Source organism: Ostrinia nubilalis, chromosome 15 (assembly GCF_963855985.1).
Source record: "Ostrinia nubilalis chromosome 15, ilOstNubi1.1, whole genome shotgun sequence".
Classification (NCBI taxonomy): Eukaryota; Metazoa; Arthropoda; class Insecta; order Lepidoptera; family Crambidae; genus Ostrinia; species Ostrinia nubilalis.
The window spans coordinates 8704553-8776641 of record NC_087102.1 but is presented as its reverse complement, the minus strand read 5'-3'; the positions used below and the strand labels follow the sequence as shown (position 1 = coordinate 8776641).

The window sequence follows — 72089 nt, the reverse complement described above, 5'->3', positions numbered from 1 at the left end:
TTCAAAGAAATTGTTACGCAATGTGCATTAAGATTTTTAATAAAATACCTGCTTGCATGAAAGAGCTTCCTTACACTAGTTTTAAGTCGACATTACGAAAATGGCTCATACAAAATGTCTTCTATACAATTGACGAATTCCTAAATAATCAATCTCTAATGTAATGTAATTTAATAGTGTGACATTTTATTAATTTTGTAATGAATATTTGTATGCTAAAATTTAGCTAAATGTGCAATGCTCAATTAAACTTAAAACACCTATGTATGTACCACATTTATTACAAATAAATATATTCTATTCTATTTAATCTAAAACCGGACAAAGACTTACCCCACAGATTTCCACAACGACCAAGAGTTCAATCAATTAATTAAAACTAAACGATTAAAATGAACCATTAACATATTGAAATATCGATTTAATTCTCTCCATTATTATTAGACTGCTAAATCAACTTGCCTTTAAAATTGGAATTACAGCTGGGACTTTTGAAGAGGTTTTATTAAGACCTCTTGTTCGAGGGTCAAGTGAGGTCGCGGCCAGAGTTTAATGCGGTTTATACTTCTCATTCTAATTCAATTAATTCCCAAATATAATGATTTCCGAGAAGGAAACAGCCGGCTTTGATAATATTGTGGATTGTTTCTAGGAGCTAATTCTAATGTATTCTACACACCAAACCCGCTGACTCGCCGACAGGGGTCGTCGGCTTTTGATATGTTGTCAAAAGTCATAGAAAGTACAATTCGTTGACAAGTTTCTTTTGAATCTTTTGAAATAAAGCCGACGATACCAAGCCGCCGGGCTTTAAGTGAACGAACTAACGCCTAGTTAACGTACCTAGTTATTTATTGTGTTACTTTTGTAAGTTGGTATTTTTTATTATTTTCTCTTTTAAGTAAGTGAATAAGACAAAAATTATGAATTTTTACATAAGATACCAGATTTGTTAACTGGCAGTTTAAAAACTAAACATTAAAAACAAAAAAGTAAATATAATATTTTTTCTTACCTACTTTACTTTAAATCACGTTCTGAACTACTTCATTTATAATCTGTTTTCTTTGCACATGGCAGGAGCCATAATATTTACTTGGTATTCCGATGTCGCTTTTCCTTGTCGTCTTTGGACTATGCTCCTGCGGATACTTAAAACAGTTTCTAGATAGGACTTTATAATGACGATAATTTACTAAAACACCAACGGAGCAGAGAAGTAATTAGTTTGGTTAATGTGTGAATGTTTGCATTATTATTAGCAGATCGAATTATTTATATTTAGTAAAATTATGAATGAGAATGAGGTTGAATCAATAAAACTAATATTAAACCAGCAATGTTTTGATGTGGAACTGTATTTTTTTAGGATTAAATATAAATATCCTTGGACATTTAGACATTTAACACTTGGACATTTAACACTTAACACTGCGCTTCTAGTCCCAAACTAAGCAAAGCTTGTACTATGGGTACTAGACAGCGGATAAACATACTTAAATACTTTTTTTTTTTTTTGTAAATACATACATATTATACATAGAAAACACCCAGTCCAATACAAACAAATATGTTCATGCACACAAATGTTTGTACTGTGCGGGAATCGAACCCGCAACCTCCGGAATAGTAGTCCGTTTCGAACCACTACACCAAACGGCCGACTAAATAGTTAAATAGTATTGCATTACTGTGATCAAAATAGATGATTAAAAATTCGTTGGAAATTGGTAAGATGTAGGTTAACATGCATTAACCGACGCGACGCAAGGACTGGCCAATTATAATTTAAAAAAAATAAGAAAGAAATATTTCAATTCGAAAGAAAAAAACAAAAGACGACTTCCATTCCAATAATAGTTCCATGTGCTGTCACATCGAACGAGCAGCGTTCGAGGTTCGAGTGAGGTGAATCAAAGCGAATGGCTCATGGAAATTGGCTCCCCGGGACTCCGGGACTCCGGGACTCACACTACCCACTGCTTTTATAGTCCGCCACGCTTCTGTAGCGTTTACTGGCACTATAAAAAGAAAACGGGAAACTGGACAAGATTTTCTTCAAATTGTTCCGGCTATGACACCAATCAGGAAGTCTTAAAATAGACCAGACAACTAAGATAGCAATATAATCAAAGCAAAGTAAAATATATTTAAAAAAAATAGTAGCTACGAGTACCAGTCCATTTCCTAGGAAATGGACACAGGCTGATGATTCTAATGGATGAAATGGTTGCATGATAATATGCCTTCCACTCGTATTTTAAAAATGGGCATTATTTCAGACTTTTACAGTGTAAAGTTACATTATAAAGAAAGTGTGTAATTTAAGTATACAGTACAGACCTAGCAGTTTACAACGAATAAACTACCTACTTCCGTTGGATGTAGTGTCAGCGTGTCACTGCCATCAAGTGAATCTGATAAAAGCAGACGATTGTCAGCTAGCTTACCTCCTGAATAAGAATAGAACGACCCTTTCCTTTGAAGACCTACTCAAATCAAATCACATGGATGTGGCGAAACTTTTCACAGAAAGACTACAGAACATATGTAGTAAGAAGGACTGACTTTTGTGACAAAATGATAGGTGTAAGAGCCAAAGTACACGATGCGTAGCGGCAATTCGTTACAACAATCTGGTGGAATAAGTGTTTATAAAAATAAATAGAGTGACATAAAAGTTTATAGCGTTTTCATCATTTCGATAAAGACTTTTCATATCCTTTTTTACTACCGTAACTTACGACAATTTATAGTCCAATTTGAATTAAACATACATTTGAACCTTAACTAAATGTGACCTCTCCACCGTAACGGTTATTGCCGCAGTATATTCGGCTTACTGCCGCGATACACCGCAAATATATAATTTACGATCTCGCCAACAGGTATTACTGTTCGTAAAGCTGGCGCTATTAATGCCTGAGCCAGGCTGAGACTGCACTTACAAGGATTAAGGCCGTAATAGAAATAGTTGCAAGTCGATCGCTGCGATTGCATCGCGCTCGGCTTAACTTGCTGATGCACGCGCCGCAGCCCGCCGCACTGCGCCGCCCGCGCCCGCCACAAAGCGCACGGGAACTTCCCACGTACGTTATGAAATGGGAATTAAATTGTCTGTGAAGAACTCAACAGGATTACCGCTTATCCCAATCCATCAAATGCGAGTCAATATTGACCTACCACGATTACATTACTCGCTAAAACAGACCCGAATTCGCAGACTCTACGTTTGAACCGCAATGTATACCAATCCGCTTTAAAATGTTCGCCTTTGTGGCAGACATCCACTATCTCGTAATCCTATGGTGCTCGGTGCACTGCAGCTCGTCGTATGAAGCCAGTTTGTGTGTCGTAAACATACGGAGGATTATGCAAAATCGTTTAAAATATTTTAATAATAACATCGTAACTTTTCGATCATAATATTTAATACATACTTTGTACACTACATAAATACCTATAACTAGACCACGTTATTCGAAATAGTCAAAATGATGTAATTCATGGTGGAAATACGAAGGTTTGCTGTTTCTGCCAATATACTTCGCAGTTGGCTTAGAGAAAAACGGCATGTTAAATGGCATGAATGATTGTTGCACCTGATATTGTTTATTATGATTATTGCCAATGTATTTCAAGCTCTTGTAGTTTATCATCATTGGGTTTAATTGGTATTTCACAATTTGTTGTGCTGGTATCATTTTAGGGTTCGTAATGTTCTTATGCACGATCCTTGAGACTTGGTGATGAAGAGGCGTCTTATGAGGAGCTTTCAATTTTAATATATTGCTAAGAAAATTTAGTTTGTTTTTGCTCTCGGCAAGAATGGTGAGATTCTGCTGCGTTTCATTTTTGTTAATATTGTTATTGTACATAACCGCGTTTTGTGAAATATGTGTCGGATAAATGTTGCGATGAAGGGTCGTAACCATGTTACTGCTCGTTTTTTCCTCGGCAATCATCTTCTTACTTTCCACATCTTTGACAGAGTTAGCTCTTCTATTGAATCGAGGTAGTAAATTGATGTTATAACCACGACTACTTGACACTGGAGTTACATTCTTTGAACTTTTCTGTGAGATTTTCGATTGAGTTGTTTGCATTATATTGGCTATATTTTCAAGCTCTTGTAAACTTAAAGTTCTTTCGATTTCAGCTGCTATACGCACCTGATCTTCCAGATCAAACAAACTCTCACTACTGTGCCTATTGATTTCTTTTCGATCCATAAAGCTTTGTTTTAAAGGCGAGCGTATAAACCTTTCCCAATAAGACCGCGGCGAATATCTATTTTCATTGAGAATTGTTTGCATTGGATCTTGGTTTTGTTGTTCTATTTCTATATTTATACGGCGTTCGCCATCTGTGTCCACTTTTCTGATCAATGAAGCTATTTGTTTGCCCAAATTACTATAATAAGAATCATTGACTTCGTCGGCCTTTGATGCCGGTCTCAATTTCTGTGTCAAATCGTAATGTGCTGGAGGATTCACTGAATAAGTTCTTCGGAAAGGACGATTTGGTGCATCCATCATTCGTTGCCTGAGTTGTAATGGTAAATCTGGTTTGGTTTTGTTAAGGTCAATTTTATGTATAAGCTGAGAAAGGTATTTAAAATCAACATCTTCGATTGGAGGTATTTGGTCGTACATATCTTTAGACCTAAAATCAAACGGTATTGGAGGTGCTTCGGGATCATTAGCGTAAGGTGTTTCTGGATCTGGATAGTTATCAAGAAAATTCATGGAAGGTGGTTTATTTCGCCTTTTCATTTTTTCACGGAATTGTTGCAACTGAAAAAAAAAATAGTACAATGGCTGTAAAAATTAAGTTATTATTATTATGTTAAGTTATTATTAAAACATGCATGTTTTTACTTTTTTTTGTGTTTACCTATGGCGCAGTGTATAATATCCAAGAATATTTATTTATTACCTATATACTAAATTATGGGTTTTCATGACTTACTTTATTTCGATGCCCATGTTTACTGCTCCTCAGTCTGTAAAAGGAAAAGTCCTTTATTAATTCGTTCTAAACTATTTGAAATATTTTCAGTTTTGGGTAGAGCTAAAGTTGCCAAAGTTGGCTTCAAGATTCTTTTTATTCGTGCCAACATACATGAGGCATAAAATATTTTAAGATCTTTTGCAGCCGAACTATCGATTTTTGTAGTGATCGAGAGTAAAAAACTTACGCTGGCGATTCTCTGGCTCTCAGGACTGTATCAGTTGTAGTGTCTTGAGTGGCGGCGGCAGTGGTAGTGTCTGTCGTGGTGTCTGCTGAACTACTTGCCGTGGTCGTTGTCGTTGTCGTTGTGGTGGTCTTGCTATCATCATTGCAGTCTGCATGTCCTGTGACATCAGTTGACAGTATCATAAAGTGGTCTATGCATTTCGAATAGAAAATTATAACTTTAAGAAATGTTCGTTTATACCTTGATAGTCAACAGGTGGTACCGGTACCATTGGATACATAGGAACGATAGCTGGTGGTGGGGGTAACCCTATAGGAGGATAAAATGGAGTGTTGACGGCGGTGTTTGGCAAAAAAATAAACGAAGGCAATGGAGGCTTTGGCTTTTTGTTGAGAAGTAGAATTTTCCTGTGCCCATGTTCGTCATCTGAACTATCACTGTCACTTTCTGTGGAACTACTGCTTTCATCCGAACTCGAGTCAGAGCTTGAATCAAATAGACTGTCGTCTTCAGTAATCCTCATTATTTTCTTTTTTAGCCCTTTTTTCTTAGATTTTTTTCTCTTTGACGTCTTTCTGCTTCTTTTGCGTGAACGCCTCAAACTTTTAGGTTTAGGAAATTGACTACCACTTCTTCTCGTCATTTTTTCGTCATCGGTGCTGTTAATGACTTGATTTTCTATAGTTTTAAAGAACTGGTTGTAAAGCCAGTCACCAAGGTCGTCGGTATCTTTAGTTATGGTGTCAACTTTTTCATCAATGGGGTTGGTTGTCGTAAGAGTTGGGATGGTTAATTGACCGAAAGTTACCATTGGTGCCCGGGTTGGTTCTAGCCTATAGTGTCGTCTATAATCATTGGTCAGCTTTGTGCTGTAAACAGATAAATAAGGATCAGTCACAAGTTTAGTATTCTTAATAAATAAAATTCTTCAATAAACTTACTTTGGTTCACATATTTTGGAATCAGTATCAAAGTAATATCCTGGATGACAATGACACCCAACTACACAGCCAGGAATTCCATCGATACAGTATTCGAATCTGCCATGCCGGCCACATTCTGTAAACAATTTCTTGTAAAGTTAAAGGTTCAGTTCAATGTGCAGTATTTTCTTTTAAACTTACCGTAAGATGGTTCGGCTTCATCAGAAGCTTTAGATTTGCCCCCCAATAGAAATATTAAAAAGAAAGCCCTCCGGTACATTGGAACTAGAAAAACACCAAAGAAAATAAGGCAGCACATAATATCACATATCACAATCAACAAACTCAAATGAGATGACGTGTTGAGTTCGCGTCATAGTAATCAGCACTTTCAGAAACTATATTTTACCAGTAATCATATGAACATTTTACAAAACACTGACTAGGTATTTTGAAAATGTAATGGTGCGACTTAGAAAGGGAATGAGCGAACAATGGTTTTGTTCATTTTTTTTGTTGCCACATGCAACACAATCGCACAATGGATGCATTGAAATTCTAGTCAGCTTTAACTTTGTGTACATTACGTTTGCCATCTGCTAGTTTTCCAATAGATTAGTTTATAGAGTCATAGATGAAAGTATCCATCTACGAATCATTGCTGATTGACTATTGCTATGATATTGAAGCATTAATATTGTATCACCAATTTTGCAAGCAAATCAAACTTTGGCCCGAAATCTTAAAAATATTGTTTTTTTGAATTAAACTGGAAATTGAGCCTTTGTGTTCAAAATGATTCATAGCGCCACTGGGAAATTATCTTTGTGTTATTCTTAAATAACTTAGTTACCTGTATTAATCTATGTTAACTTTACTATTTACATTCCATTTCAAGTTCCGTTCTAACTACAATATCTTAATGTCGTCCATTTGACACCCTTTCATTGCTGTCAAGTAACCGGAGTTGACATCAGGCCTGGCCCGGAAGAAGGAAGAGTCCTTGGGGACGTGAAATCTTGTCTTGTCAAGACGCTCCCTGTCTAATTTTCATTTTCGTTTGTAATCTAAGTTTGTAACAGTTTATGTATTTCCTGTCTTCTGTGTACTTCTTAAGAGTTCATTTGACTAGTCGGTGATTTACAGAAAGGTAATTTAAGGAGAAAGATTAAAACACGTCTTATGAAAAAATACATCTATAATATTTATTCAACAACATTCTTCTTACAGATATAAATAAAATAAGCTTATTATTTCGTCAGACTACATCATATCATCGCCTAAGTCCGGAATTCCTTTGAGGCCTCTGTAAACAAATATTTCATAATGTGCTTGAGTATGGAAAAAGTAATAACGTTTATGGTGATAATAAAGTGAACAGGAATTTTCCTGCTGGCTCTAACATTGCATGAAATTGTATTCACACAATATTTTAGTGCTGGCTTATGTATGCGTTTGCAGAAGCAAAATAATTCGCGTAACAAAAACTGACAAAGCTTGAAAATAGGAATAGAAACATTAGTAGTGGTGCTGGAATCCCCATAAGTTACACAGCCGCTGTGTATTCAGTACCTACTCGTATGTGTATTTATTTTATGTGGAATCACAGAAATATATACGGCTAAATGGTTGTAGCCAGTAACGCTTTAAATAAATAGTAGGAGACTATGTATAAACCTTGTATAAACCCTGTCTGATCCGAAATAGGGTCATGAGCTGTACAATTTGTAAGTAGGTACGAGATAGTGTTTTTTCAATGCTTGGTGTCCCCATTTTCCGACAGGACAGGGTTTTCACATACTGTGTCAACTGTACTAACTTCGTGCACTCGTCAGCTAGGACGCACTTATGCGTACGGTCATCCCGGACATAGGGTGGGACGCACACGCATCCTGGCTCGCAGAAGGGGTAGCACGGCCGCAGCCGGTCCCGTGGGTTGTCGCAGCTGATAGCCGCGCAGCCGGCAAAGCACGACTCGTATCTGGAACATTCCAATAAAGAATTTAATTTTTATCATAACTGTCATAGAGCAGGCTAACTGGCGCTTTCGTCATGAGGGACTTTGACACACATCTAGCGCTGGAGTGCACTCACAACACACACACTCTGAATGGTTCTTCTTAGTGGTGTGTGTGTTAAGTGGTCAACAAAAGGGAAATTATTGTCTTCCAAGTCCCAACATTGTTTTTATTGAATGTTACATAAAATAAAATTTCAAACATCATACTAAGGCGTCTTAGCAGCCATAGTATGATGCTTGAATTTTTAAAGGAACTTAATTTAATAGAATAATTTAAACATTTACCGTTCGTGCTGTCTGTCGCAATTCATTGTTATGGGAGTTTTCTTTTCATCACTAAAACAAAAAGAAACAGTCTTTTACATGATTAACAGTACTTTATGATTATCTTGAAAATAAGAAGAACAATTTACATATTATATGGTGATGCGTGTTCTCCACTCTTCATGGCACCCATTTTATCAATATCGTCGAAGCGCTTTCTGTACCCTGCTAAGTCTGTCTCCCTCTGTCTTTCGATTCCGCCGAACAGCTTTGTTTCTGGCTCATCAAAATATCTGGGGTTATCGTAGTCGTGTCTCTTTCTTGTATCATAGTCCTTGTGATCCATGTCCCCTGGACCAATTAGCACTTTTTTCCTCCAATTTCTCCTGTCGTCTATAAGAGAGTGTCTCTTGTTGCTGTCAACATCGCGATCGTCGTAATCGTAATTGCCGGACCTTGTCGCGAAAGCTACGATGTTATCTGCAATATAATACTTTATTATTAGTTTAACAGATGTTCAGTGCCGGTGACTAGCCTGGCGAGTTCCCTGTAAAATGTATCTTCTGAAACATCATGAAAATCGTAATGGCAATGAATGCGTCAAGAAACGCTGCAAATACGGAGAGTGGAAAAGGTGTAAGATGGCCATAATGGGACACCAGAGTACAGAGCCTGAATCCAAATAATAATAGTATCGATCTATTTTATAAATAGCATTCAAATGGAAATACTTACAAAGTAAAAGAGCGAGTAACAGCAATTTACGCATTGTTATCCTTGTGATCTCAAAATGGCCGATTTTCCCATTCCGTTTCACGTCAGCTATCAGTGCCTTCTAATCAGAGAGTCGGCGTTGTTTGGGAAAAAAAAACACGACCGCTAGGATGTTTGATGCTTGCTTCCAAATAGAGTAATGCACTCAACCTTTACTTTATTATTTCTTTCACAAAATATAGTTAGAGTGTAAGCAAACATGACTATCAAGATTTAGAATAACGTGGACTTGCAAACGTAATTATAACCAAACAATTAACATGACCTACTTATTCGTATAAGTTTAGTGTACCTACCATACACTAGTTTCTGTAATGAAACAATAACATAAAACAATTTAATTAAAGTGCAATTAGCCTCGGATATACAACAGCTTTGTTAATTTGAAACTGGTAATTAAAAAAAATTAGAATCAGTAATTCGACATTCTATACTGAAGACACTTTGATACCTTATTTAGGGTACCTAAACCACATTTTGGCTAATCCAACACATTTTGGCCAAGCTTCTATCATTTGAGTACCTAGGTTGATTTTACCCTGACATCTTTGTGAGCCACTTGTAGGTACTATACTAACTCTAATTTTCAAATCAAATTAATCAGGGTGAAAATAAGGTATTTTAGTAATTATTTTTATTACAGTTTAGTAAAGAATGCAGTATCGTCCTTTTTTATAAAACTTTATTCATAATATCAAAAATAAAACTTAGTATGTACAGGATTAGAATTCAAATTCTTTTCGCGGCTGGTCGGAACGAGTCGCTCTGAAGCAGCTTTCTTGGCTGCAGCGCTTTAATAGGGGGCGGTGCGATCACGATGTTGAAGTAGTTCCCCATCCTTGACACTTCTGAAGGTCTCTTCATGTCATCCATGTGGTTGGTAGGCAGATCCTCCTTCTCGAACTCAGCTGGCAAGTCATCACGCTTCAAATGGGGCCTCTGGATACGGGAACCGTATTTTGGAAGAGACTTGTCTGATCGTTTACTTGGAACTGGTATGCCCATTTGTGTTCTGGAATAAAAGTGGTTTGGAGTCAAATAATGTAGGTGTACCTACTGGACATGTAGGCAGCCACAACTTCTTAAAAACTCTTTTATGTGTAAACTTAATTTGTATGTTTACATTATGTACGGTACTACGGTAGAATGTTAGGCTGGGTTGTACCATCTTACTTTAACTTTGACAAACGTCAAAAATCTGTCGAACTCCATACAAAAAGCACCGGTTATCGTCATAGTTAAAGTTAGGTGGTGCAACTCAGCCTTAGTTTTGGTGCGGTCGAAACTTGGGACAGTTGATCCGACTCTACATTGTTGTAACTATACTTATGATATCCACCAAAAAGAAGACACCCGAGTGTCTTAATACATATTTGAGTCCGCCAACTCATCTAAATATTAATTTACAATGCTATCGTATTTTGGAATCCAGCAAATACTAACGGGGAGCAATCCTGAGGCAGCACGCATTGGTGCGTGCGGTCATCTCGCACGTAGGGCTCCTCGCACACGCAGCCCGCCTCGCAGTACGGGTAGCAGGGCCGCAGGTGGTTGCGGGGATTGTCGCACGACACTTCAGCACACCCCCCGAAGCACGGCTCGAATACTTCGTTGGGCCAGTAGCACGCTGAAAAGTTAATGGGTAGAAAGTTAAGGACATGAATGTCGTGCGATTCCAGAATATGTGCTTGCAGTTTGTTGCAAGTCGAAACAAAATAGCGTCACTTATTTTGACCATCTATTTATTTATCAAAGAAGTCTTTGATGCCTGAAAAACAATTGAAGCTAATAAAGAGACAAATATCATCTATTTATTAAATATATTGCCACATATTTTGTACATTTTCGGTTTACAGATTATTTTGCACTATGGGTTCATTCTGTGCAGCACTTGGTCCATAGCTTGGCATGGTTCTTTATTTCAATAACAGGTAGGTACAAATCATTCTGCTTCTCAAGTTTGCTGTTATCAAACTAAAAGTACGAAGAAATCCTCTAAAGATGTAACAATATTTCACAAAACCCTCACATCGATAACGCTTCTTGAACGTTTTCGAATCTTTCTTTTATGGACGTTAAGTGGCGAATGGGCTCTTAATCTAGTTGCGGACACTACTATTCCATAGTTCTTTTCTAGACGTCCACAGGTCCATTATAGCTCCCAGGGGAGCGGTAGCTAGCTCACAATACTATCACGAAACTTATACTCGGTGCTAAGCTTACACTGATAGGATCCCCCGGAGAAACTTGTGTTAGCACTCTTTAAAAGTGTTGTTTTCCACTACTTACACTTCATTATTTTATCCTCGTCCCTGCAGAGAGCGATACAACACATTGTGAGCAAAACTAACGAAGATTTCATGACTGCACAACCAAATCTCACCATTACTTGCACTGAAATGGCAGTGACCGTTCAATTTTGCGCTTTGTTTTGCGGCAGTTTGAGGTTATTTCTCGATTTGTTGAGTTCATCACAATTAATATATCGTTAGTATGGGCAGGATAAGGTCGTCAGGCACGTGATAAGGGTACGTGTTTAGTAAACACGGAGAGAGCCTAGTTAAGCCGCGTTTGATTGAATTATTGCTTGCGTTGTAATTTCGTAGGTGCTCGAGGTCACGTTTCCATGATATTATGAATATTATGATACATTTCGCCAGACAAATCCTTTTGAGATAATTTTACGGTGGAGCGCGACAACGGAGAGTCCTTTGCGTAATTTACAACCGTGTTGTGGTTTGCTTAAATTTAATTAAAGGAACATTTTATAGAGTTCGACTGAACAAGAAAATTTGGTATTTCTATTTCGTACCTAACTACTAAGAGTAAGTATTTTGTATTTGTGCTTTCCACAATGTTGAATATTCTTTTGTGCTATTAGATATGTTTATCTTTAATTGCCAATTCTAGCTTATTCTAAAATTCTTCTTCTTCGAACTTCAGTAAACAAACAAATAGTATTCCCTCATCCGATATGTAGGTAAATCATTAGAGTATCATAGTATACGTGGCGAGTGCCGTTTAATTCCCCCTAGGAGGGTGTAGGTGTCCCCTGCTGTCCAGCGAGCCGGCCGTAGGGTCACATTGTAAACAGACGGACACCTGAACGTAGTCTGCGCCGATATACTTCGGCAATTTCATATAAAATACATTTAGTAACCGCTTTCGGCCTGATATTTCTGACTTAAACAAAAAACGATTGTCATAGAAGTACAGGTAGATATACCTGTTTGTAGTACCTGTTGGAGGATATTGGAGGAGTAAACCGAAGCGCGTCATTTTTAATTTATGCTTAGTATTTTTAGTTCAAATGTTCGTGTTCTACCTTTTTTCTTAGTTGTAGCTTACAAAAAAAAATATTCCTTTCATCATTCTAGATTTGCTGTTATAGGAAATTGTACAGCTTTAACAAACAATCCTAAAAAAAATAGTTCAAGATTGAACTAGAGAACATCAAATCTTACCTAGCTGACATTGATTTTATAGGACTACTACTATGTAGGTGAATGATATCGAACCTGTCTCAATGATCACAACACATTTTCATTTTATTTCAAATGTCTTAAAATATCCGTATCAATGTTATTTAGCCTTGATTGTAAAATTGCCGAAGTCTATTAGTGCGGACTATACCTTGCCTCTACAAGGACGATACGGTGCTGTCCATTGATCCGTTAGTATTATAGTTCATAGTATGTCATGTTCTGAATAAACTATGACCAGAATTCTGGGTATCCAATATTATGGTTTACTAGCTTTTGCCCGCGGCTTCACCCGTCTGAAATTTCGTTTGTCACAGATCGTCATAAATTATAGCCTATATGTTATTCTGGGTTATCTATACTTATAATAAATCTGTAGAGAGGTCAATTCTGTACATGAAATATATTTTCAAAATAACTATCAGGGGGTGATTAGTGATCGATACTGATGCCAAAAATGCAATCAGTAAAATTTTTGTCTGTCTGTCTGTCTGTCTGTCTGTCTGTCTGTCTGTCTGTCTGTATGTTCCTTATAGAAACAAAAACTACTCGACGGATTTTAACGAAACTTGGTACAATTATTCTTCATACTCCTGGGCAGGTTATAGGATACTTAGGAATTCCCACGGGAACGGGCATTAGCGGAAAAATCCTTTTGTATGAAAAATCTAAACCGCTTAAGTTAGACGCTTGAAATTTGGCAAGCAGGTACCTTAGTAAACTTAAAGCTTAGTTGTAACAGGATATTGCAAAATTCCTACGGGAACGGGAATTAGCGAGAAAAAACATTTGTATGAAAAAATCTAAGCCACGTAACATAGACGCTTGAAATTTGGCATGCAGGTACCTTAGTAAATTTAAAGCTTAATTACAACAGGATATTGCAAAATTCTCACGGGAACGGGAGTTAGCGGGAAAAAACATTTGTATGAAAATATCTAAACCGCGTAAGTTAGACGCTTGAATTTTGGCATGCAGGTACCTTAGTAAACTTAAAGCTTAGTTACAACAGGATATTGCAAAATTCCCACGGGAACTGGAATTAGCGGGAAATTCCTTTTGTATGACTGACTCACTGACATACCCACGCACAGCCTAAACGGCTAAACGTAGGCACTTGAAATTTATAAGGGACGTAGCTTAGGTACCGTAGAGGTGCACTAAGAAAAGAATTCCCGAAATTCCCACAGGAACAGGAATTACCGGGAAAATCCTTTTGTATGAAAAATCTAAACCGCTTAAGTTAGACGCTTGAAATTTGGCATGACGGTCTCTTAGTAAACTTAAAGCTTAGTTACAACAGGATATTGCGAAATTCCAACGGGAACGGGAGTTAGCGGGAAAAAACATTTGTATGAAAAAATCTAAACCGCGTAAGATAGATGAAGGGGGTAAAATGGGATCCACGCGTACGAAGTCGCGGGCGGCCGCTAGTAAACAATAATACTGTAAAGTTTCTACAAAATCCGTTCAGTAGTTTATGCGTGAAAGAGTAACAAACATCCAGACAGCCAGATATCCAGACATCCAAACTTTCGCATTTATAATATTAGTAGGAAACAGAAATAAGATCAAACAGCACACCAGTAAAATATCTCTTCGTGTCCTGTGCTCCTACTAAATTTTTTTTAAAGAGAAGGATTATGTGACTAGCTTATGGATTCTAAAAAACTCACTATGACGAATGAGGGATGGGATGGGAATTGGGATTATCACAATCAAATCATAATAGTGTAAGTAGAGGGCATTTATAGTAAAATTGTAAATGATGCGATCGAATACCAAATCATATTTCACGTATGGCAGTAGGCGTATCCCTTATAGGGAAGGTAGTGCTGTTATTGTTAACAAGCAATTTTATGTAGCTGGAGGGAAATTGAGGCATTTCACATAAATGCCGGATCCGGCGAAAAATGGCTTTTCCGATAAAATATGATTGCAGCGATCTTTTTTATTACCCGCCCCAAGCCCGGCTAGGCGTCTGGATTTGTAAATAAGATGAACAACAAACTGTTACTGAAGATTCAATCGCTTGTTTCGGAATTGTTTTCGGGATTTTGGATGATAATTTTACCAGTACTCGGACTATGGATTATCAATTGGCATCGGTGATGGCTAGTTGTAATTATGATGGTAATCTTAATTTCTCCTTTCCAGGTCTTTCCAGTTAAGAACGTTTCGTTTCTATCAATTATCGAAGATACCAGATGGTAGACTCGTATGTTTAAATTTAAATCAATTACACAGATTTATCATTTGAGAATTGAATCCAGAGAAAAGAAAATTCAACAAAATATCCAAAAATTTCAATTATTATCCTCTACGTCAAAGAGGATTTACGTACTTATTTTCCGTTAAATCATTATTTAATTAATTATAAGTAGCCTAGATCGTACACGAGCAATTTTTGTGGCCTGGGCGGTTACCAAATAGTGAATTAATATCTAATAATTCCTCCGAAGAGCGTCCTTTATAAATATTTATTCCATACACGTGCGGCACAAATTACAAATAAAGTGATCGGTTGGACCCTTAAATAGCCGCCTTCGATTGTCCCAGTCCTTTTCTATCAAAATAAATAATACGAACTAGCTCTACGAATGTCTACCTTATCAACATTTGTTATTGGGTGCAAAATGGCACGTGGGATTTGTAATTTGAGAAATGATCAAGAGCCACGAAGTGTTCGCCGGGGCCTAAGAGGCGCAATATATTGGATGCACGCGGCGGCCGTCGAATATAAGAAAACACTAGTAAAAATACCGGTATTTTTGTAAGTAAACATTTTTTGGTAAATACTTTTACAACGGTGAACATGGCACGCCCTTTCCCCTTTTAGAAAGGTAACATTTTAGTATTAGCTGTTATTTTTTGTGCCATTTTCCGGGTTTTCTATAACAGAAAGTTTGTCCCGGTTGTTGTTATTATATTTTATTTTTCATGTGTGAAATATCCAGCTGGGTAGCCTTTGTATCCAAACTTAATAGTCAATAATTTAGAAAGAAAGAGACATTTATTAATTACGTACTCAGGTAATGATAATTTACGTAATGACTGTGTAATTTTAACATAAGTTTGTCTGTGATGAAGTAATTTTTGAAGTAATACGAGTACTTTTTTATTCATTGCTAACCTTTTTTTTTACAATACAGGGTGTTCGAGTTATGATGTTTTTTACATCTCTACAACTGCAATCCATTGTCTAACTTAAGTTTTGTGTAATATTTTTTTGAAAAAAAGAAATTCAAGGAAATGGACCTGGATCTCACCTTGTGGAAGATACACGAATGAAATAGACTATATAATGACAAATAAAAAAGATAGGATCAAGGATGTTACTGTAATAAATAACCTGAACTTCAATACAGACCATAGAATGGTTCGTGCAATATTGGAAGGAAACCCAGTAAAGAAAACAAGAAAAACCTATAGTAAGAGACCTGAATCATACATCACCAATAAAAATCTGGAAACCTTCACGATAAATTTCAAAAACGCACTGGAAAACGAGATGGATAAATCCAACAGTAAGAATATAGAAGAAATCTACAATAAATTCATAACTACCTTAAAAAACGAAATCGATAGAACCAAATCAATGCCAAAAGAAAAAAGGATATCTACACACACCCAAGATTTACTCCAACAAAGGAAAGAACTACTGAAGGATAAAAAATCTAATACAAAACAAATCACGGAAATAAGCAAGAAAATCAATGAAAATATAAAGAAGGAAAACAAAGTAAGAAGAAACGATGTCATCAAATATCATATTGAAAAAACAGGAGGAATAAAGAAGGCTTATAAGAAGCTGTCAGACAAAACAGAATGGATGCCAAATCTAAAGAACAAACAGGGAATATGCACAGGGAACAGGAAGGCAATTCTCGACATTGCAACAGAGTTCTACAAAACACTTTACACAGGCATGGACTGCAACAACGAATACCAACCAAAAAACTTAAATTGTAACAACTTTAACGATGAATCGATACCACCTATCCTCTTATCGGAAACAGAAAAAGCAATTCTAACCCAAAAAGATGGAAAATCTCCTGGACCTGATAATATCACAAACGAGATTCTGAAAGCTACTATCACCGAAACAGCTCCAGTCCTGACAAAGTTGTTTAATGAAATAATAGTTAGCGAGACCATACCTACAAACTGGACAAAGTCAACGATTATACTTCTATATAAAAAAGGGAATAGGGGGGATGTAGGGAATTATAGACCCATAAGCTTAGTGTCCAATATATACAAAGTCTTCTCAAAAATAATATTAGCCAGAATATCGAACACTCTTGATGAAAACCAACCTAAAGAGCAGGCAGGATTCCGAAGAGATTTCTCAACAGTAGATCACATACATGTAGTAAAACAAGTCTTACAGAAACTTCAAGAATATAATAAATCATACTATATCGGATTCATTGACTACAGCAAGGCATTCGATTCTATAGAACACAAAGCAATATGGTCAGCACTGGAGACACAAGGTGTTCACAAAAAATACATAAAATTAATACAAGAAGTATACTCAAAAAGTACAGCAGAAATACAGCTCGAAAACACTGGACCAGAGTTCCCTATAACTCGAGGTGTCAGACAAGGAGATCCGATCTCGCCTAAACTCTTTTCTGCTGTACTTGAAATGATCATCAGAGAACTTGACTGGGAGAAAAGCGGAATTAACATAAACGGAGAATTACTATCACACCTACGTTTCGCAGACGATATTGTGGTGTTCTCAGATTGCCCACAACAATTGGAAAAGATGCTACAAGAATTATGTGATGTAAGTGCCAAAGTGGGTCTTCTTATGAACACCTCAAAGACAAGAGTGATGACTAACTCAACTAAAGTGAAAATACACGTAAACAAAGTAGAAATTGAGTATGAAGATGAATACATCTATTTGGGACATCTAATTTCCAACAAAGAATGCATGGGCAAAGAAATAGATAGACGAATAACAAACACATGGAAGAGATACTGGTCACTAGCAGAGGTAATGAAAAACGGGAACCTAAAGATGTTCCGCAAAAGGAAAATATTTGATGCCTGTATACTACCCTGCCTCACATATGCTTGCCAAACCTGGTCACTAACTAAGCAACAACTTAAAAAGTTAAAAGTATGCCAAAATAGTATGGAGAGAAGTGTATTAGGAGTGAAACTTAAACACAAGATAAACCTAAACACAATAAAATCAAAAACCAAATTCAGAAGTGTTGTTGCAACAATTAGAAAGTTGAAATGGAAGTGGACGGGACACCTAATGAGGGAAAAGAAAGAGAAATGGACAAGAGCCGTAACGGAATGGTATCCCCGTGAAGGAAAAAGAAGCAGAGGCAGACAAGCGAAAAGATGGGAGGACGATATCCGCGAATTAGCAGGGCCATTATGGCCACAAATGGCTAGAAACAGAGAAGCATGGAGATCATTGGAGGAGGCCTATGTCCAAGGACAAACTGGAGATGAGTGCAACTCAATTGTAAAATGAAATGTTAATGTTGTAAAAATACCTTGTAATCCAGTAATAAAGGCTTATATTATTATTATTATTGTTGTTCTGTTTTATTAAACCTCGAAGAAAGATAATTTCTCCGGTGTTGACGGCTGACTCACGGGCCTAGGCCAAGTGAGCTGCGTTTGCTGGATTGGAGTTTTGGGTGTTGTCGTCCTGCAAGAACTTCCGAACTATGCGGCACGTGTTAAGGATAGCGGCTTTCTGCATTGTCATGTAAATATTTTCCTGAATGTCTAGGTTGCGGAGGGCACTGAGTAGGTGTCTGGGTATGATCCCAGTGCTGGAGAGCACCAGTGGCACAATGTATACCTTGTCGATATTCCAAATTTTTAGTATTTCATCTTTCAGTTCTGTATACGAGTATTTATGGATTTTTTCGGTTATAGTTTTATGCAAGTTATGAGTATTTGGCACTGCTATATCTATAATGTGTACTGTTTTATTTAGTTTATCTATAAGAGTTATATCGGGTCTATTGTTATGTACGGTCCTGTCAGTGAGTATTGCTCGATCAAAGTACATCTTGTGGTATTATTAATATTTTTTTGGTAGAGACGTTAGTGACTACAAAAATCGAGCAGTAAAAATTTCCAACCATCTAATGAATTGGTTTGTACTACTTACACCTTGTATAATATAGGTACTAGTCTGCGATAAGTTACGTTAGTTATTGAATATAGTGTGTAGTCTGCACCAACCGTATAGGTCAAATGTGTTTAGCTGGCAAGTCTTCGAGATAACCACGAGGCGAGGGACGTGTCCTGCAAGTGAGATGTCTAATAACGCGTCCCGCTGCAGTTTATTGTTGCTGTCCCGGAGGCTGCCGAGTAGGGACGGATATTTAATTTCAAGACTTCAGCAGTGAAAATATGTGAGAAGTTCCTTGTTTCAGAAGATGTCACACTCTCATGTTTACTGTTACTGTAGCGTTAACATAAATTTAGATATTGCTACTGCCCGAAGCAATGCCCCATGTATATTTTTCGAACTACGTTTTTTCGGGAAATATTTCCAATCATTTTTCACTAAAGCCTAACAGACACCTCAACAAAAATTTGAAAAATATAGGCCTGCTGTCGTTCTCTGATTTTGTCGTCAGCAACACACTAAGTTATTAATTTATATTTATACAGATAACATAAATAAGTATTGCGAATAAAAGTATTAGTAGAGCAGTATTGTGTATCTTAGCTTCGAAAAAACAATATACTTAATAATATTTTGTCATGCCTTATCCAGTTTTGTAGGCGAGTCTGTACCTACCTGTGTGTAAAGCACATGGTCGAATGAGTACTTATCGAATAAATAATCGTTTTCTTGGTTTACTGTTATTGGTACATAAACATTGTCTAATTCGTACATTAATAGAGCACGTTAGCGAATTGAGAGGGAGAACTCTGAGCGGTTTAATGGAGTTTAATAACATCGTAAACTTAAGGCCTCGGTTACATTGGAGGAGCGAGCGGAAGTCACGTGATGAACACTATAAAGCACACTTGTAGAGCTGTGCTTAGAGTCAGACGACACCAACTAATAAAATTAATGCCTGTAGGCAATTTTGATATTTAACTAATTAACTAAAACATCTCATGTTTAAGTTAAGTTCCGTCTCTATGGCATATTACTCACCATTAAAAAATGCGAGTGTCAAAATAATTGGTCATGGTTTTGTTTAGGCATTCATTAAATTTTTGAGAATATCTATGTACTCGTATTAGCTGGAGAAGCACGATGCTCTCTTATTTACAAGAAGTGAATGGAGATTTGGGTCTAGTTTAGCATAGAACTTTCTTAATTGATATTATAATGATTCTAATAATATCGGTATCGTTTGTTACCCGACTGTGCTAGAAGGAGGGTTATGTTTATTTTATTTTCATTATCTTTTTAGGCGATTTTCCGCCACGCTAACCACCCTCGCTTTAGTAGCTTCTGTTGGGTTCCAACACTAAAACTCATTCATTCCTTCATTCGTTCGATCTTGTGACGTATGTATTTGAGCGCCTTTCGCGCCCAGTAGCGTTTCGTACTCCGGCCATTACACTTGTGATTGTGTGTATTAAACTGTGCAGACCTGGCAATAAACTTAATTAGTGAAACCACGGCCTTTCAATCATCAACACCTACAACATCTTCGCTGCCCTACAGCTTCTGAAAAGGCATAGGCAATGGCAGAAATACTACGATACCTGCACGTGCTAGTGCATGCGAGCGCGTCTACCTAACTTAGGCTATTAGTTCTAATTTATAAGTATGAATGTTACGGTTAATGTGATAAATTGAAAATTATTAATAATAACCGGTTATTATGAATAATTACCGACAGTCGCGGTAAAAGTGATAAATTAATCACATGTAACAGTGATTATTTAATAATTCAACCTTAGTACTAACAAATTTCATAAAAGAGAACAACATCTTGTGTACGTGCTCGTGTACAGCCAAACTTTTGAACGTTTTAATATCATATATTAATATAATTTGGCATTATGAGTTTGGAATGTTTCTTGCATAATATTACTTTTCCATGATGCCTATAACATAATGTTTTGATTTAAAGTGAAAAATAGGTTAAGGTGCGGCGGGGGTGGCCCTTGGGCCACCCCTAAGCCGCCTATTTAGTTTTATACACACATAAATGACCTCATATTAATCACATTTACCAAATCATGCGGTAATTATTCATAATAACCGGCGATTATTCATAATTTTCACATTTATCACTTTGACCGTAACATGAACACTGCCACGATCGCGCAAAGACAACGGAATTGTCTCAATTATCGCAAGACTTAGTACGTCCTGCCTTCATACTAAGGCGGATGCATATCGTTAATTGCTATGAATTTTGTTAAACGTTTTAGAAATTTGCGTTTGCTTAGCCATATGATCTAAAAATATCGGCCTCGTTTAATTTTCATACCTTTTTAGGCGATTTTCCGCCCCGCTTCCGCCTACTCTTCATCTAGCCTGAACGGCATAGGCAATGGCAGAAATACTACGATACCTGCACGTGCTAGTGCATGCGAGCTCGTCTGCAACTTAGGCTATTAGTCCTACTTTATAAGTATGAGCACTGCCACGATCGCGCAAAGACAGCGGTATTGTCTCAGATTTAGATACTTACGTACTCCTGCCTTCATACTAATGTGGATGCGTTTCGTTAATTGCTCTGAATTTGGCTAAATGTTACGGACGGAAAAACTGGCACAGGCATAAGAACAATTTGGCAATTTGTGCTTATTGCTAGCGATTAAAATGTAAAAATATCGGTTTTTTAGGTGATATTCCGCCCCGCTTCCGCCTACTCTTCATCTCAGCCTGAATAGGCAATGGCAGAAGTACTACGATACCTGCACGTGCTAGTGCATGCGAGCGCGTCTGCCTAACTTAGGCTATTAGTTCTACTTTATACGAGCGCCGTGCACGATCGCGCAAAGACAGCGGGATTGTCTCAATTATCTCAAGACTTAGTACTGCCTTCACACTAATGCGGATGCATTTCGTTAATTGCTATGAATTTTGTTAAACGTTTTAGAAATTTGCGTTTGCTTAGCCATATGATCTAAAAATATGGGCCTCGTTTAATTTTCATACCTTTTTAGGCGATTTTCCGCCCCGCTTCCGCCTACTCTTCATCTAGCCTGAACGGCATAGGCAATGGCAGAAATACTACGATACCTGCACGTGCTAGTGCATGCGAGCGCGTCTGCCTAACTTAGGCTATTAGTTCTACTTTATACGAGCGCCGCCACGATCGCGCAAAGACAACGGAATTGTCTCAATTATCGCAAGACTTAGTACCTCCTGCCTTCATACTAATGCGGATGCGTTTCGTTAATTGCTATGAATTTAGTACGTGTAGGAAATTTACAGGAAAACAGTTACATTTATGAGAAAAATTAAATAGTAAAATCCGCCTGTTTGAGAGACTCAAAAGTAGTTTTTTAGTTTCAAGCATTGCACCCTATCGCCGATCTCTAATACTTAGTGACGTGAATAACTTAAATAAATGTATGGAAACCCATTTTCTACTACTACTCAGTGATTACAAATTTATGTATAGCCAAGGACTGTAAATAATATAAGTGCTTGAAAATAGATCTTGGAATTCTATAAAAAAAAAGTATTGAGTACACTACAAATACGCCTAGAATTATATTCCTCAAAAACAAAGTTATTTTAGGACCATAGAAGTTCAGCTACTAATTTATTTCTGTGTGGCGTACCTACCTATGTACCTATGTGTGTATGTCATAAGGGTGTTATTCTATTTCACTAACGTTTATGTCCCAGCGACTGGTATAGCGTCCTTAAGTACCCTAATGCAAGATAATCCATAATAAACTTTACCGAAAACATTATCCTGTCGTTACACGTATTATTTTATTATTATTAGCTAGTGAACACGCGGCGAAATTAAGTACGAGAAATAAACTCTTACAGCTCTCACGAAAATAAACGAGTGCGCTCATATAGCGATAATTACGAACATCTCGCTAAGTAAAGAGAATTAGGGAAGAAAAAGCAATAAACGTGGGAGTGCTGTCGTGTAATTGAAAGCTGTGGTTAGAGCCGATAGCTGGGTACGACACCCTGTATAAATTAAGGAATCGTATTAATCACAGGTAACATGCAACTAATTGTAAGTCACTCTCGAATGGGTGCTTCTATCGAGCATTCCATTCAGTTTATTAAGTACAAAGATTAATAAGTAAAATACACCGTACTTAACTTCTGCAATTCAAAAGATGAATCACCATTCTACTCAAAAATAAAACAGAAAAGCAAAGGTGTTTATTCAAAACAACCGAATTTTAAACGAAATCTGCCGCGACTCGGTGGGGAGTACAATCAATTTACAAGATTATCCGAGGGAAATTAACGCAAGATAACAGGGAATTAGCGACGCACCTGGGGAAGGATTAGGAGCTCCAGATAACTGAATATATTACCACAATTAAGGGCCTGAAAAGAAGTGGAATTTAGTGGGGAGAAGGAGTTTGTCGGAGATCTAAACGAGCGCCGTTGAAATTGTAAGGAGTTGCGTTTATCTGGCAATATCCGCGCCCTTTGTCTGCGTGAGGCGCTCACTCCGAGGCTGCGGTTTAACATACTTTAATATCACGCCGCTTTTGTTCAGCCCTTGTCAGAAACATAATTATCGCGTCCAACAAAGATATCACTGTGCACCGTAACAAATACACACCCCTGGGTACTTGGAAACAAAAACAAGCTAGATACGAACGGTTTATTTTATTTCGTGCTCAGAACATTTCTTGATGTGCTCGAGTAAATTCACCAAAATTATTTTTATTTCTTAGAATTGCTGGCACTTTGCTTTTGTTGTTGTGTTAATTGGTCCATGCCTTCTATTGTACTCCAAATACTTGTGAATTCTTATACCATATAATTAGGTCTGTTTGATGCTTAGTCCACAATCGATTTGATAACAGCTTCCAGTAACACAAGACGCTTTATCACTAGCTAGGAACAGCACGACCTCCGCTACATCTTCACCGTATGCAACCTTTTGTAAAGGGGCAGACTGCTCCATATTCGAGAAAAACATTTCAACAGTTTCCTCGTTGAGACCAGCAAATTTGAACATCTGGGTCTTCACTGGTCCTGGATTCACAGAATTCACTCGAACACCATGTGGTCCGAATTCTATTGCAGCACACTTCGTGAACATATCCAATGCAGCTTTCGACATGCAGTAAGCAGTCATGGTTGCTAATGGTCTATATGCGAGGATGCTAGATATATTCACCACGTTTCCTTTAGTTTTGATCAAGTAAGGCAACGCTAGGGACGTCAGCAGGTATGGAGCCCTGAGATTTGTTCGCATAACGCTGTCGAAAGCGTCTACACCGTCTTTTATTTCTTTAAGTATTGTGAACCCAGCATTGTTCACAAGTACATCAATTCTTCCAAAATGCTGCACAGTTTCATCAACAATCTTCTTTAAATCATCTTCAATATTTACGTCAGCAACGAGCACAAAGGGGTGGAGTCCGAATTTTTTGCACATGTTTGCCGTTTTCGTGAGGTTGTCGAAATTTCTTCCAACAAGGACGAGTTTCGCTGACGCTTTCGCGAAAAGTACAGCACACGCGGCGCCGATGCCTGAACTGGCTCCGGTTATAATTACTACTTTGTTATTGAAGACCATTGTGGGAGGCGGTCAGCTTAGTACTGAATAATACTTGTAATAATATAGTTGTGTAATTTGTGGCGGCAGGTAATGTGAGCCGATTCTGCCGCACAATAAGGAACTCAGCGCACTCGGCCGCTTTATAGACTGCGCGGTGCGGACTCTTCATTGTTAGGGTTCTGCTCGGAATATTTTGTGTGGGACACAGCATATGGTTTTGTAATAAGTACCAAATATGGGTTTAAATTAGTAATTAGTAGTGTGGCGGTCTGTAATTAAATTTTCCAAGAATTTCTAATTTTCAGGTTATTTTACTTTTGTCCATTTATGAAAAGACTAGCTTTCCGCCCGCGAAGAATTTTGTCTGTCACAGAAAAACTTTATCTATCGCGCGCTTCCCTGTTTCAAAAACCGGGATAAAAACTATCCAATGTCCTTTCCCGGGACTCAAACTATCTCTATGCCAAATTTCATCAAAATCGGTTCAGTGGTTTAGGCGCGAAAGAGAGACAGACAGACAGACAGACAGAGTTACCTACTTTCGCATTTATAATATTAGTATAGAAGTATAGACTAGTTTAGATGAAGGATTTCCACCTTGCTTATTAAAGTAATATCAATATCCAATACCTATGTGTGATTGTAGGTATGTATTCTAAATTATGTACGAGTAGATACTTCCTCTGTAGGTAATTTAGCTACTTTTGGCACAGAATAAGTAATAGTACAGGTACAGAAGGATTACTCCGCAAGACGATTTAAATAAATGCAAGTCTTGCTACGACGCGATACAGTGGAATTCAGCTCGCACAGCACTACGTACCTACAATTTTATTCACCTACAAGTTTTGTCTCTTTCTATCGCGTGCCTCTGAACTCTTCTTACGCTGTTAGGGTTGCTGTCTAGTGAAAAAATAATTAATCTACTTATTTGTAATGAGGTACATATGTAGGTAAGTAAGTATTACTGTTATTTTACCTTTGTAAAAATAACATTTCTAATATACCTAATTAGGATTAAAAAAACTGGTTTTATTACAATGTTTTCATTCATACCTATTTTAACATACGACAGATAAATTAAACATACTATTACAGAAAAAAGAAGAATCCTATACTATCCTAAGAATTTTATTATTGATTACCTACATGGCCAACATACCTTTCAGCATCTTTGGGAAGCGAAAAAAAAGATAAATCCGGTAGATTTCTTTTCGAATTTAAACACCCGAACGCCGCACAATATTTCTTTCTCTTTATGTCCATTTTTAAATAATACTTTGATCATAGAATTAGGTACTACAATTCACGCCAGCGCACAGTGTGTTATGGGACTGTATAAACGGACATTCTCATTGATTTGATGATGATTGATGAAATATATCACGGAATTTAAAGCTGATTTTTTTTATACAATTAGATTAAATATCATACTATATCTTGCAATTAAAAATGTTTGCATATATTAAGGTATAATTGAGAAAAAAAATAAAAACAAAAATCACTAAAATCATTTTTCCTAATTAACTGAATGCGTTTACGAAGCACTTAATACGCTTATTACGTGTAGTTTTAAGATCTCTATGAAGTATTATAACAATTCTGAATTAAATGTTATTAGTTAACGAGTGAGAATATTTTTGCATAATTTTGAAGTAAAAAAATAGGTAACTTTGAATTTTTATACCGCGAAAACTACTTGGAATTTTCAAACGGGAGTTTTACTATCATGTTTGTATAACTGAGCTCTATACGGTTCATCAAATAAATGAGAATGTCCGATTATACAGTCTCATAACATACTGTGCAGCGTCCTGACGGGCGCGCGCGTGACACTCGACTGATATAATACCCGCCGGCGGGGCGCACGGTGGTCCCGATTTAATAAAACATGGACATTGATGCTAGAAGCACGAAATTTTTTTTGATGGTTACTGCTATGATAACTAATAAGGCAAAAAAATATTACAATCCTACGACGTCTATTTCGTAGTAAAAAAAAATATACAGGGTGTTTCAAAATACCCCCTAAAGCCTGAAAGGGCACAGAAACTGAAACAATCTGAAATAGAAGCCGTTGTTCCTATTGTCATATCTTGAACGGTTTTGGAAATAACGTACATCGAAAGTTTCCAAAAATATCGATATGAATTCCCTCACTATCGATCAGCTGCAGCGGGGTTCATCGAACGCAAATCATAGACTTTGTATTTTTCAGAATGTCAATTAGCCGCATTTTTTGCCTACTTCCTTTATCGATGTGTTCAAAGCATGTTTGTTCGTTAAATAAACATTTTAAATAGGTACTCACTAACACTTTACATGTGTACGTACATTTGAAAAATTTTGTGAAAACTTCATCTATCGAAACCAGGCCACTTGATGGAAAAAAAATCGTAAGTAAATAACTTTTTCCGATAGCAACATCACTACTAATGATAGTTTTCAAACATTCTTAGACAACAGAAAAAAAATAAAAAAATCCGTGAAATTCCAGGTAGGTTACGTTACCGTACCTTTAGTCGAATTCTGTTATTATTTAATCTTTGAAATTGCATTTCCGCCCATCTTTCCGCCCCTCTTTAGCTTACTCCTAGTACCTTTCCTGGTACCACCAGGAGTAAGATTGAATTGTGTTCCGTATAAAAATAAGCATTTAGTAACCCGTTTGTAAGTTCACCATAAGCACCAATAAGGCCTCATAATTACGGAGCCGCAGCGCATGATAAACACAAAAAATATTGATGCGAGTCGGGTGAAGTGGTGTGCCAACCTCTCTTCCCGCGGTGAATCCTTCAGCGAGTATTGCCACGCATGCCGCAACAATAAACGCCGTGTGAGACGCATCGAAGCCATCCGCAGGATTCGGCTGCAAATAACGTTCCATTTCAAGAATACGCGTCTTAAATCGCTTTTCCGTAAAAGCACTCATGCACACACAATGCCAATGTTTGAACTCAGTTGGTCGCACAGCGTAAGATGCCCGGCGTCTCCGTAAATGAGGCCTTAGTTTTATTTCATTTTTTTATTTTAACAATTTGTTGAGTAGTCATTGGATACAGAGGCGTTCACATCATATTTTACAAAATCCTTGCAAAATGGGTCTTATTTAAGCAGCAAAAGGTTGATGTGAACGCATCAGAATCTGTACCATTATTATTATTTTGTAATAATTTGCCAATAATAATAACATTAATAGCGGCATTTAAAAAAATGCTGAGAATTTAAAACAATTCTAAAATAATAATAATAACAACAACAAAAAACGTAGGTACATTTTGACAAACATTTTATTTAGTAAGGCAAGTGCTCAAAGAAAGGCCAACGTGGAAGCAAAAGTACTAGGGAAACATCAGTGCTTGAGCTTAAGCATTTTGGGTTTTCAGTTTCTTTTACGAAACCCTAATAGACAGTGATTGTAAACATTTTTACTTAGAATTTTTTTTGGTGGCATGTTTTGAGTTTGCACATTTGCATAGTAACGGTTGGCACCTTTTAAACCCGCGCGTTCGCGGGGGCGAGTGGGGCGCCTTATTACATTTTTCAAATATCCCAAAAATGAAATTTTAAGTTGGTATGAAGAACATGACGTCATACTGCAGCATCGTATCGTACAACTCCGTGTAAGTTTTTCCCTCCATTCGATAAAATTTGTCGTAACAGAAAATCAAAAAACATTAACTACTCACATCCATAATCATTATTTCAAAACACATAAATGCCTAGTCTACTAGTCAGGCATGATTCATGCATGATACAATATCGTAATACTAACTTACCATCAGGTGAGATCGCGGCCAATTGTTAAACTATTCATTTAAAAAATATGCTTTTATTTACTCATAAACCTTTCTTTAATAAATTTCAAAATCGTCTCGTACTTTTAAACTTAAAATCTTAAAAATCAATGAAAAATTAAAATAATACCCAAAGAAAATGTTGGCAACCTCATTAGTGAGTGGGCTAGGGAACACCACCCCCCGCCCTGGAGCCCACCACCCCCCTCCCTGGCGCCCACTCTAACGGCTAACTCGTGCGCAGCGCTGCGCGCCTGGTACACAATGGGCCGAAAATGCATTGCGTACTAATTCCGGACCAACAATATTTTTTTATACACAAATAATTTTAAACATTATGCCTTTTGTATGTTAAACTTTTGGTGGTACAAATACTCTTAAGATTGTGTATGTAATTCTAATTCAGCAAACTCTTACTGTAAACGTAAACTTATTACAAAGGTAATGCTAGAACATAATCACGGGATGCCATTACTTTAATATGCTTAATCTAAACAAGGCGGCTGAATAAAGGTATGGGAGAAATACTAAGTAGGTGCGCGTTATTGACACTGCACTGATATCAGAACGTGTAAACATTGAGGCTCAGTCAAAGAGAAGGTGACCTTTGTTCCTTAACTCGCCGAGCCTATTATTTACTTTGCGTGTTTGAACACATTCACTCAATGTTTTGTTAAATTTAAGTTTAGCCACTACCTACAATGGCATGTATTTAATCGTTTTGTAATTATCTCTTTGTCAAACAAAATAAATCAAAAATAGCAAAAAAAACTGACCTTTACACGAAAAACGCAATCTATGTAATTCAAACTTGGCATCAGCTTTCGTCTAAGCACAACTATTTGAATTGCATACTCATCTGTTTTCGGAATGCATATTTGGCTAGCTGATTCTGGTTTTACATTAATTGTAGAACAGTCATGTTTCTGATGTTGCAGTAAGTTTAAGAGGAAAGTTTATTATTAACAGAGATGCAATTAATGTTCCCGTGTAAACACGTTTAGGATTATTATCTAGTACAATACTGTCTAACAAGTCTGCAATGCAATGTCTTTTCATGATTGTAATTTGTAGTGTTTTTCTTAAATGAATAAATTAAGGTACTATTTGGAACCGAGCTGCCGACTGTAACTGCTGACAGCACGTGCAGCGTCCCGTTGTTGTCTACGTCACTCACCATCAAGTGACAATGGGACGCTGCATGTTTTATCATATTATTATTAAGGAGGTTAAAGATTAGTTCGGTCCATTGGGGCTTCGGTAGCTCAAAGGTTAGCCACCGGGATTGCGGAAAACGCGGGTTCGATTCCCACACGAGATCATCAAGGTTCGGAATTCGAATAGTGTTCTATCTTTAGATATTAGTAGGTACAGAGGCGTTCACATCAAGTTTTACAAATGATTAAGGCTGATTTACACGTAATAAGTAGGTAACTAAATTTGAATTTGCATGTCGTTTAAATGCAATTTAATCACTTAAAATTAAGTCTTAAAGGATGATTTTCACGTATTATGTAGTTAAGTAGATAACTAAATTTTACCTTCATTTTTCGGGTAAGTTGGTGGATGGGGCTTATCACTTGACACCTTTTGATAAGCAGTTTCATACTAATTATGAGACATTTGGACATAGACTTAAAATTAAGTTAAAATTTAGTTACCTACTTAACTACTTAATACGTGTAAATCAGTCTTAGGCTGCTTTTGTAAAAGTGAAAATTATTAAGGGACGCTTTAGAATGTTGATATGAAAATAAATCTGAGAATTCATTAACATTTCTTCTATTTTAAAATGAGACGTAACTTGGTAGACAAAGTAGGTACATAAACGACATTGCGACATTCCTTTACCTGCGAAATAAAAATTAGCGTACTAAAATCATTGTTAAAATGTTGTTGAAATGTTGCATTGTCATAATAAGAAGTTGCAAAAATTTGGCATGTGGCACGATCCCGTTCGCACCACTTTGCAGTGTGCAGAAGCGCCGAAAGATCGCGACACCGGCCGTCGGCTCTTCTTTGATTTAGTCGTTCATATGCTTCGTGCGTGATCGGTGTGTTTTCCTATCGTTTAACTACTTTCGAAAGCTTTGTGTTTTGTGTTGTTTTGCTACAATGGCAATGTTTTCTAATTCCGAATATTATGAGATGATGTTGTGTGTGGCTCGAGCTGATGGAAATTTAACTCAAGCCCGTGAACTTTATCGGGAACAGTTTATCGAAGGTAGACCGGCGGCTGACCAGCGACGGCTTCCGTCGTATCAGTGTTTCCATGATATGGTGACACGTCTCCATTCTACGGGCTCTTTTCATCGATCGGGTTCTAGTGGACGCCCAAATACAAACGAAATGCGTGCAGAAGAGGTTCTGCAACTCTTTGAAGACGAACCGACGACCAGTACAAGGCGCGCCGGGGCGCGACTTGGAATGAACCATGTTTCAGTTTGGCGAACACTGAAAGAAGATGGTCAACATCCGTACCACTACCGCCGCACACAGGAATTGATTCCTACTGACTTTGCGCCGCGAATAACAAGACGGGCAAGAATATGCGTGCAGCAAGGAGGACGTCATTTTGAGCCACTTTTGTAGGTATGTACCTAACCATAATTTTGAATGCTTGTTGTTTTGTTAACGACGTGCGTGTATTTTTTTCTCCGTAGGTATTAAATAATAATAATACCTAGTAAATACTAGGCGCACAGAATGTTTTAATGAGGCGTGGCCGGGGGCGTGAACATAGAAAGTTGCTCCTGGTCACTCCTGGTAGGACAATGAACCCAAATTAGTGATGGGAATTTTTATAATCGATATTTTTATTTTACATAAATTTACCCGAAATTTGAATATGTCGCTATGACTGTAAGAAATTAACAAGGGACTCTTTATAGACGTCTATTAAATACCCTTCAGTTATTAGGGGTTTTTTTGAAACACCCTGTATAGATATTTTTTGTATGGAAGAAATTACGTTTCTGTAATTTTTTCGAAATTCTTAAACGATGTCAAGATGCCGATCACACATGTTATAAAACAAGTGATTCTGAGTATTTCATGCGAAGATACTTGTCACTTATCTTTGCGTACTTTTGAGTTATCGAGGGTTGAAAAATCGATTTTTTTATATTAAATATTTCCACGAATAATTGCCAAAATTACAATATGGTGTATAAGGGACACCTTTGATGACACATAACAACGACTCGCACTCGTGCGCGCTCGTATGCATCAGCTTTTAATAAAATAAAATAAAAAATTAAGGGAAATACTTAATACAACGTTGTATGTATAGGTCCGCTGGCCGTCAAAAAGTAGCTTATACGAGAGGTTGCCCAATTTACAATATGTCCATCATTGATAACTCACACAAATATCGTCTCTCTCTGAAGGATAACAAGTTTTTTTTGTTTCCAGAAGCTCTTGATAGGATGGAAGCCCATAAATACTCTCTGAAGCGAGAATGAATCTCAAATTGCGATATTGCCATTTTGACAAATTACATGATGTAACTAGCGCTAACGTTTATCTTCAGGTAGACACAGTTTTAAGTTAAAAGATTGTCTACTATTTCACACTGTTTTTCGTTTTGGAACAGTTCTTTGATTATAGGTAGTCGCTAATTTCGTTTTGTTAGACTCTTTCAGTTTAGCACATAAAGCGTAAACTAATTCCTCCTCAGAATGATCTAAAAGTGTTAGAGAGCGCCTCTTCTTCTGCAGAAGAAGAATTTTGCATAAATTTTCAAAAGGTTTTTTATTTATACCAGAAGTCGATGGTTGCACATCTACTTCCGCAGTCTCATCAACTGGAGCGTCTTCCTCGGTGTTAACGTTGTCTATGCGTTGTGTTAACTCGGTAAAAAACATTTTTTAAATCTATATTTTTACATTTCGGCCAGACCATTTCAGACTAAAATGACGAACGTATTGGCATTGAATTTTCTTCCGAAGATTTGAGTAATTATCAAATCATTAAGTCGTAATTTTACAAGAAATATATCAAAGAAGATATGGTCTGCTTCCAGCAGAGCCCAAAAGACATTTTTGCACCAGAATTCGCATTGGCTAGACTCTCAAATTGTCTGGCCGAATTGTAAAAATATAGATTTAAACAATGTTTTTTACCGAGTTAACACAACGCATAGACAACGTTAATACTGAGGAAGACGCTCCAGTTGATGAGACTGCGGAAGTAGATGTGCAACCATCGACTTTTAGTATAAATAAAAAACCTTTTGAAGATTTATGCAAAATTCTTCTTCTGCAGAAGAAGAGGCGCTCTCTAACACTTTTAGATCATTCTGAGGAGGAATTAGTTTACGCTTTATGTGCTAAACTGAAAGAGTCTAACAAAACGAAATTAGCGACTACCTATAATCAAAGAACTGTTCCAAAACGAAGAACAGTGTGAAATAGTAGACAATCTTTTAACTTAAAACTGTGTCTACCTGAAGATAAACGTTAGCGCTAGTTACATCATGTAATTTGTCAAAATGGCAATATCGCAATTTGAGATTCATTCTCGCTTCAGAGAGTATTTATGGGCTTCCATCCTATCAAGAGCTTCTGGAAACAAAAAAAACTTGTTATCCTTCAGAGAGAGACGATATTTGTGTGAGTTATCAATGATGGACATATTGTAAATTGGGCAACCTCTCGTATAAGCTACTTTTTGACGGCCAGCGGACCTATACATACAACGTTGTATTAAGTACTTCACTTAATTTTTTTTTATTTTAGTAAAAGTTGATGCATACGAGCGCGCGCGAGTGCGAGTCGTTGTTATGTGTCATCAAAGGTGTCCCTTATACACCATATTGTAATTCTGGCAATTTTTCGTGCAAATATTTAATATAAAAAAATCGATTTTTCAACCCTCGATAACTCAAAAGTACGCAGAGATAAGTGACAAGTATCTTCGCATGAAATACTCAGAATCACTTGTTTTATAACATGTGTGATCGGCATCTTGACATCGTTAAAGAATTTCGAAAAATTGACAGAAACGTAATTTCTTCCATACAAAAAATATGTATTTATTTTTTTTTACTACGAAATAGACGTCGTAGGATTGTAATATTTTTTTGCCTTATTAGTTATCATAGCAGTAACCATCAAAAAAAATTTCGTGCCTCTAGCATCAATGTCCATGTTTTATTAAATCGGGACCACTGTGGGGCGCTTCGCTGTAGGTAATTATCGGATGTACCGCGCGGAGTGAGCCAGGCCTGCTTTTGGGTAGAATTATAGAAAAGATAGTATGTAACAGTATATTATCTCAGACTTACATCAGTTCAACCTGCGGATCCCTACAGGACCATACAGTAACGGACTTAACAGTCTTGTTCAATTATAAGTCCATTGGGAATGTCAATTGGTTCTTAAGCTATTCGTCATCCAGTGGCTTTCAATTTTGCAATGATGTTTAAATCGCCAGGAATTGCTAGCTACAAGATAAATGATGGTGTAGTACCTACATATTATAAACTTTCGTTTATAGTTTGAAATGGTATAGATTCTTTGATGTAAAAAATAATCTTTTCTCTTAAATACTTTTTTAAAAATAATCTTTTCTGTTAAATAATAATTTAGTGTAAGCTCCACTACTTGCGATTAAAAACTTTATTTGTAAGTAACGTCATTGATACCATTCCTTATGTCATGTTTTCAAATCATTTTAAATCATGGGAAAATGAAACAAAGATATATTTTATACAATTTATTTGAGTTATCTCGATATACGAACGACAACATCAATATTGAAGCGTTTTCTATTTACACTTATCATAATTGAAACTTACAATAAAAGCTCCCTAAATTGTCTTTGGCACTTGCATTACGATAATACTTTGATGAAAGTACTTCTAATGTTTAATAAATAAGTTTTTAGAGCTAGATGATGTTAACTTACAGACAAACCCAAAAATATTAGAGCTTTTCTGGAAACTTTATTTTCTTTACACAAATAAGTTATTTATACAAAAACACGGAAAATAAAAGCAAAACCTATTGTTGCATCTAATAAGTATCACGAAATTTTATAGATACAACTAGACGATCAGTTAGCCGAGAAAGAAAATTGTCTACATGAAATATTATATTACTAAATATTATAAACTATTGTTTAAAAGATTTATAAAATATTAAATATATGTCCCAGATACAGGAAAAACAAAAATAACCCATCTATTCTTATGCAACCATTTATATAAACTTATTTAATTCAAGCGTTATCCATTCACTAATGCACTGTGAATATTAAATAATTTAGTGGCGTAATGTGCCGTATGAATTATAAAAAGAAAGTTCTTTATTATACAGGCTTATTGTATTCAATTTAAAAATGTCTATTATTATACTACTCATTGTAGTTTGTCATCCAAGAAGAAATTGTATGAATGAAGTTATACGGCATGGCATTACATAACTCCGTAACTTTGAGCACTTTTGGTATAATGTTTAGAATTAGGTACAGTCGCGGTATGAAAAGGTTCGTCACCTTAGTGTCGGTTTTCGCTTGCACTAGGTACTGTAAGAGTCAAACCTGCCAACATAACAGTGCAAGAAACAGTGCTGCTAACATTTAAATAAGTATGACGTTTGCTAACGAATAAGGTTTTGCTCGTTTATTTTTCTATCCCATCAGTGCAATGCAATGATGACATTGACCAATTGACAATAGGTTTTTTTATTTAAGAGAAATAATAATGGCAGGTTGAACCAACAAGAAGGTTTTAGTTTATCAATCATAATAATCTTCTTGACAAGATAAATCGTCAAACAACTTTGATCTGAATGATTTTGAACTTTACTGACGAACAGTTAAAGATTATTTTCTCTAACTCGAGATTATTCTGTAACATAGTTTCAAAAGGTAATATGTGCTCGCGATTCGTTGAAGGAATCAATTTGAAAACTGACGAACCTTTTCATTCCGTGACTGTACATATTGATCTGAAAGATTCTTCTGTACAAAGAGAGTCATATAATAAAACACGTTGTCACAATTTCACACTTTTCTTTGCAAATTGTACAAGTGCCCCAAAGAAAATTACAAGAGCAATGAATGGGTTCATATGATTTCATGAATAGGCATTATCAAAGTTCTAAAACTGGGCTCGCAAGAGTACACGTATGCAAAGGCTAAAAAGATTTCTAGTTACTTAGCACTAAGTAGCCGAGTAGGAGACGTTATAATACTCGTAATTTTGTACAAAATGATGTGTGTAAACACTGGAGGGAGTGCGATACTGGACGTCTGTGTTCTGACCCTTTAACTTACTTACATTACGTCCTAACTATAATCAATACAAAAAATAATGTAGTCAAAAATACAATTACTTAAATTATTAATTAATTACATACACAATTGCACCAATACCTTTACATTTACAGAAATCAAGGACATCTTATTTGAGGAGAAAATGACTAGGTTACAAGCCAATGAAAGGTATATTGACAAGAAGATAATGCTATGACTTTTTGCTCGTCTATAAAAGCAAGCATATAAGAGTATTATTCTCTATACAGAGACACTAATATCCTATTAGGGGTCGTTCAAGTATTACGTAAGCACCAAGGGGGGGTGGGGGGGTCTCTGTTTTGCTTATTTTGGATGACATGGGGGGTAGGGGGGGTCTAGATGATGATTACGTCATCGTTAGTTATTTACGTTTTTTCGGGGATTCCCGCAAATAATACATATGCGTAGGCACTCGCTTTGAGAACTGATTAGGGGAATTACCGCACATTAGGGAAATTACCGTGCGCTATTCACTTGTCTAATATAATTAACTCTCGTGCCGACATTGCCCATTGAAAAGACAATGCCGGAAATTGGCGTCTTTTTTTTTCGCGCGGCCATCGACCAAACTTTGTTTTTTGATTACAAAATAGTGTAATAAATCAAACTTACTATGACATGTATATCTCTAAACTCAGTCTGAACTGAGTTACGAGCATTAAAAGTTTGATGATTTTCATACTAGATTTGCTTTTTGCGCGCAAAGTTTTGTAAGAAATTGCAACAAACTAGTGAGATTGTATGTGTAAACAAACAATACCATCCATTAAAGGCTCCAGACATCAGTATGGAGCAGAATCAGCGCAATAAAAAAATAGCGCAATATTTTGTTGCAATTTCTTACAAAACTTGCGCACAAAAAGCAAATCTAGTATGAAAATCATCAAACTTCTAATGCTCGTAACTCAGTTCAGACTGAGTTTAGAGGTATACATGCCATAGTAAGTTTGGTTTATTACACTATTTTGTAATCAAAAAACAAAGTTTGAACGATGGCCGCGCGAAAAAAAAAAGACGCCACTTTCCATACAAAATCTGGCATTGCCATTTGAGAGTCGTAGTCCGCATAATATCATCAAAACACGCGGCCTCCCGCGCGCGTGTTTTGTTTGGATACTAAACGTATTGTAAGCATTGAAAGTTATCATTTGTTTATGTTTATGTTGATGCATAATTGATGCAATTATGTTTGTTATGTTCTTTATTTCTGATTATATTTTTTGTCCCTTACTCTGTGTGTATCAGTTAAAACTAATATTTTCATGAATTTTCCTATTTTAAAAATGACAATATAAAAAAACATTTATAACTAAAAATGTTTACGTAAGCATAGGGGGAGGGGGTAAGTGCTTTGCTTACTTTTGATGACAAGGGGGGCGGGGGGGTAAAAAATGGTAAGAAATCTGCTTACGTAATACTTGAACGGCCCCTTATTCAGCGTTATTCGCCTATCATCTAGCTTTGTCTAAATCGCTCACAATGGGCATTCTTGCCGCGGTTGATCTCCCGCGCCCTACAAGTTTATTGTGCCATCAAAATATGTGAGCCGGCGATATGTTGGATGTGCAGGGCAGTAAGTCCGCCGATCGATATAAACGCCGACCAATATATTATTATTTCGCCCGCTCAAGCGTGAAGGAGCTCCACCAAAATATTTTCGCTCACAGCCGTTTTAAAACGAACGTCAATTCATTTATAAATTTTCGATGAGCAGGAAAATCCGAAATTACGCTACAATTACTACACCGCAAAATGTGAGCTTACGAATAATTGAAACGGCTACGAAAGGCAGGTACGTTTGACTCCTGGGTTCAACATTTATGTTACAATTCGATACTTACATAAGCTTACTAACTGATAATACTGATGTAGGTAAGATTATTTACGTAGTTCTACGACATCTATTCTCTACGACTTAGAACTAATGCAATGTTTTGTTTCACTACAATTTAGTTGTAGACTAGAATGATGATAAAGTAAGTCTACTCTTGCACCCAAATATGAATCGGATCAAATAGTAAGATCGAATCCAAACTGGTTTTTGTTATAATTTCAAATGGCCTTAATAAAGACACAAAAACGGCAATATACCACCTTGATATTGTAGGGTGCTTAAATAAATCTTAAATGACAATAGAAAAATAAACCAATGTATCTACAAACTACACTACAACTATAGTTTAAGCGTCTGTACATTGAGACAAGTTCAAAATATGTACATAGTGTAATCTTACTGCTACATACTACGTTTTTCGAAACATTGAGAATGTTTTTGCAAAAGTCTGATCACAATATCGCTTGGCAATATATCCTTAATCTAACCTTAATTAAGACTAGCAATATCTAAACGAGATCATTATTTTCGAAGCATATAGATAACTTGCACTAATACTTAATTACTAGTAAATAAAAATCAAATATTTAATTAAAAAGTAAAAGTCTTTTCGTCATAGTAATTCATAGCCAAATGATGAGACCAAAATATTATACTCCTTTGTTTAATGTATTTTTAGATATTTGTGCCGCGAAGTGCTTCATCTGGTATAAATCAAGGATAATAATATAGAGGTAAAGTAGAGTAAGTTAAGTACCTATAAAGTCACCAAAAAGATTTGACTTTTTAGTTCTTGCGAATTATAACAAAGTTAACTTAATAATCTTTCGACTTTTTAGGAGTTCTTGAGGTGGTGGCTCTCATATTCCCGATGGAGGGTGCCCGTCATGGTGTAGATACCCCATGTTGAAGTCATGATGTATACCAGGGTCAAGAGGCCCTATTATGGCACATAACGCAAAAGAGAGGTTTACCTACTACCAAGGAATGCCAGAAAAAAAGTAAGATTGAAGAATGTTCATTTGTTTGAGAGCTAAGTACTCTCGTGGTCGCAGCGGCGGAGGACTGAATGGCCTTATTTGGCACAAAGAACAGACATAACAGAGAGGTGATTTTTTATAAAAATAGGATAAAATAAGCAACAGCCCCAATATACTACTTTAATCGTTTTAGGAGTTCTTGAGGTGGTGGCTCTCATGGTCGCAGCGTCGCAGAACCGCGAAGTGCGTCATCTGGAAGGTGTTGGTGGAGCGGCTGCCGCGCTCGAGGGTGCCCGTCATGGTGTACCCCATATTGAAGTCCGCCTGCGTCACGTTCGTGGTCAGGTATAACTGTTGGCAAACACCAAAATAGGTTACATCGTCGTCATTTCAGCCATAGGACGTCCATTGCTGAACATAGGCCTCCCCAAATGACGCAGCGTGCTACGTCCGCCCACAAGGTGGACCGACGACCTAATAAAGGTAGCGGAAGGCGCTGGATGCAGGCCGCTACCAACCGTGTGATGTGGAATAGGTTACATGACAAATGAAATATCTAGGGTAAATTATTGTAAGTTACTTATTCGTTGCATATAAATTTCACTTAATGTTTCTTTTCTAAATAGATTTTTTCCAAGTGACCCAAATCTACGCGGTAGCGTGTCCAGCCAAGTTTAAATAACAGGACTGGCGAGCAGCACCGTGTGTAATTATTATTTCATGATATTTACTTTTAGAGACAATCTACAGACTAATCACACATATCAGGAGTATTAATCGCATAGCTAGGATCACATAGTAAAGATAGCATCTGTTTTATGTTAGAAATAGGATTATTGGCTGAACCTAAAAGCAACCCGGTTGTTGTCACATACAAATAGACAATTTGATTTAATTATTTTCAGTTATAGCAATAAACAATACCCATCGCAGGTAAATATTTCAGTTTACTACAGAGAGGGATTCAATAACAAACACTCTAATTGTATAATCAGAAACCACCAATTGGGGCAATAGGTATAAACCGCATTGGAAATGCACGTTCGCGGTAGGATAACAGCTCACGTTGCTGCAAATATTTACTCTGTGACCTCACAATAAATGTTACATCATTTCACTTAAACATACTTATTAAATTTCAAAGCAAGTAAGTAGGTACTAATATTTTGTGGTAATAGACATGTGAAGGGAAATGTGGTTCACTATTCTACCGTACAAGTTGCTCTTACTGATCATATTAATTTTACTCCTGGATAGTACTTGCTTTGAAACCAATGATTGTTATCATTAAAACACAGGTTCTAAGTTACGCATTGTCTAAGAGCTAATAAGCTCCACACCACACCCCATGTTACAGTGGCCCATATTATTGTTAACAAAATCGACGTTCACAATACTAATAATATTAGGTACAAGCGTTTTTTTAAACATGCCCGTGGTTTTTTTTAACCACGACATTTCAATCAATTTGCAATTCACAATATTATGTAGAGCTGCAATTTTTTACAAAACTTGCGCACAAAAAGCAAATCTAGTATGAAAATCATCAAACTTCTAATGCTCGTAACTCAGTTCAGACTGAGTTTAGAGGTTATACATGCCATAGTAAGTTTGGTTTATTACACTATTTTGTAATCAAAAAACAAAGTTTGGTCGATGGCCGCGCGAAAAAAAAAGACGCCACTTTCCATACAAAATCTGGCATTGCCATTTACTATATTGCCTTTAATGCGTTATTTTATTGTATGTTACCTTAAAATCGGCATCAGTCCCAAGGTGCTTAAAAGTGCCAACAATGTACACCGCGTTGCCGCCGCTCACCACCATCCTTGCCTGAGTGCTATGTCTGAAACAAAATCATTATGTAAAAAACCTACACTAAAAAGTAGAAAAATAATTACTAATCCCAACTATATAATATTATAAATGCGAAAGTAACTCTGTCTGTCTGTCTGTCTGTTACGCTTTCCCGCTTAAACCTCGCAACCGATTTTGATGAAATTTGGCATAGAGATAGTTTGAGTCCCGGGAAAGAACATAGGATAGTTTTTATCCCGGTTTTTGAAACAGGGACGCGCGCGATAAAGTTTTTCTGTGACAGACAAAATTCCACGCGGCGAAGCCGCGGGCGGAAAGCTAGTTACTTATATTAGGACGAATTAATATTTATGTATACCATGATTGATACTTCTGGAGTCGGTGCCAAGATTATGAAACGTGTAAAGTTTGCCTGCACCGACTCCAAAAGTATCAATCATGGTATACATAAATATTAATTCGTCCTAATATAAGTAATTAGTAATTATTTTTCTACTTTTTAGTGTAGGTTTTTTGGAGTCGGTTTTATTTTTTTTAATAAAAATAACTTATTTCTTGCTTTTTAGTTTACTAATTATTACCTTGATGTTACCACTGAAGGTAGGCAGTACATTGAGACTATATTCTTCATGTCAAGTGTAAAATAATATTCGCTACAAATACAGGTTATCATATCGACAACCTAAAAAGACCTTAAACCTAACAACTGTGGGTCTAATTGTACCTACAATATTTAAAAAATTTCCCTCCAACTCTTAAGCGTTAAGGAGTTGTACCTACCATGACCAGTTCATCATGATGAGATGATGACTATTTGATGCAAACACTTGAATAAATTTAGAAACTATAAAATTAATATATATCTATAGAATTATCCTCCAACTCCTAAGCATTAAGGAGTTGTACCTTCTATCATCAGCTCATCAATATGATATGATGATTTCCAGGAGCAAATACTTGAATAACTTAAGAAAAAGTTTGAAAAACGATATACGTGCCTATAAAATTTGAGGGTTGCCCTCGATTTCCCTAGGATTCCATCATAAGATCCTGACTTGGTGACAATGGGACCACCTCAGAAGTGTACCCTATCGAACAAAAAAAGAATTTTGAAAATCGGTCCACAATTGACGGAGTAATCGGTGAACATACATAGAAAAAAAAAACATACATACAGTCGAACATATAACCTCCTCCTTTTTTGAAGTCGGTTAAAAATACAATTTTATATGTATGAGAAAAATCTGCATTAAAGTTTGTATATTTTTTTTCATTCATACAAATAATATTATTGTAAAATTTATAATTCATTATATTGAAGTTTTAGGTTGATAGAAACTACAGTATTTTGAGACTTATTAATCGTGTAAGAAACGAAAACGAACGCTACTTTGTCTACACTTAGGACTTAGATCAAAAGTTCTCTCAGTTACCTTTTTTTTATAACAAAAATAAATCAAAAGCCTCATAAGCTATTATCTGAACACCCAAAACCATACGATATTTTCCAAATATAACAAATAATTCGCTTTGTAGTTATTTTGCAAGTGCTCAAGCTATTAATGGAACAATAATCCTTAACAGGTCGGGATTAAAAGAATTTTCGCGCCGTACCCTTGTTTGGATTGTAAAAACAATCTCATCGGATTACGTTTTTACGGCTTAAGCATAGTCCACGATGGAAATAAGCATATTAAACGTGGTTATAAACAATAAGGAAAATGGGGTTTTGAAAAAATATAACATAAAAGCCACTTAAAGCTTACTGGGAGATGTATTATTCAGGAAAGAAAAAGTGTTGGCCTGAAATAAAGACTAAATTAATTCAAGCTTTTCATTCCTAATAATGTAAAATATTAAATAAAAATGCGTAGTTTTCCTGTATGTTTTGTTTCATAAAGCTAAACTTTGGAAGATATAGATTTTCTAACCGACACCTTTTCTTTGCGGTCCAATGTAGCTAAATCAAAATAAAGTGAAACGGACTTTGTAGTTTTAGAAATTTAAAAGCCTGAACTAACTCGGAGAATGGAGATATCTAGACAAATCACAAAACTTGGCCGCTACTGGCTTATGTGAAAAATATCCTTGATAAAACTAAAAAACCCTCCGAAACTTGTAAATCTTATAAACTTTGGAACTTTATTTACAGGGAATGGCCTATAAAATGCAGTTATTCAGAACTCTTAATACTGCTATAGGAAGTGTAAAAGTTTCGATATTGGGTTTAAGGGATTTATTGCCCATGAATTATATTATAGCTTCTGTAAAGTCGTTCATTAGTGTGAGTTCTATACGAATATCTAGATTTCATAGTATTGACGCTCTTATAAATTTGTTATAATATCTTATTAGTAGGTACTCGAACCTAACTGAATTAGAAAGTGCCCGATTTTATCTTGAAATTCTTTAAAGATTTTTCATAAATGGAACTGTCCCAAATAGAGTCAGTAAGCCTTGTGTCCTTATTAAGGGTCTTTGGCGGAAAGCAGAAGACAGATAGTGGCGCCCTCTGCGGGAAATTAGCGGCAAACGCCACCTCCGTGGCGTAGTAATACGCAGGTGACAACCGTGATTTATGCCAGCCTTGGCACCTTGGGACTGCTGTCCGTATAGGCCGTGTTATGTAACGATGCTCAAAAATATGCCTGAAGGCTGGTTGGTAGTATTAAAATTTAGGGAATTTCAGACTATTAATTAATTATATTGGTTGTTTTTCAATATAGATATGGCGTATGGAAACGATATTGGTGTTTGTTTTACTATAACAAATTGATTGTACAGTCTACACGCAGCAAGTAAATAATAATTTTCAAGACTTCCATTTTCTTACAACAACACAGTAACAGCACGTTAATGTTAAGAAGCGGTGACTTATGTCACGCTTAGCAAGGAATTAGTACCTACCTAACGGTGATTTATGCTAGCTTTAACGCGGTACTGCTATACGTATACGAGTACTAACATACCTCAAGGATTAGACGTCACCTGCTGACTTATTTGAGTACTTAGGTAATATCGTAGAAGATCCCGTAGGTGAAGGTTGAGTTAGCCCATTTAAGTTAGGTACCACTTTTTAGACTAATGAACTACGAGTAGGTATGTCATCATATACATGCTTAACTTGTTATTTAGCAAAACACGAGTAAAATAGGCAAGATTCTTTCATGCTAGACGTAGATATTATCTAAAAAATTTAATAAATGCAGCAATTAAAAAAAAATACAACCAATTTGAATGCGTGACGAATTATTGTGCAATAATTTCAAGGGCAAAAGCGAAGATTTAGCAAAACAGTGATGTGGTCCCACGTCCCACCGATGGGCGCCCGCGTGCGCGAAGATAGGCCAATCACCAGGCCGATCACGTCTGCCAGTTAGTAGGACGCGAATCCGACACGTACATCGCGGCCCTAACGGTCGAAGTAATGGCAGCCCGCCCTGTAATAGCCCAAACATCCTCCGGGAATTTCGCACGAACAAATTAAAAACCTTTATGCGCACTTCCGCACTACTTTCCACCGCGTTATCGCTCCTCACAACGTTTCGCGAATCTACAAGCACCGAACTTAAAACGTGCGAACCGGCGAATAGTTTTAAACGGAGGCCCAGTCATGGGACAATGAACAGTTAACGGGAACAGCAGATCTAGTCAGCTAGTGTTATCATGAAATAAGAGTCGTTTAGGGAAAAATAGTGAGGCGGGCAGCTATAATCGTTAAAGTTAACGATTGCCGCTTAGCCCCTGGCCTAGGTGCGGGGATTCCCAGCGCGGAAAAATCTTTTTGGAATTGTACTGGATAGTTTTAATTGTAGGTTAAATGCTTTAGAAAGAATTCAGGTAACTATATTGCTGAGCATTGTATTGTAATGGCTCTCAAGGTAGTGCCTTACATTTCAGAAATTCTTCCATAGCTATTTTGCTGATAGAATTCATTATACAAAACAAAAGCTTTGGAAAACTATTCGACTAGAATTTAATTTCTTGTTAATCCTCGTCAAAGACCTAACGCAACTTAAGTTACAATTTCAGTACCTACCTATAAATTCATAGAGATTGATCGAACCGTAAAACAAAGAGAGTCCCTTTATGCCATTTAATTTCAATGAGAATTCAACTGCCATAAACAGTTAAGCTGTGCATATCAACATGTCATTCGTCCGAGCGGGAGTTAAGCCTTTGCCGCCATATTTATTTGCGTCACGTCCCCGCCACTTTTCACTGTTTCGTGCGGCGGCGCAGCGACGATAGTGGCGCCCCGGGCAACTTCCGGCCGTTTGTCAAACAGACTGAACAACCGCTCAGCTCACCTGAGCGAGCCAGTTAATTGCGAAAAACACGTTTATGTGCAACAGACAAGATAAACAGCTTCCTCTCAGACGTTCAGCGGGAATATGGCTGGTGCTCCTTAAATAAATGGATGTCATAAAAGTACGTTGTAATCTTGGAACTAATTAATATAAATGGGTGCTAAGTAGATACTTAATCAATTTACGAACAAACAACATTTTCTCTTCGCTACATTTTGTGAGGATAATGCTTCTGAAGAATGTTTTTTATTCGGGCTGTTTTCTTTCTGTAATGTTCAAGCTTAGGGATTACATCGAAGGGACGTGGCTCCAGCGCAGTGTATCAGTTTCGTTGATTGAGTCTACAAAATAACATCATCCTATAATTAGGGATGGGTGTTTTCCCTAAAACTAAAAATATCGATTGGATTTTATTTTTAAATACCTATTAATCCAGTGCCTGAAAATATTTATTCTCACGCAATCCATTAGTTATTAATGTATCTTCGTGAAAAAATCATCAAATTAGTTCATCAGTAATTTATTTACATCATTTTGGTGATGCGTTACAGTGTTAAAATTTCATTTCATCGGAAATTTTGCCTAATTATCGATTAATTCAACTCAATTTTAAAAAGTCTCGTTATCCCCTCAGTGGTATGCTAAATACGAGTATGTATATGCTTGCGGTGAACCCCATAGTAGTGACGCATGGGATTGGAACCTCGGATCACAAGTCTAGCTGACAATGACACCGTTGAGCTATCTTTACCTGACATTAATGTCTGTGGTTGATCTCACCTCCTAGTGCCAGCTACCTCCACGACCTTGCACCTGGTGCGCCGCCACCAGCACGGCTGCAGGGTCCAGTACGAGGAGGAGGCACTCCGCGCCCAGCCCTCCTCAGGGAACATGAGGACCTGCAGACAAGGAAAACTCCACTCAATATTACTAAAATCGATGTAACAGATAAACCGTAAGCTTAGGCTGTTCTGCACCACCTAGCTTTAACCGTAACTATAACGATAAGTAACCTGTGTGTTTTGTATCGAGTTGGACAGAATTTTGACGTTTGTTAAAGTTAGATGGTGCCCAGCCTTAGTTTTTTAGAAAGGAGAATCGGATCGATTAAATATAGGTTTTTTACCTAAACATTTTTTGTGTCATGTCGATTTTATCAGTTTAATGGTGCGCGCAACGCTTTGAAAGCTTTAGCGATAGAAATCTATAGTAGGTATACAAATATACATTTGTTATGTAATGTGTGCAATTTAGTGTTAGAAGTACGAAACTGAGATGAGTGATATGAAAAAAAAAACATATCTTAATTGTTATGAAAACCATTTAATTTTACGGCAAACTCCATCAATTTAATAATAACAATAAGCTTCTGAGTAATTTTATTCCTAAAATGTATTTCCAGCTACACCAGACCCAAGAAATTACATCAATAACAAAGCAGAACCGACGCCTACAGGAGCGCCGCACCATTTGCATCGATGTTATCTTTACAATCGCCAAGAAATTCACGTAGCAATATTTCACCGCTATCTTCGAATCCAGAGCGAGGGCTTCACGAAACGCTGAGTACGAATTAACTAAATTAGAAAACTTTACAAGCCTTTCGACGGCGGGTTGAAAAATAGCTTTTTGACTAAAACTAATATTGCGGGCCAGAAACAAAACAGAGCGGAGTTGTAACGAAGTTGTTCTGCTGAGTTTACGGCCGCGGGCGGTGGCGGTCGTTGCTGCTCAAGTGTATTCAGTAGCTATGTCATCGATAACGTAAACTCGGGAGTATATTGCCGCCGAGCTCGTTCGCTCGATTGGCTCCTGGCGTTTCGTTCTCATTTTGCCCGTTGCGACTTGGGCAATATTTTTTTTCCCGTAAAGAGTTTTCCTGCTTTCGACAATATTGCGCCAGTTTCAAAGAGGCGGAATCTTCAGGATGAAATCGCTTTCGGATTGAGTGAGCACACTAATGATCGAGTTCCGTGCGGAGTCGCAGACGTCGCGTCCTGTCGAACGGACCCTTGACGGGAGTAACTACTGCTTAATGGATTTAAAAGCGTTTCATTGTAGCTGAATTTCAAATGCGAGGGAGGGACGAGTCCGATACGTAAACTTTTCCGCGGGAAATTAATTTCGGCCTGTTTGATGGTGACGTTTTATTCACTTTTGCATCAACATATTATTCAAATGAGTTCATTTGGGTTGGTATCGTTAATGTCAGCTGTTAACATTTAAATACGACGCTGTTGAAATATCAATGAGGTGGAAAATAAACATTAATTAGTGTAATAATACCATTTTACATTGTTACGAAATTGAAATAAATGAATTCCCTTTTTTGCTAGTTATGCATTTTTTAATTTGTAAATGTAAGTTATTCGTTGAGTCCGCTCTTACGTTAGTTATCCTCATAAAATGTAGGAGAAATATAAATAATTCAATTACCTAGGTACTCAAGTTTATTATCAAAGTCTCGGAGCTCACATAGACTAATTAATTCTCTAGTTTATATCAAGGTGCACAGCTGCTATTGGCTTTGAGCAGTTGCGAGTTCTGTGGTTCCCTGAGGACCCGACTGGACGCTGTTACGGCTTAGACAGATAATTTCGGACGTAATAATCTTGTATCTCTGGTTTTACTATCTTAGTTTTGGCAACTGAAGTTTTCAGCTAAAGCGAAGTTTAAGTGCTAACGCGAATCACATGGGACAAAACACCAGTAAAGTAACTTAATCCTTAAAAAAGAAAGGCTAATTTTTTTTTTATGCATAACAAGGCAGGTATTTGACCACAATCGCACCTGATGTTAAGTGGGATGCAGTCTAGGAAGTAGGATGGTACATATGTGCCCTGTAAATGCTTATTCACTCTCGCCTTGAAGAGGCCCGGATTATAGTTTTCGGGAAAGACAGCAGCAGGCAACGAATTCCAGTCCCTAGCTGTTCGCATTATAAAAGAGTCATCGAAACGCTTAGTGCGAGCTGGTGGAATGTCAACAATATAGGGATGGTACGCTAACCTGCGTCTGGTTCCCCGATGATGGAAGGGGGCTGGTGGAATTAATTCGTGTAATTCTTTCGCACATTCTCCGAAGTGTAGCCTGTAGAAAACCGATAGGGATGCTACCTTACGGCGATGGTCAAGTTCCTGGAGCGCCGCTTCAACAAGGGTAGGGCTGTCGATAAGTCTTCTGGCACGCCTTTCCACCGAATCCAAAGCAGCCAAATGTTTCTTGGCAGAGCCGTCCCAGAGGTGGCAGCAGTATTCCATGCAAGGTCAGATCTGTGCTTAATAAAGCTGCAGCCTTTGCTTCTTGGAGAAGTACTGCCTTGCCCTCGAGAGGATACCAAGTTTTTTCTAATAGTGACTGGCTTTCTAGCACTGCTTCTTCTCAACACTGGCCCCCATTAATTTTCTGGAGCTCTGTAGGTGTAGGTACAGGACAATCCAAACCTATTTTTATTCAAATCAGACACGTTTTAAGTTTTTAACCAACTAACATTTGTAACTAGAGTTTTATTACACAGCGTGCCACACTCTTCCTACCCTACAATCGAGTCTAGGAGCTAGGGTCGAGAGGGTTCAAGTCTCTATCCAAGACTAGACTAAAAAGGCGTAACTCCTTGTAAAACTCTTAGTACACGAGTATTAACTTTGAAAAATCCTGGAAGCGCAGCTGCCGCAAGAAGTAAAATTGAAAAACTACTCAACTCTTTTAGTTGTCCAGGACATGCATGTTCCAAGGGACGTCCTTCTATACTATTAAAGTCTAAGCTGAATACTACATACAAAGTGTATGTCTCAAATTATACTTTAGAAACTTAGTAATTCTACCCAAAATCTTAATAAATAACGAAGAAAAACGTAAAAATGGCGAGCAGAATTACGGATAGAAAAATCGGGTGTTATTCAAATAACTAAATAATAAAAATAAAGTAAGATTTCGTTTGCATTCACAAACGAATTCAATAGAAAGCGAGCCCAGAATCAATCATTGAAAAATCTTGTTCAGCGAACAGCGATTCATACGCTATGGAATTCTAAAACGGCGTGAAACCACGGCTGAGCGACAACCGTCTAACAAAACCCCCATCAATATTCAATAGCCATGGTGCCTATCAACACTTCTTAGGCTTGTTTCACACGTACCATCCACAAACACACCATAACACGTGGGCGGCGCTAATTCGTATTAAAATACACTGGACCGCAAAGAAAAAGGGTTGGTTAGACCTAGCGTTATGAAGCAAAACATACTGGGAAAACGATACATTTTTATTTACTTTACATTTACTAAAAATAAAAAGCTTGAATTAATTTAGTCTTTAATAGTTATTTCATAAAGCTAGGTAAAAGCAGGCACTGAAGATATTCAAGATTTTCTAACCGACATTTTTTCTTTGACGCCCAGCTTAGTGTAGTTAAATTCACCTGAACCACATTAGCCGTCACTATCGACCGCGTAAGTGATATCGCTCACACCGCAACCACGTGGCAACCATAACACAACCACCAGTGACACTATGAATATGACACCATACCACATCCACATTTTGTGGTTACTGCAACAGCAAGAAACCGCTGCGACACTTCACTCGTACGTAACCACAGCTTGTCCACTTTTTTCATGACGGTGTGGTGTGGTAGTGGTACGTGTGAAACAAGCCTTAGGTGACGTTCACTGCCTATCAACACCTTTTTCGTGACGCAATCAATCCGCGACGAGTGTCATCCAATTAACGAGAGTGTGAACTCTCTTAATTACTTCGTAAACTGCACTCGGCTAGATGGGTGTTCGAGTGTTGTTAAAGCAACAAGAACTACACATTGTTGCTGTGATTTGGAGTGGGAGTAATTTATGTGACATTATAAAGTTAGGCAGTGAAGTGACTTCATTAGAAGTTTTTGTGTTGATAAGTTTAAGTAGGACCACAAAATTATAACTATAGAGATTCGTATTAGGTACGAAGTAAAGAGTAGCGGATTCTATTTCAGGATTTGAATGTTTGTTCAGGAGGATGTTATGTTCCTGTAATGGGACGCCTCTAAAAGTTTTGATTACTTTGACCATCAACGTATGTATAAAGAGTTTTATTGGTAAATCAAGTTTTAATATAACAAATTACCTACCTATGTTATATTTTCATGCCAAAGCTACATACTTACGTTTATTTGAATTTATGGATTTTTGCGAAATTATTTACATTTTAAGGGTTTTATAAATGTTAAAAGTGTAAGTGTACTAATGTATCCTAATGGATAGCTTTATAATTTGTGTAATCACACAGTTTTTATCAAACCAAACCGTTTTAGCACAAGTACGAAAAGTTCGAGAAACACCGCAAAAATTACGGACGGAGAAATACACAAAAATGTTTAATTTTCCGATTCGGCACTAATTTGGTTGTGATGCAGATTGTTGCAGCCGCGCCGATAGTCACGTCCTGGCTCTCGACGCGAGGGTCGGCGCTGCATTTAGTGGAGCCTGTCCACAGCTGTAGGGACACTGGAAGTGGTATTGTATTTTGTATGCAGAACAAGACAGGTATTTGACCGCAATCACATCAAGACAGCAGCTCTCTTCCCGAACACTAGGATAATCCTTCATGGTGAGAGTGAATAAGCACTTACAGAGCAGGTATGTGTACTTAAACTGCATCTCACTTAACATCAGGTATGATTGCGGTCGAATACCGCAGCAGACAGCGAACTCCAGTCCCTGCTGTTCGCTTTATTAAAGAGTTAGCAGCTGATGGAAGGGCGCTGATGGAATTAGTAATTCCACCAGTATTTTACTTTCATATCTTATAAAATGTAATTGGTGTGATAACACTAAAGGAATAAATCCATTTGTTTGTTCGTCATACTAGACTCATTGATCCTTCAAACGACAGTTTTAAAACTAAACAAATAAAAACAGTTCCAGTTTAATTACGGCAATTCCAGTTCTTCAAATCTAGCTCCTTGATCGTGGAGCCTCAGAGCTGGGACTCGTAATTGGATTTAGTCTGGACTATGAACACGACGTGAGGATTATTGCTTTAAGGGATTTGACTAATTTCATCATTTAGAATAAAGGTGAGAGAGCAATGGTCAGGGCTGATAAGAGACCCATATTTAGTCGCTACATACATTTGTGAAAATTTGAAAAGCAATATTATACTGAATTTATGCTTAGTTGATGTGTTTTGAAGTGCTACCGGAGCGCTAGTATTGGAAACAGTTTTGTGGTCGTTAGATGCTGTCGGTTTTCAGCAAAGGTGACTGCATTAGTTTCAAATTCCAAAGCTACTTTCAAAATAGCCAAATGCTTATTATTGGGAGGGCTAAAATTTAGCTTATTTAATAAGCCTTGAATATTGTCAAGATCTATAATGTTCTTGCACTTTAAATGAGTCTTTCAGTCGCCAGAAGAAAAAAATCCTTTTAGTTTTTTCTTAAACTGTATTTTGTAACCACCACGAACCTTATCGCATATTAAACTCAAGCTATGGCCCTAGATTTTGTCTACTTTATCTACTGACAGCTTATCAAGCTATATTTAGCTTTTGGTATCTTATGCAGTTGCAATAAGGCCTATTTTGCAATAGAAAATGTAGTTTTATGTGCTTGCCACTGGACGATCGTACAGACGAGGGGGTTCGTTCGGACAATCATTCTTTTTATACGCGATCGTATTTGCTCGATTATACGCGTTTGTTTAGGGCGGATGAGCTGATCGATTTATGGCAATCTTGACCATCAAATTGATGTATGGTGAGCATCTTGACAAGTTCTGAAAAATGTACTATATCTACAATGTTCGTAGATGATAAACGACTTTAGACCTGATGCAGTATGCAAGCCGAGATACATTTATAGGCCAGTAGAATTAAACACAAAAATGAATTAAATCGGAAATAATTCCCACTATAGATTTTAGTCCCTTAATGGCTTCATTAGTTGCCCATAAAGACTCTCCTAGGTTTTCGACTTCGACGGAGTTGTGCTTAAGTGGTGGGGGCCCCCGAAAGGGGCGCTTTTTCGGTTTTCCGGTTATACCGCGTAAAGGACTTACCCTATCGAAAAGTGGTCTTCCTGACGGTTGAAGGGCATTTAATCCTGCATTAAATAAGATCAAATTCATATGTTTTGAACAAACCGTTCTCGTGAAAATGTTCGGCAAAGTAGAAAATGTGTGTATATTTAATGACCCTCTCCACGTCCAATGGCTCGTTACCCGCATGCTTTCAAGTCTTGAAAAGGAGCGCCTCAACCAGTGTAACCCTATCAAGGCTTACGAGCTGGATGCGCCTACCCTTGTTCGTCCCAGCCGTTCCTTAACTGCGGTTGCTGCACCTCTTCCTGGCACTCACCTGAACGACTCTGTGTTACCTACTGTGGCTGCCCCTCTTCCTTGTATTCTCCTGCACGACTACGTTTCCTAGCCGTATGCCTGGTCTAAGGTTCGACGCCAAAAATCAACAACAACAAGTTCATATTAAAACGCTGAAGAGTTTTTTGTTTGTTTGTTTGAACGCGCTAATCTCAAGAATTACTAGTTTGATTGAAATAATTATTTTTGTGTTGAATAGTTCATAAATTAAGGAAGGCTATAGATATATACAATCACTCTACGACTAATAGAGGCGAAGCAGTAAAGAAAAATGTTGCATGCACGGAAAATAGTATTTAAACTATTTTCACGCGTTCGAAGTTGATTTTGTGGCGTCGAACCTTAGACCAGGCATATGGCTAAGCAATGAAATCGTACAGGAGAGTACAAGGAAGAGGGGCAGCCACATTAGGTAACACAGAGTCGTTCAGGAGAGTGCCAGGAAGAGGTGCAGGAACCGCAGTTAAGGAACGGCTGGGACGAACAAGGATAAGCGAATCCAACTCGTGAGCCTTGACAGGGATACGCTGGTTAAGGCGACCCTTTACAAGGCTTGGGAGCCTACGGGTGACGAGTTATGGGATGTGGAGAGGGTCATTAATTATACACATATTTTCTACTTTGCCGAACATTTGCATGAGAACGGTTTGTCCAAAACATATGAATTTGGTCTTATTTAATGCAGGATTAAATGCTCTTCAACCGTCAGGAAGTCCACTTTTCGATAGAGTAAGTCCTTTACGCGGTATAACCGGAAAACCTAAAAAGCGCCCCTTTCGGGGGCCCCCACCACTTAAGCACAACTCCGTCGAAGTCGAAAACCTAGGAGAGTCTTAATGGGCAATCAATGAAGCCATTAAAGCAATAAAATCTTTTGTAGGAATTATTTCCGATTTAAAATCTAATTCTACTGGCCTATTAGGAATTATTAAGATTGCAATCACTTTAAAGTGTGTAACATCTATGACACTACATGATTGCCTCAGATGGGATCTGAACTCAAGATCGGCGACTACATACTTTTAAACCTGACCATTAAACTGCCATGGTAACTGTTTGGTCAAATATTTCCAAGTGTAAAATAATTTTTAAAATATTATTTAGCGGTTCACAGATAAAAATTCAATGTTTACCTACTTGTGATGGCACGAATACATTATTTTAAGTAGAATATTTTCGCAAATAAAATCGAATCATCACAGAAAATAACATAATAAAAATAATATTACCTACACACTGCACGCGTATAAACTATTCAGGCATTTCGTCCAATTTTCGATTCCATTGAACGCCAGTTTCATAAAACCAATATTTGAACAAACAAATAATTTAACTATGCATTTCGGTCTGTGCTTGCACGAGGTCAACGGCTACAAAATTTAATAAAATAAAATAGTGGTCTCTTTACCTGAATGAGCAATGTGCTTTCAATAAAGTTTAAATTGATACCACAAATGCTCAATCGGATAAACAAGAGAATTAAATACCTTCTGATATAATAATTTTTTAAAATTAGGTAGTAATTTCAAGGATTCTATGGACAAAACTTGATTAACGAAGCAGTCAAAAATGCAATCAGATGTCAAAGTAATATGAATATTGAATTTTCAAAATACAAACTGTCCCAATGTGGGCAAAAAATATTTCGCCCTCACTCATAGTAGGTAATAAATACAGTATCCTCCAGGCCTCCTAGATGGACCGACGATCCGGTAAAGGTCGCGGGATGAGCCTGGATGCGGGCGGCGCAGGACCGTTCAATTTGAAAAATCTTGGGGGAGGCCTTTGTCCAGCAGTGGACGTCATTTGGCTGATACGACAACAGTATAACGAATACGTAATGAAAACGTAGATTTTTCTTAGACTGTCAAAGCTTAAAATGCATGTGCATAGACACACGTCGGGTCGGATCTGTCGGAAGGCTCAGAACAGAAGCTCTGTGTGATCAAATCGCAAGTACTGAATTGAGTTAGAGCCGTATCGCGCGCCCTCTACCAGAGTCTCTGTGTGCCGTGAACTCGGTGAATGCCGTCATTCATCACGATATTGCCATTTTAGTTTAGTCAAAGAAGCGTTTTTGCTAATGAAAGAACACACGTAATCAGTTGTTTATAGGATGCAAACATCACAGTAAAATTATATTCGAAGTGGTTTTCCTTAACTATGAACCGAATCTACTTTCATAAATAAATTAACGCATGCTGGGCTTAACTACAATAAAATAGAAGGCCATATTATGGAGTAACAGACTCATGCATATGCGTGAAGTAATCAGTCAAAAGGTATCAAATAAATCGGCAGTTGAATGAGTATATTGAGTATGCTCTTCGCCCCTCCATTGAAATAGACCAAACGGATCGGTCAGTAGACGGTCAGCCTCCGCTTTGTGACCAAATTGCAAGCGGCGAATTGAGTTAGTCCCGCATCGCGCTGCCGCCGCACGCGCCCTTTGTCCCTTCATCACGCTCCAAATTGCCAGTTTAGTTCCAGGGGGCGCTGCGGGCGCACAAGAAAAACCATACCCACATACTAGTTTTGTTGGAGTTCGTTACGGACCTCGTTTGCGTACACGATAGAGTTCGGAGAAAATAAATTTTTAGAACTCTCCACACTCATTTAAATATGTAGAGTCTCGCATGTCTGCCCGCGTTAGTCCTTTTACAGACATTCCGACGAACAACTGCGAAAATATTCTGAACGTATAATGATATTTATTCAAATTACTTTCATCGGATGGGGAAGAATGATGAGGTCCATAATGCATTAGGCATTACAGTAGACAGCACTCCAGACTTGAAATCATTGTAAAATAGCTTCTATTACATTAATATAAGATGCTACAGTATTTAGTTTGATGAACCGTCGTCTGTCTATTACTATGTATATGGCTCTTGCTGTTGTTGCCAAGTATCACTCGTATTAATTTGGTACAAAATGTAATATCGCACCGGATTAATATCTGATAACATAACCACAGCAAATGAAAAGCAATTAATACGAAATAACGCTTGTTGGGGTGTATTTCAGTATCACAATCGGGCAGACAGGCTGTTAATTGAATCATTTCACAAATTCAAAGCATCCAAAGCACGCTATTGAAACGGTCGGACTAGTACAAACGTTTAGATTTATTCGGCAAACACGTTGTTTTGGTACTAGCCGTGTTAATGACAGCGATTTGTGCCGACACAACTCTATTATTTAAATAAATCAATGTAAAGTAATATAGTGCAAAGTTTAACAATGTAAAATAATATCAGTCGAATTGCGTTCAATCGTTACATTAATTTATTTGTTTAGATCGTGAATGTTTTCTGATCTGCGACCATTTATACACAGTTGTTACAATGTTTCTGGTGCCTCACAAATACGTGATAGATGCTACTACCGCACGTACTGACACAGCCCCCTTCGAAAATGAAAAACCAATGTGAGAGTTCATAAGAATTCATTTATAGCTTCAGCCAGTCGTTTCAGTTTTTCACAGATATTCTTTAGTAAAACGTAAAATGATCAGCGGAATCAGTGTAGCCGTTCTTGATGACAATAAAATGTGTGGCAATTGTATTTTTTATATAAATTGTAATTGATACTAATCTAACGCATTTAACGAGATAGGCTCTGATTTGAATAGCAAAACGTGTTTTTTCGTTCCACTTACCAACCTCTTCCATTATTTGGTATTGCATTTTTCCGACCATTTTCAATATTTGCGTACCGCCAAAGGTCGCGTGATCCGGGTCGGGCGATCAGGGTGTAACACGGGTAAACTCGATTCTGACCCGACCACAATTTGGCGGGAAACATTTTATTTTCTACATTTCCACTTCGCTTCCGACCGGTACACTTTATTTTTAAGGTGATTTTAGTAGAGAAACTAAATTATTTTTTAAACAGTAAATTAAATGTTTGAACTTTTATTAAATACAAAAAAGAAGAGAAAAGAGTATTTAAATTGTTTAATGCACCGTGTTTTGTTTAAGAGAAAAGGAATATAAGAAAAATCCTCTCTTGCTTGCTTTGCTTTTCTTCTTACGTTCCTTTCAATAACAGTCTCTAACTAAAGTCAACCATGATTTTATTTTACGATAACTCATCCGGTAAAGGTTCTCAGAAACTCGATAAACCATGTTACCGTAATAAAGTTTATAAAAATAGCGTAAAGCACGCTATACTAGTCTTGGTCGAGCTATTTCCAGGTTGGTTCGCTGCCTCGGGCACGGAGTGTATGGCGTAAGTAACACAATTGCAACGAAATAAAATGGCAATTTCCCACTCAGTCTGAGACAACCGCCGTAACTCGCAACTTTGGTGACCACAAGCTTTGAGTTTAGAGAGAATGTCTTGGTTCTTGAGATGGCAAAATACCCTAGTAGTTCTGCAATTTTGGAGTTTCAAGTACCAGTAATATTATTTCCTCTACGGATGTATGTAATAATAATTACATGACAGTTTCTGATTTTCAACCATCGTGTTTATCCTAATTAATAAAAAAAAAAGTTTTCCTAATTCTTTCCAGCATATCATTATTATTAGCTTGCATTAAAGCATATCTGTATTTATCAAGTACATGTAATGTAGTAAAATATAATATATTCACACGTACTTAGTAGGTATACTTAACCTTTTTCAAACAAAAAAGTGTATTTTTTATCACGTACCGTTCCCACAATCGCATCTGGCAACACTATTCCAGAATCGCGGAGGAAATTAAAACCCGTGGACGTTCGGTCGGATAATTGCGTTACTAAGGGGCGGTTTCAGCAACATATACACTGGACAGATCGTGCTGGGATTCCAGCCAGTAATACGTTTAAAACGCTTTTTCAATCGGATTCGTTTAATGTGAGCGTAGTGGGCGTACATTAATGCTACAGTGCTACGCCGTAGCCCGTAGATCTAAACAAGTATGTATGTAATGTATTGTAGAAACCTAAATACTTAGAATATGTAAAATATCTATCTTATAAACTACAGTAATGTTATTGGGTTAAAAACAGGGAAAATAAAAGTGCATACTTAATATTTCTTCAGTGCTACGCCGTAGCTCGTAGCTCTTAACAACCGTAAAAACGTACACGAAAATAAGAATACTAAAATAGCAATAAAATATTATGTCACCTATTGCGTCATATTATTTTTACGAATACATTAAACTTGGCAGGTATTTAACAACAATCACACTTGATATTAAGGCTGGGTTGCACCATCTTACTTCAACTTTGACAAACGTCAAAAATCTGTCAAACTCCATACAAAAAGCACCGGTTATCGTTATAGTCACCGTTAAAGTTAGGTGGTGCAACTCAGCCTAAGTGTAACAGTCTAGGGTGCTACATACCTGTTCCGTAAGTGCCTAAAAATTAAAATCACGGCCCCTTCACCGTATTGTTATGCACTTTAAAATGCAATATAAGTTTAATTGCTAATACCAACTTAATAGCCTACACAGCTTGAACCTGTCTCGAACAGCAGTTAACGTGAACTTCGGCTGGCCGTTAGGGTAATTGTCACACGTCCCAGGAAGGGCGGGGTGCTTATCAGATTATCGACTGCGCTGGTAGTTGTTGCTGAGAGCATGGTGCATTGTGACTTGCATACCTAAACAACTAACAATGGTTGCCAAACTTTTCACGGACACGTAAAACAATTTTTAATAAGGTAGGTATTTAACAAACTGCACCTGTTATGTGAACAGGAGCAAAATTTATAGTAATAGATGAAACCAACGTTATATCTAATTTCGCAATAAACCTATAAATATGCAGTTGCTTCCTGTAATGAATACTTGGAACTGTCGACAAAAATTGTGATATTTCGTAGACAAAATGTTGCTACGGCGTAGCTCGTAACTACATACCATCGAAACTATGTTGATTGGATATTTTTGCATAAAAATGCTGAATACTAGCATATTAAACGTTAAATCTATGTATCTCCAATAGTGAAAAATAACACTTTAAATACTCATTGAATCAACTAGCAAAGTCTCCAAAAACCTCATTTAAAATTGGGAGAGAATGCTTGCTCTTATTGAGTCCGAACTTTGTACTGGATCTTTCTAAGCAATATAGATTTAAATAAATAAATATATCAAAAGACGTTTACCCAAATCGAATGCAACTATCGGAGCGCTCCTCGCGGAGTGTGACGCGCATACCAAAGGAGCCTGATGCAATTCCACTGATGTATTCTAATCCTGGATAAACTAATTTTGGACATCAAAAGAAGAATGCTAATAGAATAGATCCTTATCCTTATATGCAGCGAATTGAGGAAAATTGCCTCTAGGCTAAGTTGCATCAACTTACTTTAACCGTAACTATGACAATAACCTATGCTTTTTGTATGGAGATTCACAGGTTTTTACGTTTGTTAAAGGTAGAGTAAGATGGTGCAACCCAGCCTTAGATTTTCTTGTGAAAATACCTCGTGCTATTTTGAAAACTAGTATCATTATTGCCTGGAATTGCAAGCATAAATACATTAACAGTAAACCCGTATGTTTATGGAGTTATGTTAATTTTGCCCAATAAACTTTGAATTGAAAATGGTAGAGGCAATAAAGAATGGGAAATACTGAAACAACTACCGCAGCTAGACATGATAGTAATCACAATAAAAGTTAGCTCAGTGAAACCTTTCATTCTCAGTAAGTATTATTGAAACTGACTTTTTCACATACGGTTGGCAAAGAAGATAATCCTATCATACTCGTAATCATATTTTGATATTCTTTATCATTTTTAGTGTTCCGCACAAGAAAAAGGGAACCGCTTTTTTCAGGTTAATATTCATATCAAATGTTTACCTTTTAGAGCAGTAAACATGATCCCACCAAAAACATTCTGTAAAAAACTAGCCAAGTCTCGATGGAGCTGCTTGTTTATCTCTAAAAAGTAATGAAATCTAGACAAAGTCGTGCCAAGTCTATGGTTCCTTACTGCGATTTCTTTATTATTATAGTTAATGTTGTGTGACTTGGCCATTGAAGGGTGACAAAACCAGGTGCTCCATGACACCATTGCACCAATCTGTCGCCAGAACCGCTACCCATTGACGATGGAAAATTGCCACTTGTAAAACGTTGATTCAGCAATAACCAGTCAATTGTAGGTTTAATAAAGCTGCGTATTTCAATAATACTTATGTATGATTATCTTAATAAAGATTGTTCAACGGCCAAGTCACAGAACATTAACTATAATAATAAAGAAATCGCAGTAAGGAACCATAGACTTGGCACGACTTTGTCTAGATTTCATTACTTTTTAGAGATAAACAAGCAGCTCCATCGAGACTTGGCTAGTTTTTTACAGAATGTTTTTGGTGGGATTTCACTTCTTTTTGTAGAAAGTTGCAAAATTATTTAACGTCGTCGTTTTATTTAGAAAGAAAGAAAGAAAGAAAGAAAAATTTTTATTTGGTCCAAAACAATTTATACAATTTTACAGTTCAAAGTATTTGTACATGTTTGAACCAAAATGGCATCCATCATCATTTTTTTTACGATTATTAAACACAAATAAGCTCAATGACCTTTAAAATGGACAACGAATCAGAATTGTTTTAATAACATAACCTTAGCGAACCTTACAATATAATAAACGAAATCAACGAAATGCAAATTACACAACATTCAACTTAATCGACGGGGGGCTCTAGAAAGGAAAGAAATCTGGACACCGCACCGCTTGCTAGTGCTAGCGCCATCTAGCGGTGAGCGATACAGGCGAACACCACGGTGCCGGAGTAGTATTGACTATGAATGTGGTGTTACTCCAGATCTTCGATTTTCCTAGTTTTTATAGTTTTCCCTTTATGTGGCCATTAAACCCTAACTCTGTACCAAATTTCAGCTCTCTGAGTTTATGGGAAGTACTAGTTCTATTTTGATGATCATCAGTGAGTGAGTGAGTGTCGTAAATGCGAAACTTTGCTTTCGCTTAACTTCGGAACTAAATGACTTACAGACTTGAAATTTTGGATTTTAAGTATGTGATTATAGCTTACTAGATGACGAAAATTTCTGCGTTCTGGTCTTATCCAGAGGTTCTCAAATAGGGGCCTGAAAATGCGGCGAAATGGTTCCAGTAAAGGATGGTACGGCAGTGTTTGCTTCGCGCTCGACTTGGCGGGGGCACTGCCGTGCCCCCAGATTAAAATACGATCATTTGTGTCATTTATTTCTTCTTGAATATCGTGTCGGCTTCTTGAATATTGATTCGTACCAATATTCTTACTTTTGTGGCAAGATTTTATTTCGTATTAAAATCTTACCGCAAAAGTAAGAGGGGTAAAATCCAAAATGTATGCGTTAGTCTGACTCGCACTTGACCGGGTTTGATCATTAATAACAAAATCGCAAAAGGCTTTATTGCGAAAGCGGCTGACAAGTGCCTAGTTTTGTAACTACAGCCGGGCATTGTGAGAAAGGAACTAGCGTCCAACTTTATTGTGCTTTTATTGTTCGTCTTTATGACCTTGTTGCTATTCACCGCCTAGCCACACACATAGTTCACGAAAACATCCTTGGCATTCGCAAGATGCGAAAAAACTTGGCTCTTGGCTATTTCAAGTGATTTTGTTCAAGTTTACGCGATCGGCTACTTGGCACGGCTTCAGCGTTTTTGTGAAAAGGAAAATGTAAATGCATGTCGCCGTGATTTTACAGCCATAACCTTCTGCATTTCAATGGACATATTTTATGTATCTGATATCACAAAGAGAGTATCACAAAGGAAATATCTTTCGTAGTTCAGAATTCTATTGTAGGGGAGACCGAGGAGAGTTGTGACATTGTGTCGATTTTTGGAAATCAATTTACTATCAGCTCGCGAATAGCGCGTATTTGTTAGCTCGAGACTTGGATTAAAAACGCGCACTGTTACGGAACTCGCAAGTAAGTACAAGAACACTCCTCTGTCACAATTTCTCCTTGGTCTCCCCTAGTAGGTTACTGAATTCTAAGTATCAATTCTATTTCGCATAACCCTGAGGCAAATCCATTTCTGCGAAATTGTCTATCATATGAACTTGGAACTGGCAAACTTCAGTACTACAATACTACCGAGTATTGATCAGCAACAATTAATTCTGGAACTATGCGATTGGAATACGGATTCCAAATTAGCATGCGAGATAGTGTATCATCAAACTTGTTCAAGCCATCAGCATATCACAGATATTATAATGACAGTACAAAGCTATGTAAACAAGCCAGCTAACTAATATTAGCTCATTTCGTATGCATAAACTTGCAATCGAGGGGGAAACTGAAGAGCTTTATCTATTCCATTATTATGAGTACGAAAGTAATTCAGATGTACGTTTGTAACTTTGTATTTCTCAAGTAAGGCCTATTATTCTTTAAAAATATATGTAGGATCGTTTCAAAATGATATTATTATACTAATGTTTCTTAATGTTAATATCGAATTACATTTCGAAGGCTTATTGCTCCTATGTTTAGTTGAGATCAACTTTTGTATATTTAAAAGAACTATCCGATGTGGTTGGAGGTAAAGTAAGTTGGAACTATTTTTTAAAAATACATACATAATTATGTACATACTTAGTTCTAAATTAGCTCCCTGGATTCAAACCCGCAACCCGTTGGATATAATTTTTTAGTTGGGTACTTTCTGAAACTACAAGTTTGATAGTAGTAGTAGTGGATAGTTTAGAGACTTTTTTTACTTCAAAAGAAGAAGAAAAATAGTATGACGTCACCCAAAATATCCTCAGACTTTATTATAGGAAAACTTATCTGATATAATTGTATTTTCCTCTCATACAGGGCCGTATACAAGGAAACGACATAGTTTTATCAGATTTTATTATATCCGGCTAATACAGAGTTTTATGGTCCGCGAAATTTTCTTATCTATGCCAGTATAACTAAATTGTGTGCATAGCAACATTTACTTTATAGCTATTTATATTTACGATATCCATAAGTCGTTATATTTATTCAACGAAGTATGTTGGCGCTGTTCCATTGATACTTAAGATTCTGAAACTCATTTTTCACGATACTATTGGAATGTAAACTTCAATAAATGACTTTTGCAAAATTTTTAACTATTTAATCACAAAACGAGAACATACATGGCCTAGTAAGCTCTATCTACCATAAGTTTGACAAGGACTTCTAAGAAGTACTATTAGTTCTTGGGCGTATTTAAGTATGCATCCAGCAACGGTTTACCTTACAGTTAACTGAATAAACTTTGGGAGGTTAAAGTAGTATGGTGGAGCTATTTCAAAAGCTACTAAGAGTTTGTAAAATTTTAAAAGATAAGAAAAAATTATCTCAAATAATGAGCTGAAAGGTTTTGAAATTCATAATTAGGAGTGACATCTCTCCCCCTACTTTATAAATAACACAGCTCTGTCCAAGCGAGTCACCGAATGAAATAATTACGAAACGCAAATGACAGCCTGCCAAAAAAAGTTTGGATTGGAGGAAAATATTCAGATTTTGCAAACGGCAGTGGGAATCAGCATTTGCTAGCGGCGAGCCGCCCGCCCTACGCCGGGGGCGCCGGGCTTAATGCACAAAGGGCGCCAAGTGGCGAGTGCAGCTCACTGGAGAAATGAAGGGACGGTGGGTTAAAATAAGTGACAGGGGTGATTACTTCGAATCTATTCATAAGTAAGCAATACAAAACAAATTTAACAAAGAATCCAACTAGTATTTAGCCCTAAAGATCTAAATACTTTATAGGTCATAGAAAATTACCTGTGAAATAGTCTTACGAATTCACGAGAGCGTAACTAACTTTGTTCCCTGTAATCTTCGACATTGAAAGTGATTGCAAGATTCATGCCCCTTTTCGCATAACGCCTGAACCGTATCTTAATCTTTTAGTTTTTTAAACTTTATTAGCAATTTTTCCAACAATTCTACTTCATATCTTTTTCATTCTCACCAAAAATACCGTTGTAAAATCAAAGTGCAGTTCAAAAATGTGCCATCAGCATTTCCAAATGGCACGCGTTAACACGTTGAGAGGCAGCACCGGCATCGCCTGCGGCGTGAAAGCCGGTCGGCGTCACCCCGGTACGAATGACAGCTCGGGTAGGGAGCTAGAATGACCCCGTTTGACGTTGAAATAAATGGGAACACGAAATAAACTTTTTAGGAGCCGTAAATAAATATTTACTTGCTATAAACATAAAATACTGCACTGTAAAAGACTACACGTTTCATGTAAAATCAAAGTGCAGCGTTAAAAAATGTGCTATCACCATTTCCAAATGGCACGCGCTAACACGTTGAGAGGCAGAACCGGCATCGCCTGCGGCGTGAAAGCCGGTCGGCGTCACCCCGGTACGAATGACAGCTCGGGAAGGGAGCTAGAATGACCCCGTTTGACGTTGAAATAAATGGGAACACGAAATAAACTTTTTACGAGCCCTAAACTAAATATTTACTTGCTATAAACATAAAATACTACACTACACACAACATGTTTCTTAACAATTTAAGTTGCGATGTAATAAAACAAGACTAACACAATAATAAAATAATATTTTATAGAAAATCTTAGCTTGCAATTTAAGTAGGTACACTTTGTAATTTAACGCAGAAAATGTACATTTAATTTTGTGTTTACTTAATTAAATACTTTAACAAAGAGTAAAACACTACCCACAGAATTATAATTAAATGAGATTTAAACTCTTTGTCCAATATTATGAAATCACTAATTAAATTGTTTTAGCAAAATATTAAAGAACAATGTTAAATGCGATGTTCACGTAAACATGCCTTCCCATTATCGAATTTTCCTACATAAAAACAAGTAGGCTAGAGGCTACACAATATTGGCCTTATTTTACTGTTGACTATTTTTTATTCGTAAACGAAAAAAGCAACGTGTTTATAAAAGTCTCCCCGGGCGTCCACACAAAGGCGCTAAGTAGGGGAAGCCCGGGCAGCGCGGATAAGTTAAGGAAAAACAAAAAAATAACACAGAAATACTGAACTTAGGAACAACCTTTATTTTTCATTTATGGCACATATAATCACAATTGCAATTGTAAAGTTAAAAGTAGCAAAATATAATATCTTCATACTTAATTATTACTTTTTCTAAACCTCTTCCATTATCCGCTTTACCCGACCCGGTCGGGTAAAGTGGATAAGCTACGTCGGGTATAGCATATTAGGCAGTAACTTCTGACAGTCATCGCAGAAATAACTGTCAAGTCCATCATAATAACGTACAATTTTAATGTGCCCAACGGTGGCACTCTGAGCATTGGATCCAGTCCTCTATGGGTGGATCCATTTTAATATCATTTTTTTGCATTTTATTGCTTGTTTGCTTTTAACTGGTGTAGAAGTTAATACCATTTACGTTTCTTATTTGTTTTACGTTTATACCTAAACACTATTCTGAAAAGAAAAGAAAAGAAAAATAAAATACAAGTTACTCAATACAAAGATAAGTTATCCGCTTTGCCCTATCCGCTTTGCCCAAAACGTGTATTTCTAAACATGCCTTTTCTTAACATTTCAATACCGGTTTAATGTAATACTAATATTACAAATATTACTAGAAAACATTGTTAATCTGCAAAACTAAATCGTTCTTGGGTTAGCTAACAGTAAAAACAAATGAAATGAGAACAAACCTGATCGAAAATCGTAAGAAGAACACACTAAACAATTTTTTTGTCACAAAAATAAACGAAAGGCACCAGTCGCTTTGAATCAACTGTCATGGCGTAGTCAGAGGGGTCACTCGCCTACGCAGCCGCTACTTGTAAAGCCATCTCTTATTGTGTTCCAGAAAAATCGCTTATCCGCTTTACCTGGGTTATTCGGTTTGCCCGGGCTTCCCCTAGTGAGTCTCGTACGGTTCACCGGGGAACAAAGGAAGCCATGGGATGGCAGAGTGGTGCATAAAAAGGGACTCAAATTGGACCGATTGATCAATCGGAAGCATAAACAATGCGATCACAAACAATTTACATAGTTGTGGCGCCGACTTGTGATTTGGTAGGTAATGTTCATTGACTGCAATGGGTTGACAAAAATATTTAGGTACTTTAAGAGTTTCTACAATTATTATTATGCTCCTAATATGCTGTAAAACTGTTATTATACAGTGGTAAATAATTATGCGCTTACTGCATTTTCACGTCCACCAAACTTTTCTTCTTCGTTCGTCGGTTGATTTAGGCGTAGAAGGTGAGGTTACATTTTGTCGCAAATATGTATAAAGGAGGTGAAATAGGGGATAGAAGTTTGAAGACTTTGAAGCCATCAACATAATTAATGGTAGTGATGCTGAGATGTAAGATTGATCATGCTTACCTACTTCATAAATCCACTCGTGTCTTAAACTGCCCTACTGTTGGTTTGATAGCGTTTAATAAAACTCCAACGCATATTCATTATTCCCAAGCCAAAGAGTGTTTGTTTAATAAATCGCTGTACTAAATACGGCGATTACTGAAGGCATAACTTCGCCGGGACAGGCAGATTTAATAGCGTATAATTCAATTGTTCCGGCCTGCCGGTGGACGGTGGAGCCGTCCTATCCGATTTGCAGCTTTAACAGTTCATGCTTTTGAAAACAGTTGCTTTTTTCTGGCCGGAGGGGTGTTCTGGGTTTTTGGGTAAACTAAGCCAGTTATGTAAATAGGACAACTGAATTTTGTTTAGCCCAAAAGTTTACTGTCAAAGAATGCCTTATGGCATAAGATTAAATAAATTAAAAAAGTGATGGAGACGCGACTGGAAATGCAAACAAAATCTATATAGATCATAGATACAGGTTACATGCTACAATAACTAGTCTTATGCAATACCTTAGACTTCTTTCAGATTGTCAGTGTTGTATCTTAATGGCAATGGTTTACTAAGTCAGTTTCCAAGAGAAAAGAAGATCAGAGGTGAAGACGATAAAGTCAGTTAAACAAAGCGTTTGACAGAATAATCGTACGTTATGAACTGTCAAATGATTACGATTGCTTTACACAATTCCACCTCAGACTGATTGTGTTAGAACGTTACAGTTTCCTCAAAATTATTTAAGTTTCAGATTCAATCGTACGTTTTTACTTGCAGTGCATTTTCATATTTTAGTTCAATAAAGCAAACTAGCCTCTAAAATAAGTTGCAAATGGGTAAATGAGCCTAAAACTGTGTGCTTTACGAACCGGCCCACTAACAATCGACATGGCCCGCTCAGCCGCGCGGTGTGATAGCCGCGTATAATTCAATGAGGGCTATCGTTTTAGCGCTCACCAGTTTGCGCCACTGTAGAGTAAGGTCCTGTCACTTGCTAGTAGCGAAGACAGTGGCACCAACTGGTGAGTGCGAAAGTGGTAGGAGGACTATCGAATTTGCACTCATCAAGATGGCGCCACTGTAGACTAAGGTCCTGTCAATCGCCAGGGATGCCAACTGTTAAGTATAAAAACGATAGCCCTCATTGTGTCCCGCGATCGCCCAGCACGGCCACATGCACGTGCGTTTAGGAGATTTTATTGTACAGCTGATAAATTACAATACTAATATGATACATAGGTATTTAAAAGAACAACTATTTAATGCTATATCTTTCTAGTTATCTATACTTATAATAAATCTGTAGAGAGGTCAATTCTGTACATGAAATATATTTTCAAAATAACTATCAGGGGGTGATTAGTGATCGATACTGATGCCAAAAATGCAATCAGTAAAATTTTTGTCTGTCTGTCTGTCTGTCTGTCTGTCTGTCTGTATGTTCCTTATAGAAACAAAAACTACTAGACGGATTTTAACGAAACTTGGTACAATTATTCTTCATACTCCTGGGCAGGTTATAGTATACTTAGGAATTCCCACGGGAACGGGAATTAGCGGGAAATCCTTTTGTATGAAAAATCTAAACCGCTTAAGTTAGACGCTTGAAATTTGGCATGCAGCAGGTACCTTAGTAAACTTAAAGCTTAGTTACAACAGGATATTGCAAATGCCCACTGGAACGGGAGTTAGCGGGAAAAAACATTTGTATGAAAAAATCTAAACCGCGTAAGATAGATGAAGGGGGTAAAACGGGATCCACGCGTACGAAGTCGCGGGCGGCCGCTAGTCCTAAATATGTATGTGCTTTACGCACCGGCCCAGTAACAATCGACATGAACCGCTCAGCCGCGCGGTGTAATAGCCGCGAATAATTCAATTTGTGTACCGCGACTGCCTGCCATGCTCGTATGCACGTGCGTTTTTATTTGGAAAACTATAGAAATTCAGTAAGAACATAAAATTCAGTGTGTCGTTCATTATCCCATCCAGCCTATATATTATTCTGACGTATAAACAATAATACTGTAAACTTTCATCGAAATCTGTTCAGTAGTTTTTGCGTGAAAGAGTAACAAACATACTTGTGATTTTTATTGTTAAAGTCAAAAGATCTGTAAGTTCTTAAGTATTTTCTAGCTTTTAAGCAAAAAGCTTGCCAGACTTACCAAATACAACTAAATAAGAGTTAAGGTAAATAAATAATTTTATATTAATTCTGTCCATCATAGAGCGTAGAGCAACAAGTTAAAACGTAATTAAGTAATTAATTAACTCGTAATTTTATTTTCAAACAATTTCGCTACGAGCTAAAAACTTTAGCTGCGAGACCACGGACGCGACAAACTGAATTATTCCACGTCATTCTTGCGTACCTACATTCCACAATTTTCTAGCAAACAAATATACGGAACTAGCTATCATAATAAATCCTATCTCACACGCCGGCACAATATCATTACGGCAGTCATCAAAACAAAATTGGAAATGAATGAGCGCCACGCGGGCCATGTTGATATCAAATATTGGCCCAACGTTCGGGGGACGAAACAAATAACACTCATTCCCTAATATTACCAATAATGTCTCGCAAAACGACAAAAATAGGTTTATTGAGAATCGAGATGGAATTCGAGATATCGGAAACAGTTTACTGAATCTTATCTCGTTTGTTGACGGTAAACAACGGTCGGGCCGCGGTCGGGGTTTAAATTTGATAATATTCGAATATAAGACTGTATTAGGAATTGAATAAAAAGCTTCTTTCAGTTTAATCTTTTAAGCAAATTGGGGCAATTTTAAGGCATTCGTAGAAATTGGAATAAATAAACAAAATAGAGTCGAATAAAGTTTTTTCATTCTAGTTTGTATTTGCTCATGCTGATTTTTGTACCGGACGGGATCCAAATAGCATTGTCGCTCGCGGTATTCGTACCATCAGAGCATTTGGCAGTAAGTATCATCATATTTATACAATTTTATTCGTTTATCTATTTATTTATTCAATATTTAATTGGATAAATATTTTTATCTATCTTTTATTGTGATGTATTTTTTCATCATCATCATCATTTCAGTTTCAGCCACAGGACGTCCACTGCTGAACATAGGCCTTCCTCATTTTTTGGTATAATCAACAAAAACAAAATGTTTCGGCATAAGACTTAGTATAATTTTTCGTAAAATTTTGCTCGCTCAGAGCTACTGTTTCTTGTAACTTCAATATCCTTTTCCCGTAGCTATTAGGCCCTTATAATATTGTCATATCCGTCCCTCTGATCGTCATTACATTACAGGCTTGTTGCTTTTTCATTTTACGTGACCCAAATTCACAAAGGAACGTGATATAATGAAAATACCGAACACAGTTTTTGTACATTTTGTATAAAACGCAGAATCCTATATTACCAACACATTAGGCTATTGTTCATAAATTAATGCGACTTGTATTTGCAGAAAATATTTCGTATCAGTATTTTCTTCATTCAGACTATGAATTAAAAAGAGCTATGACAGCCTGACTGACAGTAAAGCCCCTACAATGGAAACGGCGAGCTCGCAAGACCTAGGTACGTCGTAGTTTTATTATTTTAGTTCAGTGGAACAAAAACACTCTCAAAAACAATATACGTTGTGCCCGCAATGTAATTAAACTAAACTAAATTCGCTTTGTTAGTGGGGCACCTGTGTTCCGGAACATAACGCAGGATTCTAGCCCAGTGAATGTGCTAAAATTGTCACGGCAATGTGAATCCAAAGTAAATTAAAGCTACGCTTCAAAAACTATGCCAAATATGGCGAGAGACAGTACTTATGTCCACTAGCCATTGTCCATGGCCGAGCGCGCTCTAATTTTTGGATTGTCAAATAAGTAGATACTGTAACCCTCTTATTTATTACGCTTCAGTGAAAAATCTTGTCGGTTACACGAGTAAAATATAATGAAAATGTATATAGAATGGCTAAAGATTTTATTTTTCATTTCTCTTCGTAATTTTACCTATTAAATTGAAAATGTAAGACTATTACAAAAGAGCTAAATTGAAGTTAAATTATTCCAAATTACAGCAAAATGAGCATAATTTAAAATTACTGAATATGCTCTACTTGCGCTCAATAAAGGTGCAAACACAAACATAGGGCGGATATTCGCAGCATCAGCGAACAATCGCGCTCGTTAGCTCGCCGCTGGGCGCCAATTACACCCCGGTATTGGTCTGATTGGAGGGAAAATAAACTGACGGATCTTTATAGAGTCTATCATAACTGCGATGTCATATATAGAGTAGCAGCTCGTTTGGTGAGGGAAGTCGGTACAGTAATGGGAAAATCCCCCAGTTTTGTTCAGCGTAGTGTGGCACCACCATATTAAAGTTATTTTGTGAAACGTTGATATTGGGAATGTTGGCGCAAAATATACTCAAAAATTATATAAGTATTTTCAGAAGTAGAGGAATAACGTTCCTCTTTACTTTAAAAATCTAAATTAACATTAATTAAAAAATGAAAAATTTGAACATGCGTTAAAATTGGCCCGTGATAAAATACAACCCCGCTTCGGTTACATGAAAAGAAATCCTCAGATATTTGGATAGGATTGTGAATTGGATTTTTAAAGCTGATATTTTAGGTGACTGTAGGTCTATTCATCACAGCCATTGTGCCCCCGGCGTGTGTAACGAGTAATGTCCAATTTACAATTCACGCGCGTAATGTGATTTGTACAACCCTTTGTGGCCGACTACAACGCCCTTCGGATATATTACCGGGACAAGTATGGAAAATTCATGCGATTCTTTGCGAACTGTTCGAATTTATTCGTGACGGGTATTGAGAAGTGGGTGGAAATGCGACTGGTATTGGTAGGTATTATTTTTAAGTGTAAATGTTACAGCAGTTTTTTTTTTCAAAACTAGACAAAAAGTAACGATTAAAAACAAGCATCCGGTTCATATAAACTTTTCATAAAAAAAATAACCCTACATCTACTAATAACCCTAAATCTTTGATTACTTTTGTTCTATCCTACTAATATTATAAATGCGAAAGTTTGTATGGATGTCTGGATGTTTGTTACTCTTTCACACAAAAAGTACTGAACGGATTTTGATGAAACTTTACAGTATTAAATGTTTATAACCCAGAATAACAAAAAGGCTATAATTTATGACGAATGACGATCTGTGACAAACCAAATTTCACGCAGGTGAAGCCAAAACGGTCAAAAGCCTATACAGGGTGGAATTTTGTAATGCCACCTGGAGGGAAAGTACTCTTAATACTGTAGATAGAAAATTTTACTCAAAGGAAACATTCCTTTATTTAGGAAAAGAAATAGAACTGCATTCAAAGATTTCTAAAAATTTGCTTGCCACACCCGGGAATCGAACCAACTAAAATCTGTTAAAAATTACACCCTGTATTTTTATTGCATCGATAGTTAGGGTTAAGTATAAGGATGAAATCTCTCTAACAAACTTGATTGAAATAAAAAAATGTTTTTTTTTGAGAAATTTTTTCTATCTACAATATTAAGAGTACTTTCCCTCCAGGTGGCATTACAAAATTCCACCCTGTATATATTATTATGTTATGAGCTTTTATTTAATGATTTAATGTGTTATTACGATCTTACTCAAATCGGCAAGACCGTATACAAAAATTATTTATATTCTACAATGTATTACTCTCATCTGTGCCAACTTTGCTTTGCTTTGCTTATTTAATCGGAAAAAATAAAATCGCGGTAGCGAGTTAAGTAAGCACAGCGCCATCTAGCGGTATAATTTACTAATCTCCTGAATTTGGGCCTGTTTTTAATAAACTTTTTAAGAAAGAAGGAGGTTCAAAATCGGGTTTTGTTGATATGTTGTATACAGGATGTTAGGTATTGAAAAAAAATATCAATTCAACGTTAGAATCCTGCAATTTCTGATGATGATGAACGAAATTCGCCGGGTTTTCTAGTATTTTATAATTTCATTAAGTACACCTTTCACGGTAAGACAGCTTAGAACCAATTAGGTACAAAAATTTTCTGTTCATTATTTGTGTATAACTACACTAGCTTACAGCCCGCGGCTTCGCCCGCGTGGAATTTTGTCTGTCACAGAAAAACTTTATCGCACGCGTCCCTGTTTCAAAAAGCGGGATAAAAACTATCCTATGTCCTTTCCCGGGACTCAAACTATCTCTATGCCAAATTTCATCAAAATCGGTTCAGTGGTTTAGGCGTGAAAGAGAGACAGACAGACAGACAGAGTAACTTTCGCATTTATAATATTGTGTTGTTCATGTGCGAATAAAAACATTACACACATGGCGTGTGTCAAGCAACCGGATTGCGAAAACCTTATCGTGTAATGTGTCCTTTTGTTGGAGTGCAATAAATCGTTAGTGGGACCCTAGTGCCGAGTTGCTCTTGTTTATAGTGCGCGCTTGTAAGAAATGTGCGCTGCCAACGCTAAGGTGATTTTTATAGTCCAGTGATTCAACTTTTTCACTCAGTCGACTCGACCCTTTGAAAAGCCTTCTTTATACTCGTAGGCGGGTTGTAATTCCTTTTTAGGGTTCCGTCAGTTTTGTACCTCTGCTGACCGCTTGTCACGCGTTATTTTTAACCGACTTCATTTCTAACATGGTACTAATAACTCCATAGTTTGGTGACGCTCTCTCTATCTGTTGTGTTGCTATGTCACAGTATACCTATAGGTATCTTTATTGTAACACCACTATTTGTAATGTGACATGCAATAAAACATTTGAATTTGACGCATTGTTTAAATGAGATTTGTCAATTTAAATTATGTAATATGTATAAACCATTACAATACGTATAGGCAAGCAAAAATCTAAGTCTCTGTTTGCTCGTGCAATATGGAGCAGTATACATACTAATTTTTGAACTTAAATTCTACATTAAGAACTTGTGTAAGATATGTTACCTTACCTTACTCGACAGCTCAAGTTTTCCCGGCGTTTTTATGAAGAAAACTTTCATCATCATCATCATTTCAACCAC

The 72089-nt window shown here is 37.0% G+C and overlaps 4 protein-coding genes and 1 long non-coding RNA gene across 5 annotated transcripts; all 5 read right to left on the bottom strand.

Annotated features, from left to right (window-relative positions):
* Positions 1-3476: 3476 nt before the first annotated feature.
* On the bottom strand, positions 3477-6524 carry LOC135078682 (uncharacterized). The gene is made up of 6 exons (XM_063973225.1): positions 6325-6524; positions 6142-6259; positions 5441-6069; positions 5201-5357; positions 4972-5005; positions 3477-4796 (listed from the first exon to the last, which is right to left on the bottom strand). Exons 1-6 carry the CDS (start codon positions 6440-6442, stop codon positions 3477-3479), a joined length of 2376 nt encoding a protein of 791 aa, XP_063829295.1. The 5' UTR covers positions 6443-6524.
* Positions 6525-9910: 3386 nt separating this feature from the next.
* On the bottom strand, positions 9911-11516 carry LOC135078681 (uncharacterized). The gene is made up of 3 exons (XM_063973224.1): positions 11471-11516; positions 10625-10808; positions 9911-10193 (listed from the first exon to the last, which is right to left on the bottom strand). The coding sequence occupies exons 1-3, from the start codon at positions 11514-11516 to the stop codon at positions 9911-9913; spliced, it is 513 nt and encodes a 170-aa protein (XP_063829294.1).
* Positions 11517-23609: 12093 nt separating this feature from the next.
* Positions 23610-24371, bottom strand: LOC135078680 (3-oxoacyl-[acyl-carrier-protein] reductase FabG-like). The gene has a single exon (XM_063973223.1). It carries the CDS (start codon positions 24369-24371, stop codon positions 23610-23612), a length of 762 nt encoding a protein of 253 aa, XP_063829293.1.
* Positions 24372-38086: 13715 nt separating this feature from the next.
* LOC135078678 (uncharacterized) lies at positions 38087-45287 on the bottom strand. Its single transcript, XM_063973221.1, has 3 exons — positions 45175-45287; positions 40019-40112; positions 38087-38617 (listed from the first exon to the last, which is right to left on the bottom strand). The coding sequence occupies exons 1-3, from the start codon at positions 45285-45287 to the stop codon at positions 38456-38458; spliced, it is 369 nt and encodes a 122-aa protein (XP_063829291.1). The 3' UTR covers positions 38087-38455.
* Positions 45288-63829: 18542 nt separating this feature from the next.
* On the bottom strand, positions 63830-64586 carry LOC135078489 (uncharacterized). The gene is made up of 2 exons (XR_010258629.1): positions 64405-64586; positions 63830-64165 (listed from the first exon to the last, which is right to left on the bottom strand). It is a non-coding gene; the product is annotated as an uncharacterized LOC135078489 (long non-coding RNA).
* Between the last annotated feature and the right edge of the window lie 7503 nt (positions 64587-72089).

Bases quoted from the DNA above. Each gene is read 5' to 3' on its own strand.
- LOC135078682 (XM_063973225.1), bottom strand. From the start codon at position 6,442: ATGTGCTGCCTTATTTTCTTTGGTGTTTTTCTAGTTCCAATGTACCGG. The intron at 6,260-6,324 runs GTAAGTTTAAAA...AATTGTTTACAG, and splicing joins TGAAGCCGAACCATCTTACG to AATGTGGCCGGCATGGCAGA. The intron at 5,006-5,200 runs GTAAGTTTTTTA...TTCCTTTTACAG, and splicing joins AGAGCCAGAGAATCGCCAGC to ACTGAGGAGCAGTAAACATG.
- LOC135078681 (XM_063973224.1), bottom strand. From the start codon at position 11,516: ATGTGTTGTATCGCTCTCTGCAGGGACGAGGATAAAATAATGAAGT. The intron at 10,809-11,470 runs GTAAGTAGTGGA...TTAACTTTTCAG, and splicing joins CGAGGATAAAATAATGAAGT to CGTGCTACTGGCCCAACGAA. The intron at 10,194-10,624 runs GTTAGTATTTGC...CTTTTATTCCAG, and splicing joins CTGCCTCAGGATTGCTCCCC to AACACAAATGGGCATACCAG.
- LOC135078680 (XM_063973223.1), bottom strand. From the start codon at position 24,371: ATGGTCTTCAATAACAAAGTAGTAATTATAACCGGAGCCAGTTCAGGC.
- LOC135078678 (XM_063973221.1), bottom strand. From the start codon at position 45,287: ATGTTCCCTGAGGAGGGCTGGGCGCGGAGTGCCTCCTCCTCGTACTGG. The intron at 40,113-45,174 runs GTGAGATCAACC...ATTTTGTTTCAG, and splicing joins GAGGTAGCTGGCACTAGGAG to ACATAGCACTCAGGCAAGGA. The intron at 38,618-40,018 runs GTAACATACAAT...GTTTGCCAACAG, and splicing joins GGACTGATGCCGATTTTAAG to TTATACCTGACCACGAACGT.